At 32.7% G+C, this 72,089-nt stretch overlaps 1 long non-coding RNA gene across 1 annotated transcript; it reads right to left on the bottom strand.

Annotated features, from left to right (window-relative positions):
• Window positions 1–30,498: 30,498 nt before the first annotated feature.
• Window positions 30,499–40,558, bottom strand: LOC124368571. Its single transcript, XR_006922966.1, has 3 exons — window positions 40,518–40,558; window positions 32,223–32,326; window positions 30,499–30,943 (listed from the first exon to the last, which is right to left on the bottom strand). It is a non-coding gene; the product is annotated as an uncharacterized LOC124368571 (long non-coding RNA).
• Between the last annotated feature and the right edge of the window lie 31,531 nt (window positions 40,559–72,089).

The raw sequence follows: 72,089 nt of genomic DNA, 5'->3' as shown, positions 1-72,089 counted from the left end.
TGTCAAAGTTTTTACTAAAATTAGATAGCCATGAAAAATGCTTTGTATACCACACACACTCTTATACCAGGAATCAGTGGACACAGAAAACACATTTTTCTTCAAAGTTAATGTAAACAAAAACACAATCGAAACCAGTAATAAGTAAGGTACAGAAGTATCAGTACCCATACTATTATAAAGCAGCCGTTGACAAATTTGCTAATTACTAAAAGGAAAGTTACAAGTAGATGTATTTAAAGCTATTATTGTAGAAAGCTGCCAAGACCACTTGTAAGAGCAGACATAAGCTCCTCAGAGTCGAGTGACCTCCAATTAAAACTATTCTTATATGATAGATTTTGACAAGATTGAGAATATAATTGCATTAACTTTGTTTTATAATAATTCAGATGTAAATTATTAGAAGAGAAACAATCTGAAATTATAGAAGATATGAAGAAAAATTAGTTAGTTAAAATCTTTGTTATAAAGGATAAGGCATCTGTTATGCAAAAGCGTAATAATATTTGTATGGTTGCCACAATTGGACTGAGAATATAGGCTACAGTAAAATATGTTGTAATTAATTGTTTAAATTGCTATTAAAAACAACACTAATATTTCTTGTAGTAGGCTTTGTTAATGACGTACTATTTTACTACTCGAACTGCTGAATCATAATTGTTGGACTGGATGTTAATATCGTGTAGTACACGATTACGTGGTTACCCTAAACTACTGCCTGAACCTGGAGTTTATAACCTATACATGGTGCAGTCCAGGTTCTCCTTTCGAAGGAAGTGTGGAAATATATTTACTCAGATAATACTATTATTAACCGGATGCCGGGCTACTATTTCTATAAAAAAATCAATTATAGTGCTGATTGCATTTAGTACTTTTCAATCAAAATAGTGCAATCGAAAGCATTCTGATAGTGCAGAAAATTGGTTTTAAGATTTTAGTAATAATGTACATAGTCTAATCTTGTATTTAAAAAATGAGTTTTGTAAAACATTTTGTGAAAAAATAGATATTGTTAAAATAAATTCCAAAATAACAAATGTTCTAGTTTTTATTAAATTTGGCCCAAGATTTAACTTGGTAATGTTGAACACAACTACTAATATTTGTTATAATTTTAGTAATTTAAAAACTTATCCTAAATTATATTACACGATATCTTATACCTTAAACATGTGTTTACCTAAAAAACCTTAGATCCTCTGACTTTTTTAATAAAATCTTAAAATTTACATATTAATCAGTTTATCTTAATTTAATTCCCTTTAATATAAACAGTTTTTAAACCATCATGATCTTAATGTGTGTCATGGTTTGATTACTACACATTAAACCATGAAAAATTTGCAATGAGTGTGTCAATGTTATTTAAATGTTAATTTCTATAGTTTTTAAACACAATAAATGATATATTTATACAAAACTTTTTTTCGTAATAAAGTGGCAATGTTTTTGAAACGAAAATTTAGGACACAAAGTTGTAATTTTATAAAACTATACATTGATTCCAATCTTTAAATAGAAAAAATAAATCATAATCAATTTATAACTTTACCTAAAGAGTTTATTATGAGTACTATGTTATTTAAAAAGGGTCAGGCAAACAAATTATCTGAATTTTTAATACATAAATAATAATATTTAGAGAATGGAGTTGAACCGCTTTTAGATATTTAGTTAGAATAAAATAAGCAATATATAGCGAACAAATCCAAAATTATTTTATGAACAACGGTCCTCAAGAGGAATTTTCTCAGAAAGCCATTGAACTACTAACAGCTAGATATCCTAGAACTCCGGTGTTTTACACTTTTTTACACTGTTTTACACTGGAGGCCTATCATCTCCAGCTATGGATGTACTACGGAAAGGATATTTGCTTATGTTGAAGACATCTTGCAGCCGTTTGTAAGAACATTTCCTTCTTACATCAAGGACACTAATAACTTTTACACAAAATTAGCTCAAATTAATCAACCATATAAATACAAATATTCCTACAGATGGTGATTTCAGCGCTGCCCAAAATTACTTTGATTCACGCTCAAACGACACTAAACCTAGTACTAATTTCATTATTAAACTTATTGCCATGATTTTAACCCTAAATAATTTTAAATTTTAAGATTAAAATAATTACCTTCAAACTATAGGAGATGCTATAGGTAAACGTATGGCTCTTTCTTACGCCAATAATTTTATGGGACTATTTATTTATTTATTTACATACGGTATACATCATTTTACATTTGATATAGGTATTATGAAAATACAAGAAAACTAATACTACTACTCGAACTAATAAAAACCACTATTCGAAAAGGATTTTTAACTAGTCAAAGTTATACACCTCTAATTTGGTTCAGGTACATACATGATATCTTTCATATGGCAGCATGGTATCAAAAGCCTTTCTTTTTAATCTCAATAAATTTAGTATTTTAAAATTTATACGGTCTATCTCACCAGATTCAGTAACAGTCTTGGATACTGATGTATGTATTGAAAATTATAATTTGAAAACATAAATAAATATTTTCTGTATGTATTGGCAGAATGATATGAAGAATATGTTTACGTCACCTACCCGACTTTCAGCTGCACACATACATATACGCATACAGGGAAACAAGTAAAACTGAAACAAAGAAATCTCACCATCCATTCATGGATTTCGAATGCTTCTGTTTTTATTTATGTAGAAACCACTGTTAATCCTTACTATTACTTCAAAATGTAACTCTTAATGCTCTATAATAAGTACAATCCTCTCCTAAAACTACAAATAGCTCTTTCTGTATATAATTGATTACGATCAACAGGATTTCAATAATTTTATAATCACTAGAATTTTGATGATATTACCTTTCTATTAAAATATATCATTGGTTTCCAATATAATACATAACATCTAAAGTTACAGATTGTTGGCTATCTTTGTTATTGAATCACTATTAATCTAGTATAAAACTTACATTTAGTTGGTCACACCGCTGAAATACCCCAATAGAATGTAAAGTTCACTGATTCCACAATCAGTACAAAACACGCGTGTACGCGATGAGCACGAAACTATACTAGTGGTAGAACTGCGAGAACACTGACTGACGCTCGTTGTCACAGGACAGGCTTACAGCTGACTGGCTAGTGCGCATGCGCAACCGTACATCCCTTGCAGTCAGAAGTAACAACCTGCATTCACGTAAATATCCCACATACTCACGTTTTTTGTTTGTACATGAAGCACATTGAAGTAGGCCATAGTACTCGTAAATACAAATTTTATGGGGACAGGCAAGCGGTCTATCGCATTAATCATAGAAATATACCACACTGGTGTTTTGAATGTAAAATGAAGTAATATACACTGTTAAAGAATAAAATTATATGTAGGCTATGTCAAAACTTTATTTTGAAACCAACCTTCTCTTTACTTGGTCAAAGGTTTCCTTTTAAAGACTTTTTCTTGGTAATATGAAACATTTTTAACCCATTCTTACTTAGCGGCTACATATTATATATTAGCATGACTGCGGTAAATATAAAGATCAAAATCTTACACCTTTCCTTTAGGCCAAATAACATGCATTAAAAGTATATTAAAAGTGGATATTTTGGTTACAAGCTAGAAGGATAAATTACCTCGTATGGTTATTTTGAAATGCTTCTGTTTGATACTTTGCTATATCAATAGCTTTATTTGGCCAAATGGTAAGGCGCTAGTTTTTATACAACTTACTCGTAGTATACGGAAGTATACGGTTTTTATCATTTGTTCTGTGGCATATTAAAAACATTATGGTATTAATTTCAATGTTTATGTAATTTATAATATAAGTTAATACAGTAGTGATAATTAACATCATGATATTACATATTTGTTATTTTTTTAATTAATAACAAAACTATACTGATAATGAGCATGTTACAAAGTATTAAACATACTTATTAATAAAGTTAGAGGATAAATACCGCTAATATATAATTTTTAATAATTTTAAGGAAATTATAGAATATTAGTAGTTTTAATTATCTTATGACGTACCAACTATCACTACAGGCGGTTATAGGATATTACTTTAAAATGCAATATTTCGAAAAGCCAAGGAGTTAGGTTCTTACAGATTACATGAACATTATAATTGGCTTTTATATCTGCAGGTATTTAGTTGAAATACTTTGGTCCTACATATATGAAAGAATGGTGAATATTTCATGTATTTTGATAAACAAAATTTATAATTTATAGTGAATCCTGTATAATCGTATAAGCCAGATCTCATATTAATAATAAATAGCATATAAGGACCTTAAAAAGAATACCTTGGCCTTGTAATAATACAATTCGTAAAAACAAAGTAAAAGTACTCAACCATTTATTGTATTTAAAATTGCCATCGTCAGTAATTTTATTTTAATTCCTTCAATCATTCTTCAACGTTATTTAGTGAGTTTATTTTTTAAATTTATTCCTTGTTAATATTTTAATTCGTTATCACGTTGATACATCTTCTTATCACAAGCGCTGAGAGCAGAACCCGTAGAGTGGCAGCGTTATATTTTCGGAGTCAATATATCAGTTCATAATAACTTTTAGCCTCATATTAAAATTACAAATAAATTTTTTTGGATATTTTATACTTATTAATTTATTAATTATTATTTATTGTTGATTTCATAGGACTAATACTTTAATTGACATTTTACTATCCTAACTTATTTGATATTATATGTTTAGTTATTATTCATGTTCGTTGTAGAGAAAACCAAAACGAGCAAAAGATTTACAGTGTAATCATGTATAGTTTTTTATAATTTTACATTCAGGCAGCACAGGGTTTTAAAGAATGGTGAAGGAGCTTGGCATTGAAGAAACTGCAGTGCCTTAATAAAAACTATTTGAAAATAACATCTGTGACAGTGTGCAACGAAAAGCAGAGTGGAGAGTACCCGGTTACTATGCACTCCCTCTCGTCACCGGTGGTTTAGCCCGCGACAGCCGCCTCACTTGTGGTGTCTACACCTCGCATCACTTGCAATCGTCACCTCCTGCGCCAGCTCCTCGCCTATCACGGACCTTCACGGGCCGGAGCTTTTCCATCAACCTCCTTAACACCATCAGTATACACAGTAACAGAGATTTCCCGACTAAGGCAGGACAGTGCGTCTCTTAGAATTGAGTATGAGAAGTTGCTGAACCATCCGATTGAGTCAGATACTCGCTTACTCTAGTACTCGGACGAGATCCTCCTCATGAATACACCACCCCGTGACAACCGGTGTCCAGTGTGAGTTGCCCCTCTGCTACCAGAGAATCTCGCTCCTACCCACGCTGACTGCTCTAGTTTATGCTCACTGCCGGTGCAGCCTACTGACCGTGTCACTCAATGTGGCCCTCTTGTTTCTATCCACCACCTGTCGAGACCCGAGCTGTGCTGAATACCGGAACCGCACCACAAACCTAAAAGCAACCATTCATGTTCTTGAAGGTTAACTGATAAGTTTCAGTAATTAGTAGAAAAAGCCAAGGGGGTACAGTAATATTGATACGAATAAGGAGGCTGGATGGTAGTTTAAAGGAAAAGAACATACAGTAAGACCAACCCCATCAATCCAACACCTGCATCCAAATCAAGAAGAAAAACTCCTAAAAAAATTACTATAAAAAGATCATGTCGTACTGCAAATCGAAATTAAAAAGTCCTCACAACTCCCTCGCCAGTGACAATCTGAGTAACAAACGCCAACTGCGATGTAAGGTAATTCACATAGCGGGGGATAGCCACGTTCGACACCTCGCTGGCTTGGTCAACGATTAATAGCGGTAAAGACGAGGTAAGTGGTATCTGTAAGCCAGGGGCCAGGCTACCACAAACCGATTATAGCGACCCATCTACTCCAGACGGCTGCAGCGTATCGATTGTGGGGGCGAACGACATTACGCCCGCCTCAGCTCGGCCCGTGTTGTCTCGACCGTGTCTCACCGCCATGACCTGTCGTCAGACCACCCGCTGAACCAGCAGACTGTCCTCGTGAACTCGTTCACTGAAGAGCTGTGCATCAGACACGAGGAAGTTCAATTTCTATATTTCAATACCATCTGAAGACGCTGGTTCATCCGTCATGATATGCACCTCTGTACGCCTGGTAAAAGGAGTTATTGGTTGGAAGTCTGATGAGAGATAAGCAGGATCTAGAGGCAAGCGAACCGTCAACTGAACCAGGTACTGCCTACGAGTATACTTACCCTGGAGATACATCCTCGCCAATTACAGACTGCTGCCTCGTGGAAACTGCGGGGAGCCTGCCTCTGGTAGCTAGCTCCACTGTCCGCTCTGACACCACCAGCCCCACAATGCACAAGGATTGCAGCTCCGCGGACGCGATGATCGACAAACTCATTAGACGATCCATCTCGCATAATACTTTACTACAGATTGACCATTGCCAAAATAATTCATATGTTTTAATGATCCCACCTACGAGCAAAGGATACGTTTTACTACCGTATTTAAACAAAAACAGACTTAATAAAAGTGCTTCACTAAATTCCTCAAATCTCCACAACAAATTAGACGTGTTACTACTGCTGTGTAAACTTTTGCAAACAGACTGCACAGTAGTCACTGAACTCGATTTAAATAGCAGCAACAAGAACCGTTAACATATCACAAATGTTACACTGACCAACACGTATTGCCTTACAACTATCCAGAGAAGGAAAAGTGGAAAGTTTCGTGAGACAAAATTTTCTTTTTACATTTGTTCACTCATAGATGAAAATTATTTGGAAGTAACCGGAATCAAATTCCAATCAAATAAATAAAAAATATTGTTATTGGAGTTTACATGTCGACCATCTGAAATGAGGAGTGTTTTCCAAGTTTGGAGCAGTATTGGCTTACCTGACCAAATGTAAACTGCAGTATGTCTTAATTGGGGATTTTAACATAGATGGAACACCCATCAACCATCCACAAAGCTTTTATTAAACTATTTATGGTTGTTTGTACTGAAATTATTTGTCAAGGACGTGTACTTGAAGGTAAGCTCAAGAAAACCATCCAGCTGCTCCCAGGAAAAAACCAAACGGTATATATATATATATATATATATATATATATATATATATATATATATATATATATATATATATTGCAGCTTATATATTGCATATACAGGGTGTTCTGAAAAAAGGTGCCCATAAGTCAGGGCGTGATTCCTCACATCAAAATAAGAAAAAAAGGTCTAATTAACATAGGTCCGAAAATGCTTAGTTACCAAGTTATACAGGGTGAAAGATTTCGTCTGAATTTCAGTTCCCCTGCTGCAACGAAGCCCTACGGGTATTTGTTGGCTGTTAATTAAGATGTACAATTTAGCGTACTTTATGTAAAATGAACTGAAAAATTGAATAAAACCGTTTCCAGACCTGTAGCTACAGTAATTTTTAAGATATGTGACGAAATACGCGAAACTTGGTCCCGAAAAACAAGTTACATTTAGGTTTGAAGCAGATTTACTATGTTAAATGTACAATAAACACAAAATATTTTTTCACGGTACTTGTAGAAAATTTAATTTCGAAGAGAAAGATGTAAAATAAGTCTATAATAGACAAACGCAAACTTTAAAAAATAATCCTTAATTACATACAAAACGCATGAAAAATAGACAAAATCTGTTAAGCTCTCTACAAATGTAATATTGAAATTAAAACAGCTGTTTTATTAAAATATTTGATTTGAGAAACAAAATAATTTCTATTTAAAACATATGTTTGAACAATGTAACATTGTTTATAATAATTTAAATAAACATTACAAGCAGCTATTTTTCCATTGCTCATTAAGTGCGTGTGTTGATCTGTACTTTAATACAAGTTAGTGCGAGTGCCATTGAAGTTAATTTTTGATAGCTAATAATATCTTATTCATCATGGCAGGTAATATGAATATTATGTACACTAATGGTGAAATGGTAGACATGCATTTAATGTACGGTCTTGCACATTGCAACAGTCGTCAGGCTAGACGACTCTATCAGGAACATTTTCCTCATAGACAGTTACCGACTCATAAAATGTTTTCTTCCATTCATAGAAGGCTAAGCGAGACGGGAACCTTTAAATCTGGAAAAGTTGGTAGATCAGGACGGCCACGTACAACGTGTACAGCTGAATTGGAGGAGGGCGTGTTGGACGAAATAGAGAATCATCCTGGAAGAAGTACTAGAGAACTAGCCTTGGATTTCGGTGTTAGTAATTCAATTGTCTGGAAGATTTTACACGAGCAGCAGTTGCATTATCACTATCAAAGGGTCCAGGCTCTTTTGCCTCGAGATTACTTTCCTCGTGTTCAGCTATGCCAATGGCTTATCCAAAGGTGCAGAAATCCACATTTTTTAAATTACATTATCTTTACTGATGAAGCAAAATTTTCAAGAATGGCTATTCTTAACACCCACAATACTCACATGTGGGCAATTGAAAATCCACGTGCTATTTCAGAGAACCGTCACCAATATCAGTTTTCTATAAACGTATGGGCTGCTATTCTGGGTGATAAAATTTTTATTAGTTTTTTACCTGATACGCTCAATGGTGAAAATTATTTACATTTCTTGACGACTAATCTGAATGAGTTACTCGAAGATGTGCCACTATACACACGCAACAACATGTGGTTCATGCAGGATGGAGCTCCAGCTCATTACACATTACAAGTAAGAGAATTTTTAAATGAAGCATATCCAAACAGATGGATTGGTCGAGGAGCCCCAGTAGCATGGCCTGCAAGGTCACCTGACCTCAATCCTCTAGACTTTTTCTTATGGGGACATTTAAAGACGCTTGTCTACGACTCGCCTGTGGATACCATAGAAGAGTTGCGAATAAGGATTGTTAACGGGATTCAAAGGATACGTGAGACACCTGGGATCTTCGAAAGAGTTCGGCAGTCTATGAGAAGACGGCTGGATGCTTGTATTTTGAATGAGGGGAAACATTTTGAACATCTACTGTGACGTGGTTAGTTTTTTAGGACAAGTGTAACTTTTTTGTTGAATGATAATTCAGATAACTTTTTTATGTATGATAATGTATGATTGTTAAAAATATTTACTTGATAAAAAATAATAGTAACTCATTAATTTGTTTTAATAAAACAGCTGTTTTAATTTCAAAATTACATTTGTAGAGAGCTTAACAGATTTTGTCTATTTTTCATGCGTTTTGTATGTAATTAAGGATTATTTTTTAAAGTTTGCGTTTGTCTATTATAGACTTATTTTACATCTTTCTCTTCGAAATTAAATTTTCTACAAGTACCGTGAAAAAATATTTTGTGTTTATTGTACATTTAACATAGTAAATCTGCTTCAAACCTAAATGTAACTTGTTTTTCGGGACCAAGTTTCGCGTATTTCGTCACATATCTTAAAAATTACTGTAGCTACAGGTCTGGAAACGGTTTTATTCAAGTTTTCAGTTCATTTTACATAAAGTACGCTAAATTGTACATCTTTAATTAACAGCCAACAAATACCCGTAGGGCTTCGTTGCAGCAGGGGAACTGAAATTCAGACGAAATCTTTCACCCTGTATAACTTGGTAACTAAGCATTTTCGGACCTATGTTAATTAGACCTTTTTTTCTTATTTTGATGTGAGGAATCACGCCCTGACTTATGGGCACCTTTTTTCAGAACACCCTGTATATGTCATTTATCCATGATTTTATTTTAATATTATGTTGACGGTTAGAGATGCAACTAGGACTATATACAGGCAAATTGCCCAAGTGGGTTTTCCAATATTATGTTTCGTAGTAATACTCTTTTTATTGATTTATATATGTTATATTTAACTATGGTCATTTATTTAAAGAATGCATAGTAAATATACAAGTTTTCTTGAATAAACCTTATTAAATTATTTATCTATTCCTATTAATTCCTCTAGAAGTTATGGGGTGTTATCCATTGGTCATACCAATCTTTGCTCTTGGCTACAATTTTCCGTGAGTTTCAAATGGCTAAATAAGTTTTGGAAAATGTCGGAAGATATGTATTTTGGAGATGGAGTAGAGTTTTTAAGGGACAAAAGTTTTTTCCTAGTAGTAGATGATAGCCCGAAAGACTAACATAAGGTTGTGACTTTTTCCTCTTGAAAATATTTATGTCATATTAGGAGCAAATTTTATGATTTCTAGTTGATTTTTCTTCTGGTATAAACCCATAAAAGAGCAGGGAACGATTTCTTATTTATATAATTGATAAATAATTTTCCTGACTTTCGCACTGCGATCAGGAGTCTCCATTGACGAGCCAGCCGTCTTATTGTATAATACTATGATAAATGAAGGTGATTGTTAAAAATTCCTTGGAATATTCCTAGATCTTGGATAGACTATGAATGCTCATATTGACCTTGTTTGCTCCAGAGTGTCCACGGGCCAAATACTGTCCTATTCAGGTACTGAGAACGGCAAATTACGACTTGATTTATCCACACCTTTCGCCTGAAAGGTGTCAGTCATATCCTTAAACCAGTGGCGTGAGTAAGACGGGCATGCGGGAAATAGAGCCCTCTCGCAATAGCCCAAAAGGTTTTAAATATAATATAGCAAGGAATCTGAATTCTTTCAAATACAACTTTTAAATTATATAACTTGTAATTAGACCTATCTAATTTATTTACATTTAGATTTAGCCTGATTTATTTAACCCCAGTGTGGTGTGTTTTTTAATCCCATTAATGTACTGACAATCCAAGTCTTAGGTACGCCGCTGCCTTGAAGTATTTGCCGGAGGAAAATTGTTGAAGTATAGTGTCAGAGATCATGTGTCTGGATCAAGATACTAATTTTATTGAGGCCCGATACAATATTACAGCTGTAAAATAGTTCGCAACGTATAAAATTTTAAAATAATGCCATCACAATAAATACTTATAAGTCCATCGTTTGGAACTGGGACAAGATACTGACCTTGAGTATGAACTGTTTTTTGACTCAATAAGTACTTACAAATCATATGGTACACTCGATAGGTAATTCTGACTAAACACTTTAGGTACCCGGCTCTAAAATTGGATTTTGAGGATAGATTCAGCATTGAATCATAAACTAGACATTAGTTGGCACAGTTATAATTCCTGATTAAATGTAGGTACTGCACCTAATTTCGTTCAGTAGTAATATTATCGTCCTGGGAATTTCGGGATAGTCCTGAGCTGTTATTTTGGTTGGGTGAATGTTTTGAGATCGGGTTTCCGCCTTTTTATTGCCTACTTCTACTTGCAAAGGCAAAAATTTGTAAAATTTGTATGATTTTATTGGGTGAAAGGAACTTTAAAGGGTAATATGAACCCTTTTAAATTTGTAATAATATTAAAATTATTTAACTTCTGTTCCACCAAATGGAATAGTACACTCACATATTTCTTCTCGGGAGTGAAGGAAATCAATAACGAGGCAGTGAGAGGTTAAGTTTTTATGGATACAGATAAGAAGTGTTATAGATGGAAAACGTGCCTAACAATCATAATGTAGTGCTGAAAGAGAGACATGACTCATGTTCGATGTAATAACGATAACATTCTTACTGTACTTGCTGTTCTCGGTATTAATAAAATGTCTGTGATAAATATTAATTGGATATCCTGTTTCTGTTAGTTAGTATGTCATATAAATGAATGGTATGGTATGGTATGTATAGTTTATAAATGGTATGGTATGTTTCTTTCACGGTAGAAAGTAATTTGCAAAAGTATGACCCAAGATTAAAGCCAGGCATATTTTAGTAAGCCAGGCATAAAAATTCTGATTACACTCTGAAGTCAATCGTTGTGGTCCGGGTCGTCAACCAAACTTGTAATCAACCACAAACTCATATTAGGACATAAATATTTATAGATAAGAATCGTATCTGTATTATTGTTTCTATTTCTCTGTCTTTATTATCCGCTTTGAATAATCTTTCCACGGCCTGATCGAACCTCTTAACTACGAGTTGCTGTATAATTAGTTCGCAATTTCCAATATAAAACTTTCTTTTGCAAAATGTTCTATTACATAGTAATTATATATCATTTACGTTTATAAATGTTCTGCTATGGCAGGACGTTTCTTGCTGTGGTATTTGTAAGTTCTTGCTACAGAGTCTAGCACATATCAATAGCACATGGTAATTTTATTACACGGCTGTATTTTCTTCATTGCAAATGGGTTGAACACGAAATAATCTACAAATAAGTTCTATGAATACTAACAGATACGATGGCCAAATTTAAACCCTAACAGCCCAGTACAGGCTATGGACTCAGGAATACGTTGACTCCTTGCACATAGTTTTCATTTGTATTTTATTATTTGTTCAGATTCGGGTTAAAATACGGTGTCTCATACTATTACTTGGAGTGTGTATTGTATTCGTTTTAAATATTTCGATTCGTCCTGGAGAATTGGCTCTTGTTATTGTACATATAGTTGGCGTTTTACTATAAATCAGCAGAACATTTTCAGGATGCTGATTTAGCTATATTTATAAAGAAGTTCAGTAGTGCTTCCCATAGTTTTTAACTAAAAACAGTAGACACTAATAAGTAACGTTTACCGGAAATCTCCAAAATAATTCATCATTTCTAGGCCCTGCGGGATTTTAAACTACAGAATGCCTGCGGGATCAAAGTGAATTTTTACATTTAAATAAACGAAAATATTATTTGAGGCTGTTATTTTTTATGTGGCATAAGATTTAATTAATTATTGTTAACATCTTTCTCTTTAATGTTTAAAATTATATTAACAATACATTTAGTTAAATAATTGGAATTATTTCCTTGCATTCATTTATTAAATTATTAGTAAACTGTACAAACAGTTATATAACTTAAAGTCTTATAACATAATAACTTTTATTGTCTATATTCAGAAACCGGAAGAATTATAATGTATTTCTACTATTTTAGTACATTTAAGCGTTCGCTAAAAAGCCCCACATATTACATAATTTTTTAAAGCCGGGAGGACAACATTCAAAAGGAGGAGGACATATCCTCCATGTCCTAAAGCCGGAAATTTGGTCCCGCGAACACACTCACATGCTAAACATCTCACTTCAAACTACATTACATCTACCACATTAAAATATACACTTTTATTACCTCGGAAATGATATTTTCCTGGTTGTGTAGTATTCAACTATGTATTCGAGTAACAAAAAAATAAATTGTGGATTCTGGTAACAAAAAATATGGTGAAAACACAGTTCTTCGTTTAGCATTTAATCTTTTTCTCTCTAAATAATTATTATTCCGAAAGTAATGATAGTAAAAATATTCTTAAACAGAATTTGTTTTATGTGTCTTGAAGAACGACAAACCACAAATTAAGAGTTCTAAATTACGAGAGTTCGTAATAATTAAATACGTAATTACTTTTTTTGTAAACCCTTACTAAAGCGATTATTAGTTATTATTTTGAGATTTTGAAAATACTGTACTGTAGATATGCGTTCTGCATGTAAATGCTGATTTGGGTTTATACTCCTTAGACTTGTAATAATTTTTTCATCCGTGTTTTCTCTATATTTTTGGTTATTATAATCTACAATAACACAGAAAATTTGTTTTATCCGAATAAATGGTTGAATACTAACCGATCAGTAACAAATTATTTCAAAGGTATAATTGTATATTTTACTGTGGTAGAAATTTAGCGCGTTAGAGAAGTCACAAGGACCCGGTTCCATCAGAGATCTTCTTTAGAAACCCAAACTGTAATTCTGAGAAGTATTTATGGCGTGTTCCTAGGTAGTTTTTTGTAGTCAGTGGATGACACCTTTAAGATTATAAAGATTATAGAAAAAATAATTAAGACTACTAACACAGTGTGCTCAAATATAGACATGTCTTTTGATATTAAGTGTCATTATAATTATTAATATAATATTTTAATTTATTGTAAATCAACTTTGACTTTAGCATATATTGTTTTTGATACAATGCATTCACCTAGGTAAAAGAGGCTTTCTGTGACCTCACTGTATCATTTTTTAACAAATTTCATTCCCATTTACTCTTTTCGATCATGTGACTACGCAGTTTAAAAAGACACGAAAATCTTAATAAAAATCCACGCTCTTATTATTTGGTCCCATCAGACTCACATTGGTCGGACGTCCAAAATCGCATTTATATCCAAAAGTGACCTTTTTCTGATGCTACAAAATATGTTTCGTAAAGATATTTTTCAATATGACGAATTTCTCTCTAGTCCCACTTCACCTCCTTAACTTTTAAACGTTTGAAAATTATCAAATATCTTTTGGGAATGTGTGACAATATCATCTGTAGATGTTTTTGATAGATTTAATAATAACGTTTCACGCCCATTGGTGGGGGATACTTAGGAGCATATCGAGTCAGGAGGGGTAACAATCTTTACTAATAACTTGATTGATTGTAGATCAGACTCTAGCGCATAAAGTATAGACTTAGACCACTACAGCATGCTGGTTTTATTAGTTAAATGTGTTCCGTCTCATCAAGACCTTTAGTTTGAGGTATTACACTATGAGTCATTACATTAAATAAATCTTTGGCTTTCCACCAACCCATTCTGAGAGAGTGAGTTAACTTTGAAATCCATTATAATCATCCTCATGCAATGTTGTTAATAATAACGAATGGGAATTTTTAAACATTATTATTTCAAACTTTTCTAAAACTTTCCTAGTTGCGCATCTTATATTAGTATTTAATGGTGTCTACATTTGTTGATGCTTGATACGAGTATACCTTTAATAAATACAGTAGATTAATTAAATAGAACGCTCTTTAGATTGATTCAGTTATATTTATACATTATGATGCATACATAATAATATAAGCGAACTAAGTATTTTACATGTTTCAATAATAAGTGTTACTTGAAAAATGTTTAAAAGGTTCTAATCAATATTTAGAAAAACATTTGATTAGTACCTATATTAAACGTGAGTACTTTTTATTAATTTAAATTGGGGTGCTTTCAATATTTAAAGCTCACTATTATACTAAACATTTAATGCTTCTTGTAACATAAATATGTAAATGAAATAAAGCCTAAGCTGAAAAAACTTTTTTCTAGATGTGGAGTGACATAATTTCAAGTACCGAGTAAATTTGGCGAATAAATTGACAAAATTACAAAACTTTTAGTGCATTGAAAAGGATACATAATGTAGCATAATGAATTTGGCGTGTTCCATTCTAAACAACGTTAACAAATTTAAGTGTAAATGGTAATAGATTAAAAGTTTAAGTTAAATTTTGAAACTGCTTTGTTTATTGTTGGTAATGAATTATTAACTTGATTTTGATATGCAAGTGGATCTGATGAAGTGGATCATCTAAAGGTGATACTTGTTTCGATTCTGTTTGAATTAACGCAAAATTAGCGTTTCTTCACTTAAAAATTATTCTTGGCAATATCTAAATAGATCAGGGGAGATGTTCTTTGGTTATTGTGGAACAATGGAATATCAAAGTTTTACCCTACATAATTAGATTTTAATATGTTATATTACTGTTTTAATAACAAAGGATTTATACACGTCCTGTTAAAAATAATTTGAAATCAAATTGTATCCACACTTTAATACATTTTTTAAATACTAATATGCCCATATTTAATCAAAAACGTACGATTTGATAACAATTGAACGTATAACACCGTCATTTAACTGTTTTACAGCGTGTGGGTATTGTTGTAACCAATTACTTCCTTGCTATGGTGATTTTAATAGAAATTGCACATCGTTGCGCTTGGAATCCGGTTGTAAGAAAAATATCTCTTTAAAATTAGAGTATCAAGTCCAAAATAAGATGTTATTTGTGATTATAAATCTACAAATATACGTATTAAAAATTATGAGGAAATTTTATTAGAAATCAGCAATGGCAATTGTAAATAAATTTCGGTGACAAAATTAAATAAACTTCACCGTCATAGGGAACATTAGTATTAGATCTTCTGTTAAAAAGTAATGAATTTTTTACATTAATTGCATGTCGTAGTAGACTCCTTACCATAGAAGTATTTCGCACTTTTTCTTGTTTTGTAATAGTTTAACTAGTGACCAGAGGGTGTTTGTTCGAAGGACCAATAAAAATGTATAATATTAAACTTCAAATGAAACAATATAATGTATAGTGGTTGAGGTTTTAATAACTATTAAAGTGGGATACATGTGTGTGTGTGGGTACAAAGATACAATGAAAATAGATTCCTTTATGACTAACATGGTATCAAACAATGGTGGACAATGAGCAATTCTAAATAAAATACACAATTTTGGTTATCAGTAAGAAAATATATTAATATGTAAATTAAATTAATTAGTATAAATAAATATGAAAACCTAACAGTGTTTATTTACAACATTAAAAACAAACATGTAATGAATACTTTGCTATATAAAATATAACAATATGGTATGATAAATATGCAAAAGTGTTCGTTTTAATATAGTAGAAAGCTCAGAATAGTAGTTTTTGTTTAAATAATGTTTTAAACTTTTAAAGAAAACCTAAGTCACAGCCCTTTTAAATAGATAGTTAAAATTGGTCTTAAGAGTGTTAAAAGTCCTCCACGCATTACTTAAAGGTGGGATGACACAAATACTTACTTAATGAACAAGAGTAACTTAACCATATAATTATTAAATTCCTATACATTAACATAATTTTTATAAAAATAAGCCTAGAACATTGTATTCTTTATCTCTATCTTATTTTATATTAATTCAGCTTATAAAAGGAATGTTTACGTTGAAACCATCTATCACTACACAAACAGATTAAGGGGGTTTAACGAGAATTGTTTTTAAAAAGTGTTTCATCTACATCGGTTATAGATAGATAGATCTTAACGTTTTTCAAAGGCAAAGAGTCGTATAGTTTTTTTTTTTTTTTAATATTTCATACATCTCATGTATAAAATAGTTTACATTCCAATAAAATTATTAAAGCAAAAAAGGATTTTTACTTTTTAATTTACAATTTTGAGTGGACTATTTTAATAAAAATCTGTTTTTGGAAAAAACAATGGCATCCTTACTGTCTCAAAAATATTAAAATTTATTATTATTAATTTTCAATGAATACCAAAATAAAACTTATTTCAATTAGTTTTTTGTGTGTACATGGCAAACAAATCAAATACGGAAATAAAAGATGGTTTTATTCTTCGAAAATATCGATATTTTTACAGAAAATTGACGTTAGGTAGGTATCAGGAATGAAATATAATGGAGACCATATTATGTTATTGAACATAAAATCGGTTTCCTTTAATTTTTTTTTATACACAATTGTGAGAATGTATTAACTAGAAAACGTGTGCATTTATGAAATAATTTAAATTATTGATTACATTTGTCATAAAAAATTCAATTTCCTCATACACTGTCTCCCTGAAAACTCATGGACAAAGTGTAAAAGTTCACACTCCATCTTCAGCTGTTTTTATTTGTGGCTGGTTATAAAACTGCGTAAGGTCCCCACTTTTAACGCCTCGAAGAGAGAAAAACTTTTATTTTTGTCCTTCGGGAAACGGTTATGAAACAATAAGATTTTTAAATTAAAATTTTAAGGTTATACAGGTACGTTACTTAAGTTTAACGAAGTTAAATTGTAAAGTAACAATCCAGGTACCAAGAGCCGATTATATAAGCACAAATCATGAGTTTTCTGAACACCGATAGAAGGATGTCCCTCGTCTAAGAAAAAATCGATCAGCTACCAAGATTTGGTAAAGGTCGAAATTCGACGACGTCGAAAGGGTTACATAAAAACGATATTTTTTTATTATATCATATTTTCTCTAGCTTCATTCAATTAAACTAGTATCAGACATGTTAAAAGTTCTATATGATGGTTAAATTCTGTTAGATAACCATATACATACCAACTATTAGCAGGAATGTAGGAATATTAGTCTCTGTACCCACCTGTCTGGCGAAAAAAATAACCGCTATACAATTTAATTTGTTTTTCCTTCCTTAAAATTATCATTTTAATCCTACGTGATACTAAACTGCAACTGGTTTCTTCCTATATCCATCCGAATAAGAAATCTCAAAAGCTCTAATTTTTTAGCAACGCGTTAAAGAAAAATGTAAAGTAAAAGTACGTCTTGTTTTACCAGACGAAGTTATGGATATAAAGCTCTCTATAACAATTAACCTAGGAACCAACGGCTTAAAAGTGATTTCAAAACCACCACCGATCTGATTTCCAATGACCGGCTAGGTGATCTGTTTGCAATGGAATGCTATGAAGTAAAAACATAAAATTATTATTGAAGGGGACTGTTGGCGCCCCAGATATGAAGGTATATATAGCAATCATCAACAGTAAAAATTGAATTAACTACAAATTAAGACCTGATATTCAGGTAATATCTAGGTAATATATTACAAAAAATAGAATTTATAAATAAGATTATAAAAATATATTTAGACATGATATTGATCATTCAACATATAACATTTATTGAAACCTACGTAGAGATATACTTGATTGGAAAATACCGTGAACGAGATGTATTGCTGCATACAAAATTATGGAAATGAACAGTAATGTAATGACGAAATATGAGAGCTTAAATAAATCATCACTGAAAGTTTTCATCATCAGTCCGAAAAAAATCTGAAAACTTCCAGTCCACGTAGATCCTGAACCATTAGAGATATTGAAAAACTCTCAAAAGCAAAAATGTCTTATTTTGTAAAGTTGAATCTAAAAACAACATAAAAAAGGGTGTTCCATAAAAGATTTTAAAGTTGGCCGCCATATTGGAAAATGGTGGCCTTATCCAAAAAATTTGAAAATGTATTCCTGAGTGAAACTTAAAATTGAGCAAGTTCCAAATTTAAAGTGTGGTGCTAAGTTGTGTAATTAAAAAGTTAGCTATTGGATCACTTTAAAAACTCACCCGGTATAATGTGCAACTTGTAATACAACTGTGATTTCCTTGTGTGTATAATATAATACAGTACAATGTAATTACATGCAGAAAACAATAATTCGTGCGTCGATAATGTGTTAGGTTATTATTATACAAATCTCGTTGAATTAATCATAATGTATAGGATGACTATGTATAAAAACCGCTACCTAATGCTGCTAAAATGAAATTAAGAACTTGCAAAAGAAGCACATTGAGCACCGAAAGTCTGATAATTTTCTTAAACGTTTTAATAGTACTAAGAATATGTGCTTAGGAACTAACGTAGTTTTACGATTAAGGAAAATACCAAGACATAACTAATAGCAATTAGCACTGTATTTGGTGAAAGAATAGCTGATAATGTTGCACCTACCCAGTACAATTTCTCATCTCAAACGATTTATCAAAAGTCACCTTAAGAAATATACGGTTCTAGTGTAGCATAGACGCTGAGTTCTATATTTTATCTTCGTACTCCAAATCAAACTATATTATTATCACTTTTGAAAAGTTCTTTATATACTTTTTAAGCTTGAATTACTTGTATTAACTGTGTTTAAATGTATTTTTATGGTAGCCAGTTTGTGTGGTATAATTAATATAATTTATATTATTGATGTCTACGGTTATTGGTAAGGTTATAAGGTAATAAGATAATGTGCGACCTTACTTTACATTTGAGACATCTGTCGTTTAGTGTAGTATTGTAATCGATAACACACCAAAGCAGTGGCGAGCGTCCTTCCGGTCTTATCGCGTTCTCAGGAGCACGTTCTTACAAGTCTCCTTTAGATTCACAAACTGCATATTCTTTTCTTTAGAAAACTTTTATGTTTAACAACTACACATTATTTATCTACAATTAAATAAGATTCTAATAACTAAAAGTATGTTAAAATAATTTGAAAAATATATTATTCTAGTTTTGTTAAGTTAAAAGATAACGTAGAGCATTCCATTCAACTGTACTTTAAGGACTATTAGGGGGGGGGGGTGTTGCCTATATTGGGCCACTTTTTACATTTTACATATTTTCTTCAACTAATTGAATTGCACGCTATAAAACTAACTTTACCTTATTTTAATTGGATAGTTGTTCCATTATCTTGTTCATATTTTTAAATGTTATTACCTACACTTATTTGTAAACAAGCTTGAGTTTTTGTTCAAACTTGCTTACTGGTACAGTTTAGGAAACTGCTTTCCTAAGTCATACCACCAGTTTCCTTAGTAGTACCTATTGAAAAAAGATAAGATAATTTTTTAAGGGGAATGAAAACAACAGCATGAACATGAAATTAATGTCTTAATTTTTATTATCAATTCAAGACTGTGAAAACATTAGAGTAATAAAAAACATGAAGTAACATAATTGAACATTTCACCATCATGTCTTATCCAGCAGAATTAAAAAAATAAACTTTGCTAACTCCACAATCCACAAGAAACATAGGTTATTTCAACTTTTATTTAAAGTTCACACACGTACTTATTGAAATCTTTCAGTCCTGTACAACCTTCGTGTACCCATAAACAACAAGTTAAACACCGATTCATGTCTTCTACAAGAGAGTCCTCACAAAGGATACAATACCACTCTGAATTATTAAAATTTATGACGATTTTAGTATTATTATAACACCCCGGCAAGTTCAGTAGAGTATCCACTGAATGGAGATGTTCAGGAGGGTTCATTGTTACTTTGGCAACATCGGTAGAGCTTTTGAGGAAGTTTTTTTTTAGTTACTCTTTAAGGGTATTTCGAAAACTGGTTTTTATATTTGTAATATTCTTTCCTTTTCCGCTTTAGAGATTTCTTCTTTACGTTTAAGGAATTATTTCTTCTTTACTCATTTTAAGTTTAAGGTTTTCGACTTATCTTGTACTTCAGTTATTTTGCTGTTTGCCATTTGTTTTTGTATGAACTGCTCGTTATTAACATGGATTTTAGAATTCCTTTTCCTCTTTTTTTATTTTTAACTTTAGAATTAGGGAAATGGTTAAATTCCAACTGCAAGCATTAATGTTTTTGGGGGATTTCAAGATTCAGTCAATCCATGTCAGCCTACTCTGGCCAATTTATTTCTCAAGCACTATTGTCTGCGGCGTATCTGTCTGCAATAGAACAAATGGGATTGCTTGGTGTGACGCCAGCTGGAGTTTCTTGGGACACAGGAACATCCTTTTGGTTAATGTTTTCGGCGGCAGCAAAATCAGAGGCTTTAAATACATAACAATCAACTGGTCATATTACAGGTCATACGAAACCCTCCAATTGCATTTTCAACAGTAGCTGCTCGACCATAAGCTTCCGTTACATGGCCATCCACATGCAACTGTGTGACTTTAATTTTTGTTCGTAACCATCTTTCTACTGCTTGTGTACAGTAAGCTTTCAAGGGACTGAAGAACGATCTTTCCGGCGGCTGAATGCGGTATGTGGCGTGTCCCGTAAGCTGGAGCATTATTATTCCATTTGTTTCGACTTCCGAGGCCTTGAGATTATTAGAGTGAGTCGTGTGACCGTCGAGAACCAGATAAACTTTTTCAACATTTAGATTGATTGTAGATATAAAGTGGTTTAAGTACTTGACGAATAATTCTTTTGTCAAACAACCAGATTCATAAATGTCTACTAACCTCCCGGGCGGGGCACCGATATTTATTTCATTGACATGTGAAGGGGTTTTAAAATAGCGTAGGAGGTACGAAATTGCCATACACACCTCTTTCTGCTGTTTAAATAAAATTGACCCCACTTAACGTTTGCTTTTTTGAGTTAATACTTCTTGTGATCTGGATTGTACCGTGCTTATACCAAACTCGTCAACATTGAAAATGGACTTGGTGAAAAACACGTCAATGTGATTTTCATCAACAGTCTTTTGAAGTATGCCAGAAAAAAAATTAAAAAAAAACATTATATTTGTTAAATCTAACTATTCTTGACAGTGAATTTGCATTTGGTGCTCGCAAAACTAAATTTTCGTGACGGGATTTAAAAGAGTAAAACCACTTTTTACCAGCCATTCCTGATTTTCCTCTGAAATTGTGAGATTATTTTTTTTTGCTATCTGGAATGCCAATCTTTTAACATCGTTTATAGCAATACTCAACATAAGATTTTTTAATTTCAAAATATACCGCGCAAGTTCTAATTATACTTCTGGAGGCACGGTTTTTGAACGTCCAAACAACTTAGTAATTTTATTTGCAGTAAAGTTCTTTCCTTCAAGGGTCGTTTAAGAGTAGGCTTTGGAATTGAATATTGACGACAAACTTCATTTAAACCCCTGTCTCCGTTACAGTAGGCTTGCAAGGCGTTTTCAATTCCGTCTTGTCCCCATATTCCATACTTCCTTTTTGCCATCTAAAATACAGCAATAACGTGTGTCATTAATCAAGGCGTAGAAAAAACAACTTTAGAATGGAACTTGTGGGAGAAATACCGGAAGTCGTCCTGATACGACTAAGAGAACCGTGCGTGGTACAATATAGGCAACTCGCACTTCGTCTAAAGAAAATCTCATTCCTAAGATATAAATACAGCAATGGTCTAAACTGCTGGATGTTCACACATGTATTTAATTCTGTTAACACAATATAATAACGAAATGTATGTTTACATACCTTACATGGAGATATATCTTTAGCTACTGGCATTAAAAACTACATCTAAGATTCACAAATTACATAAATGTCCAAAAGAACTAAACGGAGTGTAACAGCTGACTGAAACTTTGAGACTAGGCAATATTTTAGTTCCTCAAGTCGTCGCTAGAAGCTCCACTGTCCAATGCTTCTTGTAAAAACAACGGTTTTACGATTAAGGCTGCAGTACAATATATGCAACTTTCCCCTACTTGTTTGAACAAAAATATTTGTTGCCTTTTAAAATCATAAAAAGTACACTTTAGTGTTACTATGTATGGTTAGGTTTTAATTCAGTCTTAAAGAAAAAGTGTAGATTTTAATAACTGCCATGTAAGTTAATTAATGTTACATGGATGTGTGTGACAGGCAAGATTGTATTGAGAGCTTACTACGTTCTAAACTGTGTATACCTCAAGTGAAAAGTAAGGGCTAGCTGTAATAAAAATAACGATTTTTTGGTCTTATAGTTAATACTTCCGCACTTCTCGACACCTGCGCCACACCCATCTTTTCGCTAGACGTCAGTATTCGACCCAGTACTTGTTCCACAGCACTTTTCCTCGCCTCCAGCTGCTGGCCAACAGCATGCCGGACGACATTGATCTGTTTTGTACAGGTGAGGAGGCCTTCAAAAAGAAGTTGTTGGACTGGAAGGCACTGCATTGAATCTGTATTCGGCAATCAAAACTGTAGTTATTAGTATAACATATGGTGCATGTTCATTAGTTTTTTCCCTAATTCTATTTACTTATCATGATCCTCAATATTTATTATAAATTATTGTTATTTATTTGTTATCGTTGTTAAAATTTGTTACGAATTCTATAGATTCTATTTTGTTACTCTAATACTGTTAATATTTATTACAATTATGTAGATTTTATTTACCTTTACTAGTATAGTTATATTTATTGTAAATCATATAGCTTTATTTATTGTTATTGTTGCATAGTGTTGGCTGTATTGTTCCCTGCATGTTTGGCTTGGTGCTTGAGCTAGGGCTTAAGCACCAATTAGTTTAAAGTCCAATTGCATGTTTGGCTTGTCCCTTCTCATACCTTAAGTTTTTTTTTAAGTTTTAAATTCCGTTGCATGTTTGGCTTGGCCCTTTGTGTTTATAAGTATTAGTCATCTTGAGAAACTATGTAAAACTGTAACACGTTGTAAATTGGTCTTTTGACCGTTGGAAGTTAAATAAATAAATAAATACTCAGTTTAACACAATAAAACCATCAAATACTCCATATATTTATGAGGAACAAAATTACTTGTATTGTTACGTAGCTTAATAGTTCATAGATTTTATATAATCATAATAGTCACTGTTACTATATAGTTGTAAACTTGACCACAGCAATTTTGAATATAATTAATTTAACTACATTATTTTTGTAACTTTTATTTATTGCGGTATACCCATGTGCTCTCTGCTGACCATTATTTACTTAGTGGGGTCTAATGTATTTTAAATATGAATAAAACAATTTTCAGTTTAGTGAAATACATGGAATATTTCCTAGATTACATTACTATAATCTCAAGCATGTTTGGCGCTCCCGACTTATACTAACGTATGTTTAAATGTTCGTGTATGCGTTTGACGGAGTTCGTTTTTGGCATTGATATAAAAATTTCAAAATATCGGGTATCTTGTAAAATCTGTATGACCTACGAAAAAGAGCTGATAAATATCAAAATACAAAGTGTTAGCTGCTCTCGGCTTTTAAAATCGTACATATAAAGTGCTCGTGTTCGCTTATGCATTGATGGATTTCCGTGAAATAAGTACCGTTCGAATTGTAAGAAAAATAGTAAAATAGTTTCTAGTTACTTTTTAAAACTATATTGGTTGTTTTTATTTAACTTCTAAATTTTTTAACAGACGCCATTTTGCTAACGTGGAAAAATTATCGCTTTTTAAAATTTCCTTATCTATTAAAATCTATGTGCGAAAGTTGGTTTCTTTAGCTTAACTAGTTTTGAGATAGTAATTTTTAATAGACATACAAATGGCGGCTATCTGCTGAACGAGACATTTCTCGACCTATGTTTATATCCCATTTTTTGTCTGAAATAATGAATACTATTACTTTAGTTAAGCTTACCAACTTTTGATATAATTTCCGATTATTCAAATTTATTACTGGTCATCTATCTGAAAGTAAAGAAATAACATTTAAAACCACTTGAGGTTTTAATTATATATGTGGCTGCCTTACGGAGAACACCCATGGCACACATAAATACATGATATTTTGTGCTTGACATTGATCTGAACAGGCCTTTCTGGTACATTTTGATGATTGCTTGGTTGTGATGACGTAACACTTGTGATATATCATTAGCAACAGTTGTTACTTGGTGTTCTGTCACTAGATTATTATTTTAAAATATATCTATAAAATTTGTAATAAGGGTATCATATTTTCTATGACTAAATTATTTTTAATTGTAACTTATGTACCTTTCTTCTTTCTTATTGTACTACACAACATAATAAGAATGTGTTGATTGTTATTAAAGAAAAAACTGTATAATTTATTCAATATGTAGAGATGCTGTGTTGTGCAATCAAAGTGAAAGGTTTATTATTACTGTTATTTAAGAATATATTTATTAGTTATTACTGTGTTTTGTTAACAATTAGAAGTTTTTCATTCATAGTACAATACTGTTAACTTAACTGTTCACTTTCTCTGTCTACATTAATATACAATATCTAAACTTCTTTTATGTATTTGGAGAAAAATTATATCAAAGATGTTGTGATGTAATAAAGAGTATTGTTTATCCAAATGAGTAATTACTATTTTTATCCAGCATAAAACAGAACTAAGATACAGCAGTACTCTATAGATAAAATTGGAGTAGGTGGTCGTCATTTTAGAACCCAAGTCTTATTTGTACAAGGTTATTTGTGTCATCTAGATTCAAAACCAGATAGATAAAATTTTCTAAACTTTAAACTATGATATTTCCTGCTTTTGAGCTTAAGATCTACACAGTAAAAATTAAAAGATCTAGAACTTGGTATATACCCTTCATTTAAATGGAGGTTAAAGGTAAAGATGGAGGTTAAATATTTGTGGAACTAATCTATCAGACAAAGTAACATCATCACATGTTGATCAGTTACTGGAATACAGTATATGATTAACCCTTATATTGTACTCTGTTAACTAAAGAATTCTTTCTGTTTTTTTTCCTCATTGCCAACATCGTTGTACTAGTGTAAAAATGAGTCTCTTTTTGACACACAAAGATTAATCTACAAAATAATGTACTCATATAACCATTTTCAAAAGCGATGAAGAGGTACTGGTTATAGAGTTTCATTCAAAACTTGAATCCTATTTTTCAATATTTAAGTTTAACGCAGCTTAACTCAGTTTAAATAGGTACTTCTATCCCAAACGTTAAATAAAGCCCAGATGTCAATTATGTTTTTAATTGTTTACACATAATAACTGATTACGTGGAGTATCCATGCAAATATTACGGTTACGAATCTCTATTTTTCGATGTAAAACACATTAAGTAACTGAAGAAAACTTTATAGTTTGATTTTCTTATAAATAGTAAATAAATATATTTTACATTTACATCTGTCTGCAGTAAAACCCCAGATTTCTATAAAGTAATCCTTTTCTGTTATCACATTAAACAATCCTATGTAGTTTGATAACTTAAACATTCGATTCTTTTCATATGTATAATCGGAGATTAATTACCAAACTTAGGTAGTTATGCCAAACATAAAAATAAACAACACCAAATGTTGAACATAAAGATTTAAAAATTAATATAATTTTCAAAACTTACTTGAATATTGATAGATTTCACAAGTAGGATATTATTACCGATTATTCTGCTAAGATCTTTAAAATATCTATTAAGTCTTGTTTATATCAACATATCTAATATACTATACAGCCGCATGTGAAACCACTCACTCACTGATAATGTATACAAATTCTAACCTACTTCTAGAAGTGTTAGAAACTTGAAATTTGGCACGCAGGTACCTTTTGCCGTATAACCAACAGGAAAATTCAGAAAACCGGAATTTATTACTTTTAAACCCCTCAAAAAAATCCTCAAAAATCGCGCATTCTTTACCCCTGCAGGCATTTCTTGTAAGCCTGATAGCGGGTGAACCGTTGGAGCTAGCTTCGATCTGACGAAAAATCGTTAGTCAGGAATGAAGTGAACTACAAAAAAGGTCCAGTGACTTTTTGTCCTATCTCGTGTGGTTAAGCGACAAAACGCGGGAATGTTTGACATTCCAGAGATGTTTTTGCTTAAAATAAAGTTTCGAGCCTGATAGTGGCCGAACGGTAGGTCGTAGCTCAAAACAAATTTTCAATGGGATTTAGAAAATCGCGTGATCTACAAAAAGGGTTCAGTAACATTTTGCCCTATAATCAACGGTTTGGCCGCATAACGCGTTTTAAAGTATAGATATTTTACGTTTTACGTGAGATATTGTTTTCTGGGCTCTGTGTTAGCGGAACCTTTGAGGTTAGGGTAGAATAAAAATCGCATTTTAATACGAATCAATGTGGTCTACAAAAAAAGGTCCAGTGACATTTTACTCTATCTTTTATGGTTTTAGCCGTTAAAACGTGATTATGTTGAAAATTTCACTCAAAAACTTACCTTCTGGGCTCGATATTGGCCGAACCGTTAGCCCTAGCTTAAATGTAAAATTTTTTGTAACTAGCTATTCATAGGATCTAAAAAAAAGGTTCAGCAGCTTTCTATCGTTTATCTTTCCGTAAGCCTAATAAATGCTCTAAATGACAAATTATTCGTCGTTACTTTTAGGAGTTTTAAATTTTTCAATTATAATTAGTGCGCTTCATGCTGGTTCCAGCTTGACCTTGTATTACTACGTTAACGAGTGACTAAAACCCCCCTCCACATCGGGAGTTGGCTGAGCGTTAGTGAAGCTTCAAAAGTAGATAGGGACAGAGTTTTTTATTACGTTCACAGACACAACACCCTCAAAAATAGGCCCACGTGTGTCATTAACCCCTTGTAACATTAACCCCCCCGGGAATTTGTTCATATGACCAGGCAATATCCTGACTAAATTAAACCCCCTGATGTCTTAACCCCCTTTAACATTCTGCCTGATAGTGGTTGAACGGTAGGTCGTAGATCAAATCTGAGGGCACAATCGAAAGATAAAATTAAATTTCCGACAGGAAAGGTCCAGTTACTTTTTCTCGTATCTCTAACGGTTAACCCGTAAAACGCCATTAAAGTCAAAACTTTGATTAAAACTGAAAAATTAAATAACATAGGTCTAAGATAATTCCGAATTTCGCTTATCCCCGAATTAGGCCAACACCCGAAAGGGAGCCTGGGGTGTGTCGTTAACCCCCGGTAACATTAACCCCCCCGCGCAATTTCCTGTTATAACCAAATAACCAACTGAGTAAATTAAACCCCCTGATGTATTAACCCCCGGTAGCATTAAACCCCCCCCCCAAGGAATTTCCTGGCATGACCTCATGTCCGAATTTTACTAATAACCAAATCTCTTAACCACCCCCCACTGGGAAGTTCCTGGTATGACCAGATAACCCCCTGACGTCTTATCGCCAGGCAACGTTAACCCCCCCCCTGGGAATATCCTGGCATGACATCACGTCCGAATTTTACCTATCACCAAATCAATCTTATCCCCGAATTTAAGGCACTTACTTTGGGGGCCTGGGGGCGTAGCCCCCAGCGAGCCGAAGGCGAGTTTCTATATATGTATCCCGGAAGGGTTCTTTTGTAAATGGTTGATATCTTCCAGTTAAACGTTAACTGGGTAAACCAAAACAGGTGTGTCACTGATATCTTGGCAATCTTTTAGATGACATCACTAACCACAAATGTCGGCGGTGGATAACCTTTTAAATATTGAGGGTGGATATGATGATCGATAGGTCTTGTCTACTTCGGAGGATGACTGTTGGAAAGGTAGACCATGATGCACTGATATCTCTGCCCACTTTAGAGGAGATACTGTAATAGAGCTGGGCCTCCCCTTCTGCCAAGGTAAAAAGACTAGAGAGAGCTATCGTGAGTAAATTGCTGCTCATGGGATCTGGACAGGAGGCGGTCACTACACCCAAAATTAAGCAACCGGAAAATGCTCTCACTGTCCTGTCAACATTCCTTTAAGGACAAAGTACAAAATATGGTTTCTCAAGCTTACAACCTAAATACACCAAATAAAAGGTTTGTCGTTCATTTAAAAGATTTTCGCGTGAGCAGAGTATCTCAGCAGAGCAAACCTTATCACAAATTCTCTTTATGGGAACTTGAGATTACCTGTGTGACTGAGATTAACGCTTAGTACGATTATCAATAAGGTGAGTTAGAAAAAAACACACGTGGGGTAACTAATTATTAGCTATACAATTTTGTAGAAGTTATTAAATAAATATTTCAAACTGTTATTAACAAAAGGACATTATATGTAGAATATATATTTGATGTTATTTACACAGTTCTGTTACACATGGGCCATATGTCTATGTGAGCGTTGTGTCTGTTCGTTCAGTTCGGAACGATATCTCTGCGGAAAGGAACTCAGGAAATAAGGAAGCGTAAATTGTGTATGAAATGTTGTAAAATATTTACATTTATCAGGTTAACTTCAGAACTATGTTCTTCAGTACTTGTATTGCTTTATCTATTTAGAAATGTATGCTATAAAAATACTCTAAACTATAATATAACAAAGAATAATATATTGTTTGGTAATAAATTTGCCAAACAGTGCGTGTTTTCTCCTCTTCATGTTATTCTTGAAGTCAAGAAACCAATTTTCAAAGTATAGTGACAGATACTGGTTTGTCTTAAAATCGATTTAGGAATATTCTAAATAAGAAATTGAGAAACATTTTATACTCAAATTTCAATAAAATACGAACATAAATAAGTTACTTGTGACTTCACATTTTTAACAGTTATAATGCTGTATACAGCTTATCGTATTTCACTGTTATTATATTTAAATGTCTGAACATACAGTTAATTTCTGGTTTTGACTACCGCTGTTGCCGAAGACTACTGTTTTTATTCTGTTGTAAAAGAGATTTAGCCGAGTAGTGTTAGGCATTCAACCATCCCTGAGCTTTAAGAGCCAGCTCGAAGTGCCTTGATATGGTTTTCTTAACATGGGGCTTACCATATAAATATTTCTACAGATATAAAAGTAAGTAATTTACAATAATGCAATTTACTGAGGTTGTCCCGTTAATGAGTTTCTATTTGTTTACAGCAACAATAATATTTGTAATAATAATAGTTGCTACAGCTTCTTCTGAAGTAGAAATATAACAAGTAGGTTCTTTATATATAAATTTGAATTTAGACGTTATTAATTCAATAAGGTGTAGTAGCATTACAGTATGAAAAAAACTGCAATTCTTAAAATATATCAATAAAAACGATACAAAAACGATAATATGTATGCGTTCTGATTGAACAAAAAGTTAAACACACTATAAATATTATAAGAGAAGCTTATTTTTCTAACAGTCTAGTTAACAGGACTGAGGTTCGAGAAACTTGTACTTGAACCTCGAAGAAATATTAATTACAAATTAGTAAATATAGATTTACTAAGCATGGTGAAATAAGCATGTTTCATAATTTAAACTTATTAAAATAAATTTAATAATAGTTGGTGAATGCTTATTACATTCTCTGAATTTAATGTCCGACCGCATCATTTTAGCCTGAGAAAACGCCATGCTGAGTCGGAATTCAAACTGGGATGATAATACCACTAACACATATGTACACATAGTGAGGAAATATAAATAAGTAGATATTACTCACAGATTATATATTCTTATTTATTCAAACGTGCTGTGCTAAATTCCAAAGTAAACCCATCATCAATATTCGGATTCACAAATATCCTTCCTCCACTGTCTGTTTTATATCAGAGCAAAACATTTTCAGTACATCCCCTGCAGGCAGAATGTTTATAACGTGTTCATTTCTTTCGCAGAGGCTAACAAAATATCTGTATGTCACTCCTTTATCAATTCCTAAATTGTCCAACATTTCATTCATAGTTGGTTTTATGGTATGGAAGTATGAATACTCGATGGCATCCTTCAAACCTGGAATCCCGGTAACCTCGTCTACTCCATCAGCCTTCAGACAGTCAGGACACAGGCTGGAGAACGTGTCTAATAACCTATGTTGAAAACTCTTTGGGTATCCCCATGTTGGTGCTCTCCAGCCGGTGTAGGTGGCACTGCTCATGTGGTTCTGTGAAATAAAACATTTTTAGTTTATACAGAGTTTGAGGTGGCATCATCTGATTTCGGTTTAGTAGTTTTTTAATATAAAATATATTGTTTATCGAAATAAAAAGTCAACGAATGTCTCATTTAACCAGGCGAAGTTAGGGCTAAGAATCCCTCTCTAACACAACCTTGGGCCAACGGCTTGACGGTGACTAAACCAACACCAAAGACCGGGCAAGCGGGCTGATTGCAAAGACAGGATCGCTCAGCGGTCACTCGCCCAAACAGCAGCATCACTTGACGTTGCTTGAATCAGTTATCATGCGATAACCACCGTACCTGCTCCACTGTACACTCGGCAATACATTATTTGATATATTTATTCGAAATAGCAATTTTCTAGTCAGATCTATATAAAAATGACTGAAAGTAAGATGTTATGTTTTACTTTTTTATAACATAACTGGAATGTTATTTATTTTATTTAAGAACATTTTTTATTTTTAGTTCATGTTGCAGTAAAACTCTCTTTTCCAGCACTCGTTCACATTCATAATGTAACTAATGTTTATATCTATTGCCATTCTATTCCATTAAACCTGGTTACAAAACTATCAATTGTCATTACTATTGAGACCTAGGAACTGGTCTCAAAAGGTTATCGTATTTTTTATTGTCCTTAGAGAAAGATTTTTAGTAACCAATAGTTGTAAAATTAAAAAGTAATGCAATTACAAAATAATTACACCACTTTAAGTCACAACTATAGAAATTCTTTTACTATAATACACACAGCTTAATCAGCATAGTTTGAAAACTTTCAAGGTTTTAGTCAAGATACGCTCTTATATTATTCACTGTATCTAATCTGACAAAATACCAATACGTATAGCTATTTCTTTTTCATACAAAAGTACCACATTATTTACAGCTGTAGGAAATAGTTCATTGGATCTTAGTTTTCTATTGTGATCATTACACTTTATTACCGACATTAAAACCAAGAGAGAACCATGGAGTTCAAATTTTCAAATAAAATGATAGTAATATATTTATATGTATAGTATAGTACTATTATATAAGGTAATATAATATATAATAATCACCACCGTAGAAAAACTGGTGGTCCTTATCGGCTCTAATACAAGTCTCATAATATATTACTGGCCTGCGAATGTGCCTTAAATACTACACTGGTAGCAGTAAACCTGAACAAATCATGTGAGTTTTCCAATAATGCAACTGATAATTCTATAAGGAATTTGACCGACTAAAGTATCTAAATATCTATTCATGTTTACCTGTGGATAAGAATAGGAGTACTGGTAAGGCACCCCATTTTCCAAACACAGTAGCGGAAGTTAACATAGCAGTTGCCAAGACAATAATAGTCCACATGTTTAGTCTAGAATGAAAAATAAAATATAATAATCTCTTAAAGAGTTCCAAATAAATAGAATAAAAGAACTTAATTATTACACAATATCCTTTAAGTATTTATTGTGTATATGAATATACAGCTGTTTAATACAGATTTATTCACAACATGTATTTGCTAAATTTATTGAATAAAACATGTATAAATTATTTGCCCGGTTAATATGTACATAATACACCACAGAACCCTAATTTCAGTGATTCCAATCATTCATGTGTTCGTTTTATAATTTAAAATTATTTCTCAAGGAAACAGAAACCAAATATAATTACAAAAATAAGAATTGTACGCATTACATTATTTTACTGGCAGCAACACCTAAAGCTGTCTCTACAATCAAAGCAAAATAAATCGGTGATGCGTAACGTTAGTTGTTGTCCAAGACCTGGCACTGAACTACACAATATTACGAGAGCATCCTATGGGCCCTCAATAAAACCGCAGCACACGTAGCTAGAAGAAATGCTCGTATTTTATAGAAGTACGGAAAGGAACGTACTAATGTTTATTGGTAGGTGTAAAGTTTTTTTGTTGGGTGTAAGATTTTACTCATATTGCAAACTACGCGGGTATTTTGAGCTACTTAGGTATTTTCCAGGGGACTAGAGAAGTTTTCTTTGTCGATTATAAAGTGTTGACTCGGAACATGAGTAGATTTCAAAATATCTTTTGATATTATAATAGCCATGATTTTATCATTGCCAAAACCTTAAGTGGAAAAAAGAATTGAGTGTTTGAGATTCATGTCCTGGCAACGTAACTGAAGTATCCAGCTGACGTACTCACGTTTTATTGTTATACCTTTATGGTAGAAACTATTTAGGCATCTATGCAGATCTCACAGAAACATGATAGAATCACTTTGTCGATCACTCTATGAAACAACCGAAAACAGAGGTTTATTTACTGTAAGACAAAAAATAAAAAAAAACACACAGACACACATTTGAACAATATTTTACATGGTAATCTTTATAAAATAACTGCCAATATTATGAAAGCCAAAATATTTATTCATCTCTAGATTTTTATTAGATACAGTTTTTTTCGACGTACATATAGCCATTTTCCACTACATTATATTGACCTTTCGAAGTACCGATTTGGATTTCATATGTAAGGGCCCAAATGGTCATTTTATTGTGGTATATATTTAGTGATCAGGATTACTTAACTTATCTAGTAAAATACTAGATGTCCTATACAACTTCAAAGCTATGTCTCACACATACTATACAAAAAATTAAATATATAAAATTAAATTACCGTTTCTACGGTACACTTTACTTATCCACAAAAATTGCGATACACTATCAATTTACTTTGAAACAACTGAAAACTATTGCTTTATCTCCCAGCATTAAAAATGTAATTGTATTAAAACAGGTTCGTACCATGTAGTCAAAAGGGGTTTTTAAACAAAATTAATACGAACATTATATAGAAAGTGTAAAAACAATAGTTCAGTATGGTATAATGTACAAACTTAATTCACTTATCCTACCTGCTTCAAGCACAGTAGAGGAACGTTTAACGTTTAGTCAAACTTGCAGTGTTCAGTTACTCTAATATTTTTGAGAAGAAGCCGTAAATATCGACGAAGTATATGGCCTGCCAAATGATAATCATGTACCGTAACATTTAATTAAATATTAGATAAGAGAACAATACTTAAATTACTAAATGTTACGCAAAATTAATAAACGTTCATTATAAATTATTGATCGTAAAACATGGAACAATGCTCTGCTTTTAGAGAACAAGTGATAAATGTAGTATTTCCTAATCAAAACCTAATTAAAAGTCAACACCGAATCAAGGCACCAGCGTGACTCATGGCAGTAAAATTTCTTATCATCCTTGACCTGACAGTTTTTACACACCATTTTCTCTCAGTTTAATTGATTTTTGGTTCTGCCTGTAAGGTTCTTTCGCAATTAATATCAGCTAGGCTCTCTGTGCTTTATTATGGTTAGGACTAGTCGTCGGACATATTGTAGTCTGAGCATTATCGAAGCCTATTAATCGAGATGCTGGACAAATCTCATTTCTGTCCGTCTGTTCCTACGATATCTATAAAACAAACTGGTTTATATACTTGATCTTTTCCGTTAAGATTCATTTCTATATAGGCAACACTGAGTTTCATGACGCGTAACCATAATGGCAACAAGAACGTAGCAGAATAAATACTTGTAAACAAACTTGCAACACATTAATACGCATTACCTAACTATCTAAACACACAAAAATAATTACTTTCGTGAATTTATGTGTAGATTTTTATATTACATAAACTTTAATATGAAACCCAAACTTAAGAAAATGCAAAATGTAACTGAATGATAAGGAATGATGTCTCGAGGAAAACAACTTACATACTTTAAATTTTGGATGGAAATTCATTTCAAAATATATAAGAATAAGTTCTGTGATGGTTTATATCCAAAAATGTATGTTACATAAGCATTATTGAATCTAATCTCAGTCGGCTGACAATAAGTCTATTTTGTCTTCCATGGGATGAAAATATAATTTTTTAGATTGCCTGTCCATCTATGATACCTCTATAATGCCATAAGCAATATACATTATATTTTTAATTGAAACTACGAAATATCATTCAAAATTTCCGGTTTGAAGTACGATATGACTTTGCGGGCTAAAAAATCGTGGTCTTGCCACTGATCAATGACGAGTTCCTGCTACTTATTTCTAGTTTTCTTTAGTGGTGTATGTAATTACTATGTACTCAGCTTGTTTTAAGCTTTATTTTTTATTTTTTTCTTAAGTTTCTTCTAGCTTGATTTCTTAACATTCTACATTAAGTACAAATTTGTAATCGATTTAAAACTGACTTTCGTACGAACTATAGACTTTAAATTGTCAACACAAATCTGAACTGAAAAAACGAAGCACGTAATGAACACGTACACTCCTGGGTGTGAAACTACCATAAGAGGTGTTAATACTCCCCAAAGGCTTAACATTAAACTAATATGGGACATTGATTTCTTAAAACATTTCTATTTTATTCAGCTCTGTCACCATACAATATAGCTATAGTGTGTGTGGACTAATAACATCTATAGCAATCTAAACATCCATGCTTTTGTACTTGTTATTATCATATTCATCATAAATATCTCAGAATCACAGAGGTGAATAATTGGGTTAAAGTCAGCGACTTGACTAGTAAAGTCACAATTGACTATACTAGATTTTACGGGATCAGCCTCTAGTAGCTAAAATTCCGATCGGCTTTTCACTGAGCTCTGAAAGTAATGCTTTATTATTAGAAAATACCAGTATGTAAACATCTTCTGGCCATTTAAAAGATCATTGATGCCAGATTGACTAGGGAACTCGAGTCCTGTTAACGAGAATTTTAAAATAGGATTTGATTTAGAGAGACTTAGACAACCTGAAATCTGATTAGTAAGATGAACAAGTATGTTATCACTCATAGCCATATCAGGAATTAAAAAAAAAATGGAATTATAAAAATAATGGAATGAAATAATAGGATAAATAATGAACCGTTCTTTTTTCCTTATCGCATATATTATAATGCGGAGAAGGGAAGAAGACTCTCTAAGGTCTTAACCTATTTTTTTCGATTTAGTAAAATTTATATTTTTCAGGGAATATCAATGCACATATGCGAGAAAGACTAAGAATAAATCTGCGAATTCGGTCCTATGAGACGACCAAACTGTACTAATTAATCGGAAATTGTGGATAAAATGTCTTCATCTACAGGTAAGACTAAAAAGTGGAATAGTTTCATACTAACAAACTAAACAAAAACAAATTTTAAATCAAAGTTGTATGCTTTAAATAAAAATGTTAGGCTGATTTTAAACATAATTAAGAGGTTTATGGGGTAACTTTAGTTTCTTTAATTGTCAACCCATATTTTTATTATAGATTAAATATTTATTTAAATAAATGTAAATTACATCTCAAAAGCCTTTTTATTTGAACTACTTATAAAAATAATAGAAAAGAGAGGCGTGGAAATATGTTTCACTTCGGTTGGTGTCAGTCTTCCCATAAAAAGTCATTCAAGTTGTTTGTACTAACTTTTTTAAGTACAAAAACTTAAAGCTATAAGTATGTATAGTAATATCTCAGACAATATTTAAAAATATATAAGTTACGAAAAAAATGAATCAACGATATTTTATATATTAAAATTATACAGGCATTTCTGGCAAAATTTCTGATGAAATCAGTGCATGTATAATTGAAAGATAGCTAAAATTATATTTAATTAAATTTAATACAATATATAGAGATGAAATGAATAATGATTAATACATTTTAATGTCAAACTTTTTTTAGTGCTCGAATAGAGCAAGTTAATTTGGTATATTTACAGAAGTTATACTAAAGCACAAGTAAAAGGTTGGGACACACATATCCGCACCGTGCCCGACACGTGAGCCGGCCGATTGTCGGTGCGGGCTCGGCTCGGTTACCGTGAGGCCACACATGTCCGTATGCAGTCCGAGCGCAAACAATCTCACTGTTTGTACTAGACCATGTTTCTTTTGAATTTGAAGTGACAGATACTTAAAAAAATATTCGGAGATTAAGTATTGCTTGAGAAAATTGTTAATTTCCTTGTTGTTATTTTTATTAATCGTTGTGGTAAATGAAACATTTGCAATGCTACAGTAAAGCTTTGTACAATCAGCTAGTATATAAAATTTGTAAATATCATTACCTTGGTTATATGTTTTATCCCTATAATTCTTGTTCATTGTGTTTCATTGCAGTGAATTTCGGTTAAATACACTATAAACAGTATATTTGGGTTGTGTTTTGTATTAAACCCAAGAGCTATAGTGTGATGCCAGAGAGTTTGCCATGTTGCAAGCCCGTTTATAATAATTTGTAAAACATAAGTAAATATTTGTAAAATATATACTGGAGAACATACAAAAAATCACATTTTACAACATTTTTCTGTTATAGCTCCGAGGACAAATAATTTATTGCCAGAATTAGTCCAAAAATAGTAGAAACATAAATATATTTTCTAAAAAAAATTAGAGTATGGTTGATCGGTCAAAATGATATTGAGTATATTTTTAAGATAATAAATTAGTGTACAGTTAGTCTTGTCTGCTAAGTTATAATAATATTTAAATAAACACGTTAGAGCATTATAAAAATAATTATTTATAATATAATATTTAATGTTACATGTGTAAAACCTAATATTTGAATTGTAAATCATGCATAAATCCTTTTTGTTTAATGCAGCACACTAGTTATACTAAATTTAAACTTTGATACGCAATATCACATTATTTACTACACAAGCTACAATAACTCATTTTTGTCATTTCATTCTTGCTCGATTCCGCTATTTTTATTTTTTACCCTTTTTGTATATAGTATCTCCAACACAGCACAGCCTCTTATCGGGTACCTAAATTTCCCTATATTTAGACAGAAATATATTTAAAAAATATATAAGTTACGAAAAAAATGAATCAACGATATTTTATATTATTAAAATTATACAGGCATTTTCTGGCAAAATTTCTGATGAAATCAGTGCATGTATAATTGAAAGATAGCTAAAATTATATTTAATTAAATTTAATACAATATTATAGAGATGAAATGAATAATGATTAATACATTTTTTAATTGTCAAACTTTTTTTAGTGCTCGAATAGGGCAAGTTAATTTGGTATATTTACAGAAGTTATACTAAAGCACAAGTAAAGGTTTGGGACACATATCCGCACCGTGCCCGACACGTGAGCCGGCCGATTGTCGGTGCGGGCTCGGCTCGGTTACCGTGAGGCCACACATGTCCGTATGCAGTCCGAGCGCAACAATCTCATGTTTGTACTAGACCATGTTTCTTTTGAATTTGAAGTGACAGATACTTAAAAAATTATTCGGAAGATTAAGTATTGCTTGAGAAAATTGTTAATTTCCTTGTTGTTATTTTTATTAATCGTTGTGGTAAATGAAACATTGCAATGCTACAGTAAAGCTTTGTACAATCAGCTAGTATATAAAATTTGTAAATATCATTACCTTGGTTATATGTTTTATCCCTATAATTCTTGTTCATTGTGTTTCATTGCAGTGAATTTCGGTTAAATACACTATAAACAGTATATTTGGTGTGTTTTGTATTAAACCCAAGAGCTATAGTGTGATGCCAGAGAGTTTGCCATGTTGCAAGCCCGTTTATAATTAATTTGTAAAACATAGTAAATATTTGTAAAATATATACTGGAGAACATACAAAAAATCACATTTTACAACATTTTTCTGTTATAGCTCCGAGGACAAATAATTTATTGCCAGAATTAGTCAAAATAGTAGAAACATAAATGTATTTTCTAAAAAAAAATTAGAAGTATGGTTGATCGGTCAAAATGATATTGAGTATATTTTTAAGATAATAAATTAGTGTACAGTTAGTCTTGTCTGCTAAGTTATAATAATATTTAAATAAACACGTTAGAGCATTATAAAATAATTATTTATAATATAATATTTAATGTTACATTGTGTAAAACCTAATATTTGAATTGTAAATCATGCATAAATCCTTTTTGTTTAATGCAGCACACTAGTTATACTAAATTTAAACTTTGATACGCAATATCACATTATTTACTACACAAGCTACAATACTCATTTTTGTCATTTCATTTCTTGCTCGATTCCGCTATTTTTTATTTTTTACCCTTTTTGTATATAGTATCTCCAACACAGGCACAGCCTCTTATCGGGTACCTAAATTTCCCTCATTTTTGTAAATCTATTGGCCTAATTATTAGTTAAAAAAAAAGAAAGAAAAATCTAATAGGATGTAACCTACTTTTTACATTTTATTACTCTAAGTACATAAAATTATAAATAAAGTAAGTAGAAAAATTTTTTTTGTATTTGTTATTTACTGCTATTGTAAATACGTTTATGTCACTGTATTATTTATTACTAAGCACTGGCAATAATATTTATTTGTAATATTGTTTGTTATTATGGGGAAATAAATGATTTATTATTATTAAGTTATTATTTATTTTTAACATGGGTTTTTCTTGCTTGAAAATCTTATTGTAAATAAAATATTTTAAATTTTACTTTATTGAAGTGAAAAAGAATAAAAAATATACAAATATCATAGAAACATTCTAAATATGACTCTTACCAAATACGGGAATAAATTTATCAAGTAACTTCAATACTTCAAAGAAAAATAGATTTTTTGCACAAATAATTACATGCTTGTCATTTTTTAATTAATGAAAAATGTTTATAGATTTTCATAATTCGAATTTAGTTGTTTAAAATCACTTAATGTACAAACATGGTTTTCAAAATTGTTGTAATAAGAAAATATGCACAATAAGATAATATGACTAGTTTAATCTAAGGTAAGAAAAATGTAATACTTTTATCAATAAATATGATTTTGTACGCGAACACAGGATGTAGAACTAGTAGACTATACTAAATAATTCAATAAAATAGAACGTGTAGATTACTTAAATAGTTTTAAAAAGAAGAACGCAACAGTAAACAACATAATATGATGCCACTCGTAGACCGCACCGTGCCCGTCAAAATTCAAACTCCACATATAGGTGACGGTGCGGGCACGGTGCGGCCACGACGGTTCTGGTGTCGGTGCGGACAATGTGTGGACTTGCAGGTTGAATATTGCGCTGCAATTCTTTCACCGTATGACGGCCAGCATACGGCCGACTCACGTGTCGGGCGTGGTGCGGATATGTGTGTCCCAACCTTAACGGTTCCCATAAAATTACTTTTTCATTATTCATAGAAATAAGTAATCTTTATGCCATAACTATTTAATTATTATAAATCTTATTGCTTCCTCGGAGTGTTTCAATAACTATTTCACTCTATTTATTAGGTATAACCAACTTTGTTTCTTTTTTTATAGTGAAAGTCAAGAATTGTTTAAGCAAGAACAAGTAAGTAAGTAAGTTGTTTGTTTTATTCAAGAACAACTTTTCAAAAACAATCGATAGAATTTATATGAACACCATTACACCTTGCATATTTTTAGGAAAAATGTCTAACACTAACAAAACATTTTCATATATTCATTGTTCAAAATACATAAATTAATGATTAAAATGCTTACCTTTTGTGTTTGTGAATCAGGAGTCAACTGAGGAAACTCACTTCTTCACTTCCATATATAGCTTCAGTTAATAACGAACCTAACATAAATATTTATCTATGACAGTTTTACGACCGATGGATGTATTGTTTTCGTTAAATTAGCGTAAAAAACATGTAAGTCGTATTTAATCATACTTGACATTACATTATTAATGAATTCAATCAACTGTGGTTGTTTCGTTCGCTGATAAGAAGTTTATGGTTGTAGCGTCTCAATCTATAATTGTTTCACTTGCAAACAAGTGCGGAACTCATATGAAATAGTACTGCGACATTCATACATTCCTACAAAATTTATTTCAATATGTCTTGAGTTAAATTATATCAATATTAACCATATTATTAAAACTAATTGAATAATAACAATGGCCTGTATTTAAGTTCATAAGTTATTCATTTAAATACATTCAAGTCAGTGCAAAATTAAGCAAAGCTAGTAGATTACTATAACAAAAGGATAGTTCAACTAAAATATAGGATTAATAATGGCGACAGATGTTGAGAACAGTTCAAATGTACCTGTTTATAAATTACAAATAGACTAATTTCCTATTTTTATATTGCTTGTGCACGTGAAAAATAATAAACAATTTGGGCTTGATTTATTTTATACTGAATTTATATATCTAGTCATACTTCATATATATATATATATATATATATATATATATATATTATATATATATATATATATACATATAAAGTTTTATATCCTAATTTACTAAAATGATTGGAGAATCAATTAACAAAAATGGCATTTGTTAAGAAATAGATCACCTGAGACCAATCAGCCCGATTTTAACTTTCTATAAAGTATTTGAAATAATCACGATTATGTTATTTATTTAAGATTAGTTAATAACCTGAAACAAGTATTAATAACTACAATGTACTCAATGAATATCAAGTGAGTACCTATATTTATTGTAATTTTTTACAATCTATGTTATAATAGTAAAGGAAATTAAATACTTGAAAGGGTTTTTTTATTGTTTTTCGAGCTGTTTTTAAGCTAGAAACTCATAAAGTAACATTTACAGTGATGAAAGCTGTTGTATGAGAAGCACACGACTCCGCTAGATCCGGATAGTTCTAAGCAGAGGAGGACAAGTGCGGGTATGTGACTGGCTCAGCTCGTCACAGGGCTCGATTCTCCTCTCTGCATCATTGTTTTTTAGGGTTTCTTCTAATTAAAGGAAATACCAAAAAGAGAATTTGTGCCTAAACGGCCGCTACCGTTATTTCTTTTTATTTCAACAAAATTTTAAGTTGTTATAGGAAAATATAACACCTAATCTAGTAGATTTAGAGAGTGGTGTAGGCTATGTTCAATCATATGAAAATTATCTATATAGTAAAAATGAATTGTTAAATGTGTTGTTAAGCACTACAGTCGATCAAGGCTAATCCAATTTGGCTACTTATTTCTTTTAATGTTAGTTGAAATCCGAGGAAAACTTTTATAAAGAAAAAGATGAGAAGTAATAAAAGTTTCCCGGAACATTTTAGAATGTGCAAAACTAATCATAGTATTTACTACGCTTAATTGAAATTTAACCCACACTAAACAACCAAAATTAGTTAAAGAGACTGAAACCTGTTTAAATCTAAATTTTATAATATACAGTGCATGACTAGTAGTGTTAGTAATAATGAAAATTGCATGGCTATTAATTTATTTTACAGATTGTGCATGTAGAAACATTATATAAATATTTTATGAATACCAGATTAATGATGAAAGTTTAGGATGTTTGTATATAAGGTACTTGAATGTCACTGGTTGACTTCCTACAGTGACATACAAAATTTTACAATTTCTTAAGGAAAACTGCAGAGTCACTAACCTGCGTCAAAGTTCATATGTGTTTCATTCTTTACGTTTCTCAAAACCTGCTTTAAAATATTAACTTTAAATGTTGTGAGAACTTAGCACGGACATACTGACACTACAAGACGACTGTTTCAAAGGCCAGAAATAAAGCCTTTTTGACCATAGCAGCCTTCTAAGTATTACGTATATATATTTTTCATCGGAACAACAAGAAAAACTTAACTATTCACTTAATTAGTTCGTTTTCGCGACATGAGCGGTACAGTACATGAAGTGAATTTTATTTATTAGTGTGAATACATAAATCTGTAACTAAAACTTAAAAATAAATTAAACCAATTCTTGTATGTGGGCTTTGTTTACAGTTTTTGGCCTTCTCAGAGCATGTAAATATCATGCACGGACATCAATTTCCAAATATTATGTACCTCAATCCCTGGCTGCGGGTCATATTTATGAATCTGTGACTGGCTTTAAAAGTGCCGCATTTGGAATACTTTTAGTTTATTACAGCAAACATAGATGAGTATACGGATATTTAGCTCAGTATTAGATAGTAACTTCAGAAATGATCTTATAATGATTGCATTGTAGAGTACAACTCATACTATAGGTAAGCAGTTTATTAGGCTGGTGCAATAATTAAAAATTAGGCCATATGAAAATCTGCATATACGAGGTATATATTGATATAATATATCTAAGGATCTTAGGCATTATTAGGAATATCCTTCCGTTCAAGTCAAGATTAACTTAAGTCCTACTTCAAATGTGTAAAAAACAACAATATATAATTTTCTTCAGTGAGCACATTCCATATCGTATATACAGGGATCGATGTTACAAAAGCTTAACTGACATTATTGATGAATAAACCATTTTTAGTTATTCCTTACATACGGTGCTTTAATATTCAGCAACTTTATTTTATAAGCTTATTCCAGGAAAGCGATTCACCATTCGGTTCTACTATAATGGTCACGGCCGAGTCGACCGCATTTTCCACAAGTGTTTATAGTTCTTCAAGCCACAACTGTGGCTCACTCTTTATGAGAAGGTTTATATACGGCACGCTAATATTCTGCAACTGTATTTTACAGTTTAATCATTCCAGGACATCGATTCACTATTCGGCTCTACTACAATGGTCACGGCCGAGTCGACCGCATTTTCCACAAGTGTTTTATAGTTCTTCAAGCCACAACTGTGGCTCACTCTTTATGAGAAGGTTTATACGGCACGCTAATATTCTGCAACTGTATTTTACAGTTTAATCATTCCAGGACAGCGATTCACTATTCGGCTCTACTATAATGGTCACGGCCGAGTCGACCGCATTTTCCACAAGTGTTTATAGTTTCTTCAAGCCACAACTGCGGCTCAGTCTTTATGAGAGGGTTTACAAGGCACGCTAGAAAACTACTAAAGGAGTAGATTATTACGTTAAAGATCCTATTAAAAATAATTTAAAATGATTGATTTTCTGCAACTGGTGTTTTTGTGTTTCTTACATTACAATGTATTCCAAGTAACTCTAAAGCTATAAAGTAAAAATTTTGAACAAATGCTATACTGAGAACTGTTACTGAAAACACCAGACACAATTTTCCCTAAAAAGTCCTAAAATAGTTAAAACACACTTTTTTTAACACGTGTTATTCTTATGCAACATCTATTTTGAACAATTTCCTTCTATAACTCATTAGATAACCAAGGAGAAGCGCGATAAAAACCAAATTCATAATTAGTACGATTTTAAGACGATTTTTTTATATAGAAACTTTGGCTATCCACTATGTAATAGAATACCTCACTACAGCATTTACTGAGTTTATCTCATGACTATTACAAGGATTAACGTCGAAAGTTATAAATATATCGAGAGTACATCTAGTAGTAAACATCGATATGGAGATGAGGATGAGCAGCTTCAATATGTAAGGTACAATCTGCAGGAAGAGAGGCATTCGTGTGATCACTCCTTGCTAACCACAACGTTGAGCAGAACACACTGTGCATTAAAATCTTCTTTATTGTCTGATAGTTTAAGCTTTTAGCTACATTAGAGTATACAGAAACTTGTATCAGTGAAAGAAACAAGTATATAAAAGGTGTATCATATTGTGACCTAATTTTACCTGCAATGATGTGACGAAATTATGTATCTAAACGTTTTAACTTTTTAAGAGCAAAACTTAATTTCAATTTTACTTAGTGTTGTTAAAGCTACTGTAGATGCCAGACACTGTAAGTGTTTAAAAATTCATTGATAGATAATTTATGAAAATAGTGTAATACTTCATTGAGAGGACAGAAAAGTACTATAAAAGAATAGTCTTAACGTATTACCATGTCACCATATAGACATAAACCATTTCACTTCATTAAAACGTTCAGGAATATTATACGTTCCTGCCACACGACTATGGCAATAATGTAGACCAATTTGAACTGTCATTTTTTAATAATTTAAAACTTCTACTGTTCTTGCATTGTGATTGGCAATCCTCGTTACGTGAATTTAAGAACACAAATGTTGGTAATGGCTGCGGAAAAATAACACAAAGTAGGGATTTGCATTGATTTAGCAGTCTTTGTCACAGGTCCCATAACCTTAAAGTACCTACTTTTTAGAACTTTAATGTAAGTAGAAGTTACTTGATTACTAGCTTTAGTTTTACAGAGGACTTGCCTCTAATGGTAGAAACTGGAATTACATTACTTACCAAAAGTGGTCTAGAACGGCCCTTTCAAAGATATAACCTACACTGATTGTATCTCTTCTAACCTATCTAATCACGTATGTTGAATATATCGTCAGTCAGACAACACAACGAGACAACTGGGACAATTTCAAGTCTGTGGAATAGGCCCATGACAATCTTTGCGCTGCGCAGTGAACCTACGTGTACAATACACAAGCAACTTGTATAATAACAAGATAGTTATTGTAAAGTATGTTATTAAACACGTTGACTTCGACAGACGAGTTTTGTGCGTTATTCAGTGTTACGAGTAGTCTAGGTAACTCCGTATAGTGGCCTAGTGAAACTACGTGTACAATACACAAGCAATTTGTATAATAACAAGATAGTTATTGTAAAGTATGTTATTAACACGTTGACTTCGACAGACGAGTTTGTGCGTTATTCAGTGTTACGAGTAGTCTAGGTAACTCCGTATAGTGGCCTAGTGAAACAACGTGTACAATACACAAGCAACTTGTATAATAACAAGATAGTTATTGTAAAGTATGTTATTAACACGTTGACTTCGACAGGAGTGTTTTGTGCCCCATTCAGAGTTACGAGTAGTCTAGGTAACTCCGTATTGTGGCCTAGTGAAACTACGTGTACAATACACAAGCAACTTGTATAATAACAAGATAGTTATTGTAAAGTATGTTATTAACACGTTGACTTCGACAGACGAGTTTGTGCGTTATTCAGTGTTACGAGTAGTCTAGGTAACTCCGTATTGTGGCCTAGTGAAACTACGTGTACAATACACAAGCAACTTGTATATAATAACAAGATAGTTATTGTAAAAGTATGTTATTAACACGTTGACTTCGACAGACGAGTTTGTGCGTTATTCAGTGTTACGAGTAGTCTAGGTAACTCCGTATAGTGGCCTAGTTGAAACTACGTGTACAATACACAAGCAACTTGTATAAATAAACAAGATAGTTATTGTAAAGTATGTTATTAACACGTTGACTTCGACAGACGAGTTTGTGCCCCATTCAGAGTTACGAGTAGTCTAGGTAACTCCGTATTGTGGCCTAGTGAAACTACGTGTACAATACACAAGCAACTTGTATAATAACAAGATAGTTATTGTAAAGTATGTTATTAACACGTTGACTTCGACAGACGAGTTTGTGCGTTATTCAGTTGTTTACGAGTAGTCTAGGTAACTCCGTATAGTGGCCTAGTGAAACTACGTGTACAATACACAAGCAACTTGTATAATAACAAGATAGTTATTGTAAAGTATGTTATTAACACGTTGACTTCGACAGACGAGTTTGTGCGTTATTCAGTGTTACGAGTAGTCTAGGTAACTCCGTATTGTGGCCTAGTGAAACTACGTGTACAATACACAAGCAACTTGTATAATAACAAGATAGTTATTGTAAAGTATGTTATTAACACGTTGACTTCGACAGACGAGTTTGTGCGTTATTCAGTGTTACGAGTAGTCTAGGTAACTCCGTATAGTGGCCTAGTGAAACTACGTGTACAATACACAAGCAACTTGTATAATAACAAGATAGTTATTGTAAAGTATGTTATTAACACGTTGACTTCGACAGACGAGTTTGTGCGTTATTCAGTGTTACGAGTAGTCTAGGTAACTCCGTATAGTGGCCTAGTGAAACTACGTGTACAATACACAAAGCAACTTGTATAATAACAAGATAGTTATTGTAAAGTATGTTATTAACACGTTGACTTCGACAGACGAGTTTTTGTGCGTTATTCAGTGTTACGAGTAGTCTAGGTAACTCCGTATAGTGGCCTAGTGAAACTACGTGTACAATACACAAGCAACTTGTATAATAACAAGATAGTTATTGTAAAGTATGTTATTAACACGTTGACTTCGACAGACGAGTTTGTGCGTTATTCAGTGTTACGAGTAGTCTAGGTAACTCCGTATTGTGGCCTAGTGAAACTACGTGTACAATACACAAGCAACTTGTATAATAACAAGATAGTTATTGTAAAGTATGTTATTAACACGTTTGACTTCGACAGACGAGTTTGTGCGTTATTCAGTGTTACGAGTAGTCTAGGTAACTCCGTATAGTGGCCTAGTGAAACAACGTGTACAATACACAAGCAACTTGTATAATAACAAGATAGTTATTGTAAAGTATGTTATTAACACGTTGACTTCGACAGACGAGTTTGTGCGTTATTCAGTGTTACGAGTAGTCTAGGTAACTCCGTATAGTGGCCTAGTGAAACTACGTGTACAATACACAAGCAACTTGTATAATAACAAGATAGTTATTGTAAAGTATGTTATTAACACGTTGACTTCGACAGACGAGTTTGTGCGTTATTCAGTGTTACGAGTAGTCTAGGTAACTCCGTATAGTGGCCTAGTGAAACTACGTGTACAATACACAAGCAACTTGTATAATAACAAGATAGTTATTGTAAAGTATGTTATTAACACGTTGACTTCGACAGACGAGTTTGTGCGTTATTCAGTGTTACGAGTAGTCTAGGTAAACTCCGTATAGTGGCCTAGTGAAAACTACGTGTACAATACACAAGCAACTTGTATAATAACAAGATAGTTATTGTAAAGTATGTTATTAACACGTTGACTTCGACAGACGAGTTTGTGCGTTATTCAGTGTTACGAGTAGTCTAGGTAACTCCGTATAGTGGCCTAGTGAAACTACGTGTACAATACACAAGCAACTTGTATAATAACAAGATAGTTATTGTAAAGTATGTTATTAACACGTTGACTTCGACAGACGAGTTTGTGCGTTATTCAGTGTTACGAGTAGTCTAGGTAACTCCGTATAGTGGCCTAGTGAAACTACGTGTACAATACACAAGCAACTTGTATAATAACAAGATAGTTATTGTAAAGTATGTTATTAACACGTTGACTTCGACAGACGAGTTTGTGCGTTATTCAGTGTTACGAGTAGTCTAGGTAACTCCGTATAGTGGCCTAGTGAAACTACGTGTACAATACACAAGCAACTTGTATAATAACAAGATAGTTATTGTAAAGTATGTTATTAACACTTTGACTTCGACAGACGAGTTTGTGCGTTATTCAGTGTTACGAGTAGTCTAGGTAACTCCGTATAGTGGCCTAGTGAAACTACGTGTACAATACACAAGCAACTTGTATAATAACAAGATAGTTATTGTAAAGTATGTTATTAACACGTTGACTTCGACAGACGAGTTTGTGCGTTATTCAGTGTTACGAGTAGTCTAGGTAACTCCGTATAGTGGCCTAGTGAAACTACGTGTACAATACACAAGCAACTTGTATAATAACAAGATAGTTATTGTTAAAGTATGTTATTAACACGTTGACTTCGACAGACGAGTTTGTGCGTTATTCAGTGTTACGAGTAGTCTAGGTAACTCCGTATTGTGGCCCTAGTGAAACTACGTGTACAATACACAAGCAACTTGTATAATAACAAGATAGTTATTGTAAAGTATGTTATTAACACGTTGACTTCGACAGACGAGTTTGTGCGTTATTCAGTGTTACGAGTAGTCTAGGTAACTCCGTATAGTGGCCTAGTGAAACTACGTGTACAATACACAAGCAACTTGTATAATAACAAGATAGTTATTGTAAAGTATGTTATTAACACGTTGACTTCGACAGACGAGTTTGTGCGTTATTCAGTGTTACGAGTAGTCTAGGTAACTCCGTATAGTGGCCTAGTGAAACTACGTGTACATGTAGCATGTTACATTACATTCCCCAGCAAAAAGGAATTACAAATGTATCAAAATTATTAAGATAAACTTTTGATATTACTTAAGAAGGGGTATAGTAATGTACACATTTCAAATTTAGGGCGTATATTTTTACCGATAGAGTTGGTAGATTTCATTCATGAATTTTTACGGATCAAAAATTAGAGATCATCTCAAATCAAATCATATCAGATTTTTATTACCGGAACATTCTATAATGCCATGGGGAAAAGTCAACTTTACTTTGCAGAATTTGGGGGGGGGGGGGTGGGGGGGGGGGGGGGTGGGGGGGGGGGGGGGTGGGGGGGGGGGGGGGTGGGGGGGGGGGGGGGTGGGGGGGGGGGGGGGTGGGGGGGTTACATGTAGTTTTATTTATTTAAGTTTATTTATCTATTTATTTCAACAGTACACACCATTTATACAAATAGAATAGTACAGAGTAACTTAGTGTTTTAGTTTTATATATAAGTACAACAGTAACAAAAATATGACTAGGATTAATAAATACTACAAAACAATAACAAAATATGAAACAAATAGATACATTACTTAACGAATGGTAACAAAACAATATTGAATTAAACTAGGAAAATAAATAACAAGACTGACATTAGTACCTATAGGCTAGCTGGCTAGCTAAATTACATATCAAATAATGGAAGCTACCTTACATTTAAAAGACACAACAGATTCATTGAAAAAGTCTACATGAGTAGCAACTCATCACTTCCAGTTCTCAGGAGTCTAGAGAGGCCGCTGTGGTAGGAGTAATAAGTCGAACGATGGCGTCTCTGACATATCATTCTGGAACGGGTTCCTCTTGAGACAGAGAGATCAACACTGCTGAGTAGAACCGGGCAGTCAATCAATCCATTTAGTAGCTTGTATAACGTAACCAAGTCAGTGATTTGACGCCTCGAATCCAGTGGACGGAGAGCAAATTGATTTTCAATCTCAACAATGGGAGTGCTAAAATAGGTCCAGCCAAACCGGCAGCAAAGCATCCTGACAAAGCGTTTCTGTACGTTGTTTAGACTGTGTACATGGTTGAGTTGATAAGGCGACCAAATAATAGACCCATACTCAAGAATAGGGTGGACTAGGGCTTTGTACAAGATTACCATAAAGTATGGCGAGACGAAGTGTTTAGTTGATCTGAAGATGAATCCAAGCAACGAGTTGGCTTTAGAAACTATATGCTGTATGTGATCGTAGGGACTGAGAGAAGATGAATGAAACACACCCAAGTCCTTGAATTTAACAACTCTTTTCAGTGGAGCATTTATCCAGCAAATAGTCTATTAAGATGATGTTAGAACCACGTTTAAAAGATAGTACAACACATTTGCCAGCATTCAGCTCCATACCATAGTTGGAGGAATTTAGCTGTGCTCGTGCAGCCCTAATACTACCCTTTCAAAAAAACGAACGCTATCTGTGACGCGGGTTGCGTTTAAGTGCTAGCCGCTGAGATGAAGGCGCAAGAATCTCTTAACGACTTTAAACTCACGATTTCGATTTGCTGATTATTATTCAAACATACGTTATTTTCAAAAACACGTTAAACAACAATATAAAAACTGAAAAACAAGGATAAGTCATATTATTGTTATTATTTGGTATTCTCTTATTATTTAATTTACAATCACTTCAATAATATTTAATTAATTTAAATGCTAGAATATAATTTTCTAATAACAAATGTTACTTACAATGATTGTTTTTTTTCATTGGAGTTTCTTCAATTCCACTCAAGTTGTCCTCCTCTTCTGGTCACTGTCACTGCTGTCTGTATCCGAACCAACTGATATAATAAGGGATTCTATAATATTGTCAATCTGGGGTTCTGCGGCTGCATAGTCCCTTTCTATTTTCTCTACGTGCTTGCACTTTACTGACCACTCTTCTGCGCCCATACTTGATATCTTGTCTTCGCATAGAGCTTTAGCTTGATACATAGTGAAAGATGTATTTCTCATAACCACATGATGTTGACTTCGGCCCAAATTAACTCAATGGGATTGAGGTCTGGGTGGTAGGGCGGAAGTCGTAAGATGTCATGACCCTGTAGTTGAACAGTTTTCGTCCAAGGCGTACCGGACATGCCTTGGTTTATATAGCTGCACAAGTTTGTAGAGTTCAGGATAAAAGGATAGAAACTCTATTCTTTTTTTTGTAGAACTGCACCAGTTAACGATGTTATTTAGTGAGCATTGCAGGGCCTTACCATCAGAATGAACCTTATCAAAAATCTTTATGTCATCAGCATATATGAGGAAGTTTGTAAGTATAATCCCATGGATGTCATTCATAAAAATCAAGAAGAGTAAGGGACCCCAAGTGGGACCCTTGGGGAACTCCAGATAACACAATTTATATGTATTGAAGTACTTCCATCAAACTTCACTGTAAGAATTCTGTCTCTAAGGTAGCTATTCAACCAATTTAGGAGTGACCCCTGAACACCGTATCCCTTCAGTTTAGCAATGAACAAGCGAAAATCAACTCTGTCAAAGGCCTTAGATAAATCCAAATAGATGCAGTCCACCTGACAAGAATCATTGAAAGCTGTCATAACATACTCCTGGAATTCAAGCAAGTTAGACACTGTTGAACGAGAGCGTAGAAACCCATGTTGTTCCAGAGAAATGAACTTGCGGAGATGAAAATAAAGATGATCCATGAGTGTTCGTGTTACAGTTAAGGACAGCTGGAATTTTTTTTAAATTTTATTCCAAGCAAAGAAAATTAGATACTAATAATTATTATAACACAAATTAAGTCTAATTTCATTGAAGTTCACATATATATATTAACTAAATAATGTGAAAGCACTGATTCTTGGTAGGAGAAGGCAGCCATGTTTGATATTGCCCCACCATACCCAACAGCGTAGTGAGGGGGGGAGACAGTGGATAGCGGAACAAATGGCAGTCTCTTTCTCTCTTTCCTTCAATCATTGACAACCTTGACAGCTGGCAGGAAAGATACATCGTACTAGTGAATCTGATCACATGGTTTGTGGTCTGTTTGAGATACCTAATACACTTTTAACAATCGGTGAAATAAATCCAGCCAAAAAATAGATCCAATATAATATTAGACTTATTAAAAAAAATGTTAAACATTTAGAAGTATTTATGAACAACTCTAAGACAGAGAAAAAGGCCTAAAGTAAATCAGAACTTACATAAGATACCATTAGACTACTATAATAAAGAATTTTTTAAAGATATATCATTTTACTTACATATTACTTATCGTCGGGCTAGTTGTAAAATCACCTAACTCCACAAAATTCAAAATCGGGGTTTTCTACTTATATTATCGGCAAGGCTGTCTGCTTTAGACTCACAAAATCACAGAACTCCAATAAAATTATTAAAAGAGAGAAAAGGGAATTTGCAAATCACCTATCTATTTTGTGGGATTTTTGTGTGTTTGCAAACCTGCTATCTCCAGCTGTTTCCATATTGTGCCATAGGGTTAAATTGTGTGCTGTTCTGATACGTTTAACTGGACTCGATTGCTATGTTTTGATTCACTGCTTGCATTCTACGTTTGAAGTAAGTAACACAGTTTGCTTTCTGTAAAGAATAATGTTGCTACCATTAATGTAGGTAATTTAAAAACACATTCCATGTATTACTGGAGTTAGGAGTATTGCTGACAAGAGGGTTTTGAGGTTAGTTGCAACTAGAAACTGGAGTTAAGTGTTTTGAAATCGGGTATGTTTAAGTTTACTTATTATTACACTAATTTCAAGGAAATTTTGTTTTTTACATGCATTCAGTAATTTCAATGTTCATGTAACTGTTATTAGTTTTAAATAGGAACTATCCAGTAACTAAATGTATGAATAGTGAGTTAGTGGTTTTTATTTTTACACAATCTGGAGTTAGGTTATTAGTTTGAAGGAGATAGGAGATTCGCTACTTGGAGATTGGTGAATTACCTTTAAAATTTAAACAATGCTTCTATGAATTCGGAGTTATGTGGTCAGTGTTAGCAATTTATTATGCTAAAACTGATCCACATTATTTAATTCCAGGATGGCTCGGAGAGCAGACCTCATTTTCAAAAAACTTGAAGACATAAATAAAAATGAAGAAAAGGAAACTGGAGATTTTACCAGTAAAATTAAAAAGGAACAAACCAAACAAAAAATCTGTTCAGAAAGACCTACACCCATTCCCCATAGAAAAAAGTGTTGGGATTGAACAAGTTCTTGTTGAAACCAGTCTCTGTTGAAGGTATTGAAAAACCAATTGACAGTGGTTCTACAAATATCTTGATTTCTAGAATCCCACCTCATGAAAATAATCAAAATTGTTTATTTTCTAATGGTTCACATGAATTACAACCTTCTTTTCAAGAGCTCCCTAATTCAAGTAGGCCTACCAAGAATGCAGACTCTACATCACTATTTCTAAGAGTCTCCAAGTGAACACGATGTGTTTGATGAACTAACCGACTGTGGTTCTTCAAATTTCTTAAACTATAACACCGTTTGTGGAAAAGGTCCAAGTGATTTGTGTATTAATAGTTCACGTGAATCCCTAACTTCTTTTCAAGAGATGCCTAACTAAGTAGTTCTATTAAGAATGCACACTCATCTTCACTTCTTGAACAGTCTTTAAATGAACACGATGTGTTTGAAGAGTCAAATATAATACATGAAAATAAAATCTTAAGCCAAGAAAATATTTGCATTGAGTTAAATGACGAACCACTATTAATTATTGTAAATGAAAAAGGTGAGATGGTACCAATCCAGACCTCTCTAGAAAACACTATAAATCAACCCGAACTGTCCAATGAACTTGACTTAATCATTTTTAATGGCATTGATGAAGTTGGCGTTGAGAGTGATTTACATGAAACGCAACAATCCCAAACAGACCTACCTGAAAGTATAAACCAATCAGAACATAATGAGAATAACGAAGAAAACTTTGAAAACCATCCTGATGTTGCTGAACTTGACAATACAAATATAGAGAAGCAGCATGAAGCAGAATTAAATGCAAAACGAACACGGAGGAAGAGACATCAAGTTAGAGAAGTTCACTGGGAATATAAACGAGCTAAAACTTGAAGGGAGAAAGGAGAACAGTATAAAGGTAGAAAACTTCTGGATGGTAAGTCAAAGTTTTTGATAGACAAACCAAAAAGAAAAATGAAACCTATTAGTTGTAAATGTAAACTTTCAAATTTCAGTTGTAGTGTTGTATCCGAAGATGAGAGAAACAATCAGTTTCCGAAATTTTGGAATATGACTTGGCAAGAAAAAAGGATTTATATTTCAGGATTAACAGAAATAGAATTAACAACCAGAGCAAGAGACAGAAAGGTAGAAAATATGTCAAGAAGGAAGTTTTCTTACAGATTTTATTTAAGCATCAACAAAAAGAAAATGAGGGTTTGTAGACAAACATTTCTTGACACATTCAATTTAAAGGGTTGGACGGTCAATAACTGGGTGAAGGAAAAAATCTGATAATGGAAATGAAGACGATCTTGATTCACATGGAGACTTGGAAAAAGAAGATGACATGGAGAGTAAAGCCGTTAGAAAAATCAAGCAAACAACGAAAGGATGGTGAACCATCAAGACAAGAACAGCTTATTTGTAAACAAAACAACCTTAAAGAATTTCTTTTGGCATTGCCAACAGTAGAGTCACACTATTGTCGCAAATCAACAACTAAGCTCTACCTGGAACCTGTGTGGACCTCAAAAAGGGAAATCTATGAGCATTATTGTAAATAATGGTGTAAAGAAAAAGGTATTGAACCTTTGTCTCAGTGTTCTTTTCACAAAGCGTTTGAGGATCTGAATCTGGCAATATTCCAGCCAAAAAAAGATCAGTGTGATCTATGTCGGGGATATGCATTGAAAACACATCAGTGAATATGTCTATCAAATTCATAGAAAGAAAAAGGATGATGCTCAGAAAGAAAAAGAAAAAGATAAAATAGAAGAGGATAATGTTTTTACAGTAGATCTACATGCTATGATTATCATCATAGTTTATAATTTTTGTAATTTGTAGGGTTAGTCTCTACTGCTTTGTCCTAAATCAAACGCATCCGCCCTATACTATAGACGAAAATTGGCGGTTCACAATTTTTGTAAATTTAATTTGCGAAATAAGGAAGGTTACTGTTTTCTATGGAACGAGAGTGAAGGTAAATTAACAGCAAACGAATTTTCAATATTCTATGATTTTCTTGAAAAACAAATTCTCTCTCTTAGTTCTTCTAATAGTTCAAAGAAATTTATTATTTACAGTGACGGCTACACTTATCAGAACAGATGTGCTACACTACCAAATGCATTGTTACATCTGGCAGTGAAACACAAAGTAACAATTAAACAGACATTTTTAGAAAAAGGCCATACGTATATGGCGATGCCATGCATTCTACAATTGAAAGACATCTTAAGAATAACGAAATAAATGTTCCGGCAGATTACATCACAATATGTAAGAACGCAAGAAAAGCACCCAAAACCTTACAATGTAAAATACTTGGACTCTTGTTTTTTTTTTTTAATTTCAACAAGGAAATGGTATACAAATCTATAAGACCTGGAGAAAAAGCTGGTGATCCAAAAATAACTGACATTCGATGCCTACAATATTCTGCTGAGGGTAAGATTTTATACAAACGTAGTTATCAAGATAACTGTGAAGAGCTAAAACTTGCTCCAAATAAAAATACTGCTCAAAGGAAAACAACCAGAAGATGAAATAAATCAAATGATGATGCTATCAAAGTTGATAATGTTGGAAACTTCAACTTTCCCCAACTGTATAAAGCCAGACAAAAGATACCTACCCAAGAGAAGTTCAAGCATCTAAAAGAATTGAAGACGAGTGTGCCAAAGGATTTTAACTCCTACTATGACAATTTACCAACTGAAATGTAATTGGACTACAAGGTTACAAAGTTTATCTATTTGAATATTCAATAAGTACAATAATTTAAACAGACAATGCATTTTAGTTAATAAATGTATATTTCTTTGATAATTCCTGACAAAAATAACCAACTTATGTTCCTTTTTGTACTTTTACTATACCATTAATAAATTGTTACTGAAGAAAAATGTTATCATTGCCCTTGTTGACATGCTTTTCTTTATAATTTGTACTCATAGGCCACATAACACCATATGAAGTGAAATATTAAGTATCAAACCACCAAACTCCTAAACACAAATCATGTAACTCCACTAGCTGTAACATGCAAAACTTATAACTCCAGTTGAAAATCTCCTAACTCCGTGGATCTTAATTAGCAAATCACATAAATCCATTTATGCATGATTGCAAAAACAATGTTTCTATATATCTTATTTCAAATCATTTTTAGCATTAAAAATAAATTTATAAAGAATATTTGGGAAAATAGCGTATGAAAGTTTTTAAATAATAGGTTTTTTGTGCCTCCTGTAAAATTAGTAATATGTGAGTTAGGTGATTTTACAATTAGGCCGACGTTATATATTTTTCCAGATTTATGCCAAATTTTGAAAGTTACATAGAATTTGTCTTGTAAGATGAGGCTGAAATATTGTAACAGTTTATAATCCATATGTTTTTAAATCTGTTTATAGTATTTTTTTTTAATATAACAACTGAATTATACTAAAACAGTTTTAATTAGACATAGGTGTAAGTTTAGATATATTTAAAGTTGATGATGTGATTTTATTTGTAAAACGGTTTGATCAAAAACCAACTCAACCAAAGTATAAAGACATTATTCATTTTCATTTGTAATAAAAGGGAATGGGCATACCATACTAATATGATACTAAAGGATAGAAAAATTACTTGTTAGTTCTATTATTTTTGTATTGATATTTAAAAGAATACTTGCTAACTTCAAACTAGCCTGCATATATTGAAGAACCATTATTATTCTTATTATTAGCCAACATAAAATTAGTACAATATATGGGTTCATAATTTCTTGATAGTTTATCATAAATACATTAAATATGTATCCATGTATATTTTTTTATTTAAAATATAGACAGGCTAGTTTAGTCCTAATGGGGACGATTCAATTACTCCACTGATGGCCCAATGACCTTACTGAAAGAAATGTAATTTGTACAGAGGGTCGTTGGCCCAACGGCCCATTTTACAAACATACATAGGTTCGATTACTCCACTGGCTCGTTGGCCCCAACAACCCTATTTGTTTAGTTTCTGTAAATTGTAAATGTAGGGTCGTTGGCCCAACGAACCTTATAGTTTTTATTTACTGGTACAGGTTCGTTGGGCAAAATGTCAGGGGTGTAATTGGACCATGAATTAATATTAAGCAATAATATTTGAACGGGGTCTTTGGGCCAACGAACCTAATGGAATGAATTATTACGAACCTATGATGTTCAAAAGAGGGCCGATTACACCACCAGACGTGTGCCCAACGACCCATGCCGCTGCATTATAGTTCATTTAAGCGACCATATTACTACACTACTTCATTCTCCGTCTCATTCTAAGCCCTCTTGCAAAACAACGTTTTACTTTTTTAGCATTCCCATTAATAGGCTATGTTGTTTTAGTGTGGTTCTCTAGATACTAATGTATGTAAAAAATATCACATATATGATAAAGTAACCCGATAAATAATAAATACTAAAAATAAAAATATACATATTAGTAGGAATACGTACTATTACTATATCAGCATTAGTATCCACAAATGCTTATATAATTATAAGATGAAATTTTGTATTTATTATTAATTTTTAATACTTATATAAAAAAGGTTTATATAAAGTATAAGTGGTTTCATATGTAATCAAATATTACAATATTAATTTTGTTGATAGTAATATTTTTCAGGTTAATAAGAAGTCGGTTAAAATGTATTGAAATTCCGTAAACGTTATTAGACGCTATGTTTTACATGTTTAGAAATAATGATATGATTTTATATACGTATCCCGTGTGTTTATATATATATATATATATAAAATATGTATACTATATATTTTGTAACAATTATACATTTTTACATGATTTTAAGGGTTATGGACCCTGAGAAATCTTACAATAATGTGTTTTAAAGATACAAAATAATCCTTGATAAATTTTATAATAAAAAATAATTTGGTTTTAAATGGTATTAAATATATATATATATATACTCGTACACGAGTATATATATTTAACACATTATTACACAAGAATGCAATTTTGAACGACAGTTATGTGTAGTTCGATCGATAAATCACTTTCACTTAAAGATATTTTGTTATCATTTGAATTTTCAATCTTAAATCTTTGGAATCAAACAATTATAAAAAACAAATAGCATAACAAGACACACCATGGAAAAATATAACTCAAGATTTATACATAAAGACGTACAGATAGTATTTGTCGATAAACTCATTGCCAGAGACATAAAATAAAGGTTGACCGAGGTTTCGTTAGGACGTAATTTATTTAGCTGAATTATTGAATTAAACTCAATTTTAATTATTTATAAGATGAATATTCTTTTTAATATAATATGCAATGTTTAACTTTTATAAACGATGTCATTACTCCTCCTTATTACAAACACTTATTCTTTGATATCGAAGAGAATTATGTAATAAATCTACACTATTTAACGATGTGTTATTGTTTGAATATTTGAGAAATAATTTAAATAAAAATATCTTTTAAATGACCATGAATTAGTGAATTTGTTTATGCCAGTTTATCCATAAAATATTTCTATGAAATATAAATATTTTGTTTTTTGCTTACCTTCCTTGAATAAATTTTCTTTCTTGCATACAAGTAAAACCAAGTAATACAATTTTATTTTTTAAGCCAGACAGTTATTGTGAAGCAACGTAATTTATAATTTTATTTTAAACATTAGCTTATTGGTAAGAGAGAATTGGATATAAGCAAAATATAAACAACTGTGATATGTGTGAACTTTGAATATCAAGCAAAGAGAATAACAATGTAATAACAGGGTATAAGTAATTTAAAAAATATTACAGATTTTATAAGAAAACTTAATTTTAAATTTGTTTTGGTTTTAATATCATACACATTGTATATTTCTGACTACTACATTTTGAACTTGATTTAATGTAAAGTCTGCTCAAATCAACAGTTAGGCCAGTGAGGCAATTTAAATTAATGAAATCGCTGATTTTGTTTTTATGTACAAAAATTAAGCAAAATATAGTTCCTTTAAAAGCGTTATTTCATAAACTTTGGCATCAACTGGTGAAAATATTACAATGCATACTGAAAATTGTAATATTAATCTTAGGAGTGAAATGTTAGACGTTGAAAATAGGTTTAAGTTTTGTTTTGCATTTTGTTGGAAAGTAAGAGTTTTAGGGCTGACGAAGCCAAAGGTATTTTTTTATGATTACGACATCTATCAACGGAAGTCACTGACGTCAATAATTGTTCAGGACAGTTATATGAATGAAAATATAGCAATGAAATGTTTTTTATTTCAAACAATTTAGGCGGTTATGAAGTTCCAGGATTTATGCTTGAGATTGGACGAATGAAGAGAAAGAATTTTCAAAGCAGCCATAATTTAGGTTATTGATCGAAAATTATTATTATTATGCACTCGTTCCCGGATCCAGCTTATCTGTGTGGCCCTGCACTTACTTCCTGGTCTCTGTGCTGTTGTCTTGGCTTCTATATCTTCTTCCTCTTCTTAGTTTGATTGAGAGAACATGTCGTCATCACAATTTATTGGTGACCAAGGAAATACTTCAGTTCCCTCAATAAACGGCTCCGTGAACTTAGGCACAAACATGATAGAAATACAAAAAAAAACTTGAGACTTCTGTACTAATTTTGTGAATCAAAAAACATTTCTGTGTTTTAATTTTTAATAAAGTCTACTTACAAATTGGTTTATTCAATATTTGTTTCGTTTTGATTGTGGTTATTCATAAGATAAATAGCATATAAAAATGTTTCCTAACAATCAGGCAAATCCCATGGCACTCATCAACGAACCAATGTTCCTTATGCAGAAATAATAATTCAAGCAAAATTTCAAGTCAATAAGTAAGTTAATTCTCATGAAAATTTATAAACCCACTCCCATTGCCATGCAGAGGAAGTTGTCCAAAAACATTTATCCTCTTGAACTGAGCCCCTTGTCTTTAAGGGAAAGGAGATTAAAAAAATTATCGTCATTTATTCCAAGGAAACCACATGTCAATTTCGGTTAAAGCCAATGTGTCCCTAAATCCACTAGGATTGTTGTGAAGAAATGTGGAGTTGGCCCTAGAAGTTCGTCTCTGTGGTTCAACATTAGTACCATGTAAATGTTGGTTAAAATCTATAGATCAGTACACTGTCCAGCAGTATTGTTCGAATATGGATTTAGTCATAGGGATTTACTATACTTGAAATAAGAAATAGGTTTATAATATTATATATGTGTGTGACAATAGTTCCACATGGTTCGGTGCCTCGTAACGAGGGTTGTTATTATTTTAAAGACAGTTTGCTTTGAAATGATTTGTTGAAATAATTATACTCAATAAATATACATCTCGTTAACCTATATACAAGTGTTATTATATAGTAGGCATCAACCTAACGTTTTCCTAAACACGTGGCCTACGTGTTTAGGCTACTTCGAGGTCACCAATATACTAAAAGGTTAGGTTGATTCCTATTAAATAACAAAACTTGTATATACAGTGCATGGTAACGAGATATGTACAATTGATATACTGTTCAAAATCTTACAATTTATACAAACAAACTGTCCTAGTAATAACAATCCTCGTAGCTAGGCACTGAACTATGTGAAAATAAGGCCACATGTATATTAATTTTTATATTATATATTTCCACTATGCTTTATACCTGCAGCTCCGCTCCTCCCTCCACGTTTTACTACATTTTAAGAACCCGACAACCCTGCATATAAACAAAAACACAACAAGAAGAGTGGTGTTCTTAATAGATGTTTCTCTACATTTTTTTAGGTGAAATTTCACATATAATATGAAAAAAATTGCATTTAAAGCAAAACTATATGCTCAAACATTAATTTTTATAGTACTTTGTTTGAACAATGAAAAAACCCTAGATAAAGAATTTGATAAACATTGCAATTTATAGTCTGAAAAACAAAACACCACATCGGCCATATAAATGCATTCACTGTAGTTGTAATCCTAGGTCAAAACCCCCAGGCGTTCCACTATAAAGTCGGTTTGTGGAATAAAAAATGTGATAAATCAAGTTTGAGACAAGTCAAGTGCCTATTTTCCATTCAATTTTCGCTCCATGTTAAAAATAGAGCCTCAGATGAGCAGGCGGCAGCTACGTGTCCTCTCACGTACGGGATGCTCGCATAATCAAGCTACATTAGATACCACTAAGAAAACTACACAGTGTCGATAAAAAGCCCTCATAACTAGCCTAATGATGAGTAAAGATTTAAACAAGTAGTAGTAATGGGGTTATAGAAGCGATGCGACAATATGATTTTCGAGGCCACATCACGCCCAACCCCGAACACAACACTAACACTGTTGCTATCTTCACTTTTACATAGAGCGTAACTACAAAGGCTTCTTGCACTATAGTCAATTTACCTAAGGTTTACGCTGACACTCTAAGTAATGTTTGATATGATAAAGGTTGAGTTTTAAAGTGACACGAGCCTGTTTTATGTATTTTTTGGCTCGGTTTCTGTAAAGTAATTTATACACATTCTTGTAATTTTTCTTTTTTTTGCCGCCTCTTAAAAACTGCCGTCCTCGGTGGCCGCCTAGTTTACCTAATGGGCACGATTGATTCTCCTTCTGTACAGGTCCACTGCTTCACTATCTAAGTCATACTGGACAATAATATGGAGTAAAAGTAAATAATGTACACAAATTTGAGGGTTTTAAAAATTTCATAAAACACTTCTCGGTAGTTGTTAATATAATTATAATAACCTAAAATAACAAAACATGAGCTACATGATTTGATAACACCTACATTGTGCAGTTCACGCCACGTCAAAACGATGCTTACCCAATTAAAGTCTTGCAATGTATCGGTTTTTATGTGGGGAACTATCTTAACCGGAACAATATTGTGACTGGGGGTAGCTTTCCACAGTTAGGCCAAAATAGTTGGTTAAGACACAGGCCGTGTAAACCGAAGAACTAACCCGTTTACTATATTTTATGATGTAAATTAACTGTAAAAGAAAACCACCAGGCTCAATGAAAACTAAAAAAAAATCATGTAAATAAACTCGTTGACTGCGACCTCATGTAACGGTCGACATATTGTCACTATTCTCATCAGCCACCATAGCGAATAAAGCTACAATGAAGACGCCAAAGAAAACGTTTACTTCAGATTAAAACTATTAATAATTATAACACTTGGGACACAGGAACATCCTTTTGGTTAAAGTTTTCGGCGGCAGCAAAATCAGAGGCTTTAAATACATAACAATCAGCTGGTCATATTCCAGGTCATACGAAACCCTCCTATTTATTGTAGCTGCTCAACCATAAGCTTCGGTCACATGCAACTGTGTGACTTTCATTCGGGGGTTTGTTCGTAACCATTTTTCTCCTGCTTGTGTACAGTAAGCTTTCAAGGGACTAAATAACGATCTTTCCGGCGGCAGAATGCGGTGTGTGTGGCGTGTCCCGTATGCTGGAGCATTAATATTCAATTTTCTCTCGCGACTTATAACGTCTCGAGATTATTAAAGTGAGTCATGTGACCGTCGAGAACCAGCAAAACTTTTTCAACAGTTAGTTTGGTTGTAGATATAAAGTGGTTTAACTACTTGAAGAATAATTCTTTCGTCAAATAACCAGATTCAGAAATGTCTACTAACCTCCCGGGCGGGGCACCATTATTTTATTTCATTGACATGTGAAGGGGTTTACAAATAGCGTAGATGGTACGAAATTGCCATAGGCACTTGTACAGCCAACTACTGTCGTGTTAACACCTCTTTCTGCAGTTGAAATTTACTCCACTTAACGTTTGCTTTTTTTGATTTAATACTTCTTGGCATCTGGATTGTACCGTACTTATAACAAACTCGTCAAAATTGAAAGTGGAAGTCTTGAAAAACACGTCAAAGTGATTTTCATCAACAGTCTTTTAAAATATGCCAGAAAAAATATAAAAAAACTATATATTTGTTAAATCTAACTATTCTTGACAGTGAATTTGCATTCGGTGCTCGAAAAACTTAATTTTCATTACGGGATTTAAAAGAGTAAAACACTTGTTTACCAGCCATTACCGATTTTCCTCTGAGGTTGTGAGATTATTTTTTAGGGGAATCTCGAATGCCAATCTTTTAACATGGTTTATGACATGGTTTACACACAGCATGAGATTTTCTAATTTCAAAATATACCGTTCAAGTTCTAATTCTACGTCTGGAGTCAAGGTTGTTGAACGTCCAAACAACCTAGTACTTTTATTTGCTAATTGCAAATGTTCTTTCCTTCAAGGGGTCGTTTAAGAGTCAGCTTTAGAATTGAATATTGACGACAAACTTCGTTTAAACCCCTGTTTCCGCTACAGTTGGCTTTCAAGGCTTTTTCAATACCGTCTTGTCCCCATATTCCATACTTCCTCCTTGCCATCTAAAATACAGCAATAACGTGTGTCATTAATCAAGGCGTAGAAAAAACAACTTGAGAATGGAACTTGTGGGGGAAATACCGGAAGTCGTACCGATACGAATAAGAGAACCGTGCGTGGTACAATACAGGCAACTGGCTCTTCGTCTAAAGAAAATCTCGTTCATAACATATAAATACAGCAATGATGTAAAACTGCTGGATGTTCACACATGTATTTAATTCTGTTAACATAATGTAATAATGAAATGTATGTATACATTACCTTATATGGAGATGTATCTTTAGCTACTTGCATTAAAACTGCATCTCAAGTTCAAAAATTAAATAACTGTCCGAAATACTAAACGAAGTGTAACAGTGGACTGAAACTTTGAAGCTAGGCACTATTTTAGTTCCTCCAGTCGTCGCTAGGAGCTCCACTGTCCAATGCTTCTTGTAAAAATAACGGTTTTACGATTTAGGCGGCGGTGTAATATATGCAACCTTCCTCCACTTGTTTGAACTAAAATTTTTGTTGTCTTTCAAAATCATAAATATAACCTTTAGTGTTACTATGTATGGTTAAATTTTTAACTCAGTCTTAAAGAATTAGTGTAGATTTTAAAAACTGCCATGTAAGTTAATGTTACATGGATGTGTGTGACAGGCGAGATTGTATTGAGAGCTTACTACGTTCTAAGCTGTGTATACCTCAAGTGAAAATTAAGAGCTAGGTGTAATAAATATAATGATATTTTTGGTCTTATAATTAATACTCAGTTTAACACAATAAAATCATTATCACATACTCCATGTATTTATAAGGAAAACTATTACTTGTATTGTTACATAGCTTAATAGCTCATAGATTGTATATAATCATAATAGTCACTGTTACTATATAGTTGTAAACTTGCCCACAGCAAATTTCAATATTATTAATTTAACTACATTTTCTAAAATCATTTTTATAACACTACTATTTATTGCGTTATTACTAATAGTGCTCTATTTTGACCAGTTTTTACTTAGCGGGGTCAAATGTACTTTTAATATGAATAAAACAATTTTCAAATTAGTGAAATACGCGTACATGGAATATTTCCTATATTATATTACTATAATGTCAAGCCATTAACATAAGAATTAATATTAATAAAAACACGTGTTTCGTTCCAAGATATGTTGTCTTCTAAGAAACTAACGCTATAAACAGTTAATGCCTCTCAGCTGTGACGCTCCTGACTTATACAAACGTACGTTTAAAGTGGCCCAGCTCGTTTATAAGTTGACGGAGTTCGTTCCACACACAATTGCCGTTGGCATTGTTATAATAATTTCAAAATATCGGGTATCTTGTAAAATCTGCATAACCTACGAAAAAGAGCTGATAAGTATCAAAATACAAAGTGTTAGCTGCTCTCGCTTTTTGCAAACGTACTTGTTAAAGTCCTCGTGTTCGCTTATGCATTGATGGATTTCCATGAAATAAGTACCCGTTCGAATTGTAAGAAAAATAGTACAATATTTTTAGTTACTTTTTAAAACTTCATTGGTTGTTTTTGTTATTTAACTTCCAAGATTTCAACAGACACAATTTTGTTAACGTAAAAAAATTATCGCTTTTTTAAAATTCCTCTTATCTATTAAAACCTATGTGCGAAAGTTGGTTTCTTTAGCTTAACTAGTTTTGAGATAGTAATATTTTTATAGTCATACAAAATGGCGGCTATCCGCTGAACGATACATTTCTCGACCTATTTTTATATCACATTTTTTTTTTTTAATAATGAATACTATGAGAGATTAGAAACGAAGTCTCCTATGAACCTCAAGTTAAGCTTAAACACTTTTTGATATTATTTCCGATTATTCAGATTTATTACTGGTCATCCTTCTGAAAGTAAAGAAATAACATTTAAAACCACTTGAGGTTTTAGTGATATCTGTGGCTGCCTTACGGAGAACACCCATGGCACACATAAATACATGATATTTTGTGCTTGACATTGATCTGAACAGGCCTTTCCGGTACATTTTGATGATTGGTAGGTTGTTATGACTTAAAAATTGTGATATATAATTAGTACCAGTTGTTACTTAGTGTTCTGTCACTAGAATATTTTTTAAAAGATATCTATAAAATTTGTTATTTAGGCATCATATTTTCTACGAATAAAGTATTTTTAATTGTAACTTATGTATCTTTATTATTTCTTATTGTACTACACAACATAATAAGAATGTGTTGATTGTTATTAAAGAAAAACTGTACAATTTCCTCAATGTGTAGATAGGCTGTGTTGTGCAATCAAACGGTTTATTATTACTGTTATTTAAGAATCTATTTATTAAGTATTACTGTGTTTTGTTAACAATTATATGTTTTTCATTCATCCTACCATACTGTTAACTGAACTGTTTACTTTCTCTATCTACATTAATATACAGTATCTAAACTTCTTTCTATAGTGTATTTAGAGAAACATTATATCAAATATTTTGAGTTATATAATAAAGAGTATTGTTTTATTGTAAGTATAATTTTTATTTTTATACAACATAAAAGAGAACGAAGAAACAACAGTAGGCTACTATATAGATAAAATTTTAGTAGGTGGTCGTAATTCTATAACCTGAGTCTTATTTGTACGAAAACTAATGTATTGAGAGGAAGGTTTTAAAAACTTAACACATAATTCGTAAGTCCTTTTGGTCCTAAAAAAGTCTTATGATTTTGGAGTCTAGACATTATATGCAGTCTGTCTGCCTACCCAGGCTCTTTCACCCGAAAGCTCTTGTTAAAACTATGTTAAATTATGTTACTACATAATTTAATATTGGTACATCAATTGTACAATTTTGCGGTCAATGCAAAGTGAAATTCAGTTTATCGACGATTTCGCTACAGTCTGTAGGGTCTTTCACTACTCCGCAGTATTCCAATATTTATTCTGATTTTTATTAAGACCAAAGAAGTTACCTCTTTTTTTAATTATTACATAATTTTTCAATTTACTTTTCATTATAAAAGAACATACACAGTATATTATAATATTTTGTTATAACAGAAATTATAAAATAAATAATAGTACGTGCTATAAGAGAACATACAAAGTACATTAAAGTAGTTTCAAAATCTTTAGGTTATTTAGAGGGTTCATTTATAAAAATCACGAACAAGTACTGGCAAGTTAAAAATCCCTACGTAAATAGTACTGGAAGTAATAAGTCCGTCATAAGTGAACCCTCCAGAGGATTTCGATCCTTTGCAATATTTAATGTTACAAAGTAGAACACGAACCTATTGAGGATTACAGTATTACCTATCACTTAGCTATAAAAATACTAAGGCACGACATTAATCATAAAAAAAAATAATTACTATGTGGTAAAGATTTTAACAATGAAAAGATAAAAACAAAAGAATTGTAAATTAAAAACTCAATCTCATACATCATGTGTAAGATGGCTATTGGACATGTACCAACTCTGCAGAAGAATCTCACCGACAGCGTGATCCTTACCTCAGGAAAACTTGCATATGCGCTGATGGATACACAATATTGCCAACATAACACATTGGTACTGAACAAAGTCAAGTCAGTGTACCTTATCAATTAAAGAGGAAGCGAAGACATTGTAGAATTTTCAAACATTGACTTAGTAGATAAATTCAAGTATCTGGGGAATGATACTTGAAATATGTGGAACTACTTTAATCTTCGCAAGGATATGGCTCTACTTTTAGTGGCAACATCCTGATGTGCTTGATTTTACATCGTACAATACAATAAACACGGCTGGTCAGTACTGTCAAAATCAAAATCAATCCTTTTACAGTTGGAAGGACATTATAAGTACATCACTCAGATATAGACCACACCTCACGAGCTAGCAAGAACTTATCAGTTATATGTAACAATTATACAGCAGCTAACAACCTAGTTCATTCTCAACATCTCTTGGAATATAATGTAGTTGTTCCATACATTAGAGTACATACCATTGGTGTGGTATATGCTGAACCAGAGGTAGGTGAATCAGAAATATGGTTTGCTAACAGTATTTAACCATCATATACACATTTTTAAGTGTCTGATGCTTGTTTAATTGAATGCTACTACAAGTTTCCTCTATAGTTAAGATATAGTTATTTTTTACAAATAATTTTTACAGATAAAAATACTTTATATTTAAAGTTATAGCTGGTATATAAAAATGTTTATGGTACAACAATAAAATAAATATTTAAGCGTGCTATTTATATGAATAATTTACATTGCGAGAGAGCTCAAAGTATTTCATGATACACAGCATCTTTCTGTAATGTTAATAGGCACATTATGATAATGTATTTTATTGAATTATTTTCGAAGGAAAAATAATTTCTAATCCTTCTAAAACTTCTTAATTTTCTATCATGTTGGTTTAATGCTCACCTAATTTGAATGAAACTCAGTGAAAATTTTTACAATAATTGTTACTGGTAGGTTGATTCATTACACCAAGTACATCCTTGTAAACTTGTAGTAGATGTAGATACAAAATGCCTAATTTTTTGTTTAAAAACGTGAATAGCTGTTTAATAATATTAAATTCAGATACTAACAATCACTTAGTAATGTTTGGGACAATTTTTTAAAAAGATCGTCAAAAGCTGAACACGTCTCACAGTGCATGGAAATTCCCAGAAATCAAAACAATGCAGAGACGTTTAGGTGAGACTTGTTTAGTGCCGGCGTTGTTCACATTTCTAAGAATTGTAATAGTTAGAAGCTGCCACCTCTACTGTAAACTGCAGATGTATTTATGGTGTTATCGGTAAGGATTAGTGGACTTGGGTTAGGGAAACTTCCCAGGGTAAAAAGTCAGTAAAGGGTTGTAGTCGGCCGGTGCAGTCCCACTTAGAGCTACGGAGCGCAGTTACAGCATCATTAACTGTTTGAGAAATAATAATAATTTTCATATTATTTTCTTGGATTAGAAAGTACTAGTGCCTGTTATGTTCATTTTATACACTTTTATTCCCCAAATACTAAAAAACTTTATGGATATGTCCAAAATACGACGATATATATAAAACAGTATCTTTAACAAATTGACTCGTTGTAATTGAATAGGTTATCAAACTGGAAATCTTAAAAATATAAAATCTTTAACTGTATCCAAAAATTGAAATACTTTCTTTGTTTTGTGTGATATAACAACATATCACGTTAATTAAAACAATACTCAACAACATGCATATCCCAATACGAAAATATAAAACAAACTAAATTTGAGTAGCTTCTATGATTTAAAAACGTATCGGAGAATAACTATCAAAACTAGGGGATCCATTCAAGGCAAACAATTACTTCGACATATATATATATATATATATATATCCAAGATCACAGGTAGTGTTATGCAAAATTAACTATGATCTTTATTACGAAATATGAGTAGTTTAATACGTATAAAATACATATTGCCTTAGTTGTAGGCTGGACTGTCTAACGTTGTGTGGTGTTTCTCAGTTTTATTGTAATCACACATTATAGCACAAATGTTATACTTTACAAAAATGCTAACACACTATGTTGCCAAACTTCAATTGTGTTACAATATCTTAAAATATAGCGCCAATTATGATTAAAAGTATATTTTAGTGTATGAAATGTAAACAATGCTGTAATACACTTTAGAATATAGGCATTGAGATTACTCTCGTTACAGTACACTCTTGATAGTGTCACAATTAAACAAACTTCCGGATAGTTGGAAATGTTGGGATTTTCGAAAGAGAATAATTAGTTCTTTTAAAAAATATAATATATAACACGATTTAACTGTGACTCACTGTATCGATAACTTATACGATAAATACTCTAGTAAAGCTATAATATACACGACAAGAAAGTTAGTAATAATATGAAAGTAACAGGTCTACCAACAATACAGCCAATTTGTGATTAGAATATAAAACTCTGATAGTGACAACCATTCTATCATCACAATTCCGTCTCCTATAACAGAAGGTCACGGGAGTTTGTTGTTCTAAACTAGTGCCGTAGTAATTTAAATTCAGTAATGAGTAAAATGTCAAGTCGCTGAATATTATAAATACTGTTCTCAATAACTACCATATAAATAAACCATTTATATCTGGTGCACAATTAAAAACATATCAGACAATGGGAACACCTCTTAATATATATTCATCTGTATGGCTGGTGAATAAACCAGGCAGACTTCTATTGTAGTCTAGGTGTCTCAGACTTTATCAGGATGCAAAGAGTTCGTCTTTATCTTCTTCAAGTGTTTGAGATGTTTTCAGACAGACGCATACTTAAACTTCTGATTCAAGAAGTCAGGTTTATGACTGCCTTGTGTATTGCACAAAATTGCATGTTTGAATAGCCCACGTTTTAAATTACGAATACGGCATTATAGACGTTAGGTGTTTACATCATTCATACTCAAGTATGTTTCTAAAAGTGAGTGAATATTTAGGAAGAAGGGAACAGGATTATTTCCAGACGTTTATCCATCGTTCAGTGTTTATCCCATGGTTTATATAAAAAAATTACGTTTTAGGATCTGCAATCTGATCTCTTCCTCAGGTGAATAACTTACCTAACATATTTATGTTAAAAACTTTATGTTACTACAATTATGTTAAAAGAAACATATCATACCAGACCTTTGTCACACACGCATTAGACACGCATCCTTTTATGTGTGTGGCTTATGTGTGCCACAGAAGTCTTGTATGATTTTTTTAAATTTTAAACCCATCTTCAAGCTTGCATAAGCATGTCTCTAAAGTGATTGTGTTCCATTATGCATTGATGAATTTCGTTCAAAGAACCAATGTTGGAATTTTATTTATTTATTTATTTATTTTGTCTTCCAACGGCTTAGCCAATTTACAATTCAGTAAATAGTTAAATACAGGGACATTATACATATAAAGTAAGCAAAGTTAGCCACAATGTGAGACGGTGTACAAGAGATATAACAAGAAATATTAAATTGTACAATTTGCAAAAACAAAACAAAATATTTTCTAAATAATGGAGACAACAACGTGAGAGTACAAATGGCAAAGATTAGACAAGATGCTGACTTAACGACTAATAAATGCCGACTAGTCAAACGTAACAATAAGCTAGAAGTAATAAAGAAAACAAACCTCGGTGCACAGAAAGCAAAACAATCAATAAACACAACAATAAACAGCAATAACAACAAGCCAATAAAAATATGCAAGAGGAAAATGTGGTGGTTAAAGCGATAACAATACACAAACAATAGATACATATACCTAGCGATTAACAACAAAAGAAATAATCAGTAACAATAGCCTGCTAACAATGACTAGGCATGAAATGTAACCAAGTTAATTAATACGGAAGCAACCTTGATCAGCCAATGCATAACAAAACCACTTGCACTGGTTGTAGTGCCCATCTTAAAGGCAACCACTCAAGAGCACATCACTGCACAATCCAAAGGTGGGGTCACGTGTCACGATATTGGAGGGCTACGAACAGCTGATCTAGAATGAGACGATGTCGGGGTAATGGAGAAGTCTAGGTGGAAACAGGAAGTGTGGATTGCCCAGCGCTGGATCACGGAAACAGTGACTATAGCTGCATATAAGGGTATAAGTTAGAAGTGTTTTTTCCGGCAAAAAGTTGCCCATGACCTCGTGCCATAATGTACCCTGAAGTTTATCCTTGTCCAGCAAATCAGGCAGTTGGCCCCAACTCACCACTGACCAGTCTTGTATAAGAAAAGTAAGTCCTGACTGACACGCATGTGATTTTTCCCAAGGATGGAAAGGTTTAGGAGCCGTGAGGACCAGTCGTTGCACGAGGGAACATCCTAGATATGCGGAATCCATCAATTGCTCAACACCAACCAACCTCAGAAAACGTTCCTTTGGATCCTTCGCTCTGATGTTGATCTTCTTAGAAACTCGCGGGTGAGAGAGCCAACAACACCTGTTTGTATTCTAAGTCGGTCTACACCAGGCACGTCAGTTCACAGAGTTTGAGAACGTATATGTATCAGTAACTGACATAGACGCTCGGAAGAGGAAGCCAATGGACTTGAAGAGCGCTATTGCATATCAAGTTGGACATGGGGCTCCCAGCTTAGGGAAGAAGTACAGAACACTCCAAGATCCCTCACCTCCGAAGTTCTGGGTGATAGTGGGCGACACCTCTGACAGAGTAATCATGCAATATAGGTTATTGATATGGCGATAAAATGAGATGCAAACACAATTTGCGCGACAGATTCAGGGGGCGGGGGGACCGGGGGGGGGGGTGTGGGGGGGGGAGGGGGGGGGGGGGGGGGGGGGGGGGGGTGGGGTGATGGGGGGGTGGGTGGGTAGGGGGGGGGGGATTGAAGGGGGGGGTGGGGGGGTGGGGGTATGGGGGGTTGGGCGTAGGGGGGATGGGGGGGGAGGGAGAAATAGGTATTTCGAGTTATTTATAGAACAATTGCTAGAAAGATTAAGCGACTAGATCGACCCGCAGTGGGAACGGGTGTGGGGATACTTAAATAAAAAAAAATATACGATCCGTAAGTAATGGTGGTT

This window comes from Homalodisca vitripennis, chromosome X (assembly GCF_021130785.1).
Source record: "Homalodisca vitripennis isolate AUS2020 chromosome X, UT_GWSS_2.1, whole genome shotgun sequence".
NCBI lineage: Eukaryota > Metazoa > Arthropoda > Insecta > Hemiptera > Cicadellidae > Homalodisca > Homalodisca vitripennis.
The sequence above is the reverse complement of the archived record's forward strand: the minus strand, read 5'-3'. Positions and strand labels throughout refer to the sequence as shown.